Here is a 72089-nt window from a genome sequence, read left to right on the forward strand (position 1 = left end):
GGATGGAAGCCATCAGGTCCAGGGGATTTATCCGCCTTGAGTCCCATTATTTTACTGAGTACCATCTCCTGAGTGATTTTAATCGTATTTAGCTCCTCCCCCCCGAGAGTCCCCTGTTTGTCCAGTGTTGGGATATTCTTAGTGTCCTCTACTGTAAAGACTGAAACAAAATATTTGTTCAGCATTTTTGCCATCTCCATGTTTCCCACCATTAATTTCCCGGTCTCATCCTCTAAGGGACCTATGTTTGCCTTAGCCACCCTTTTTCTTTTTATATAACTATAGAAACTCTTGCTATCTGTTTTTATATTTTTTGCTAATTTCTTTTCATAATCTAACTTCCCTTTCTTAATCAATCCTTTAGTTACTTTTTGCTGTCTTTTGAAGAATTCCCAATCTTCTATCCTCCCACTAAGTTTGGCTACCTTATATGTCCTTGTTTTTAGTCGGATACTATCCTTGATTTCTTTACTTAGCCACGGGTGGCTGTCATTTCTTTTACACCCTTTTTTCCTCAGTGGAATATATTTATTTTGAAAGTTGTAAAATAACTCCCTAAATGAACACCACTGCTCATGTACCGTCTTACCCTTTAATCTATTTTCCCAGTCCACTTTAATCAATTCCGCTCTCATACCATCATAGTCTCCTTTATTCAAGCTCAGTACGCTTGTTTGAGAATCAACCTTCTCACCCTCTAATTGGATATGGAATTCAACCATGTTGTGGTCGCTCGTTCCAAGGGGATCCTTAACTAGGACATTATTAATTAATCCTGACTCATTACACAGGACCAGGTCCAAGGTTGCCTGCCCCCTTGTAGGATCAGTTACATACTGCTCAAGAAATCCATCCCTGATGCACTCAATGAACTCGTCCTCAAGGCTGCTCTGCCCAATTTGATTTGTCCAGTTAATATGATAATTAAAATCCCCCATAATTATGGCTGTTCCCTTATTACATGCCCCGACTATCTCCTGATTAATACTTCTTCCAGCAGAGTTGCAACTATTAGGAGGCCTATATACTACGCCCACTAATGTTTTTTTTCCCTTATTATTCCTTATCTCCACCCAAACTGTTTCATTATCTTGATGCTTTGTCCCAATATCATTTCTCTGTATTACAGTGATTCCTTCCTTTATTAACATAGCCACCCCACCTCCCCTTCCTTCCTGCCTGTCCTTCCTGATTGTTAAATACCCTGGCATATTTAATTCCCAGTCGTTGTCACCCTGCAGCCATGTTTCTGTAATGGCCACAAGATCATACCCATACGTAGTTATTTGTGCCGTTAACTCGTCCATTTTATTACGAATGCTACGTGCATTCAGATAAAGAACTTTCAAATCTGTTTTGTGACGCTTAGTTCCTGCTTTTTCCTTTTTTAACACTTTACCTATTACTCCATACCTTCTGTCCCTTCCTGTTACGCTTTCCTCTCTCTCCCTGCTCAGGTTCCCAACCCCCTGCCACTTTAGTTTAAACCCTCCCCAACAGCACTAGCAAACACTCCTCCTAGGACAGCGGTCCCGGCCCTGCCCAGGTGCAGACCGTCCGGTTTGTACTGGTCCCACCTCCCCCAGAACCGTTTCCAGTGTCCCAGGAATTTGAATCCCTCCCCCTTGCACCATTCCTCTAGCCACGTATTCATTTGAAATATCCTCCTATTTCTACTCTGACTAGCACGTGGCACTGGCAGCAATCCTGAGATTACTACCTTTGAGGTCCTATTTTTTAATTTACCTCCTAACTCCCTATATTCTGCTTTTAGGACCTCATCCCCTTTTTTACCTATATCGTTGGTGCCTATGTGCACCACGACAGCTGGCTGTTCGCCCTCCCCTGGGGGGAGAGAGAGAGAAACACTGTGGGGAGAGAGAGAGAAACACTGGGGGGAGAGAGAGAGAAACACTGGGGGGCGAGAGAGAGAAACACTGGGGGGAGAGAGTGAGACACACACTGGGGGGAGAGAGAGAGAGAGAAACACTGGGGGGAGAGAGAGAGAAACACTGGGGGGAGAGAGAGAGAGAGAAACACTGGGGGGAGAGGGAGAGAAAAACTGGGGAGAGAGAGGGAAAAACTGGGGGAGAGAGAGAGAGAGACAGAAACACAGCGGGGGGAGGGAGAGAGAGAAAAACTGGCGGGGGTGGGGGGAGAGAGAGAGAGAAACACTGGGGGGAGAGAGAGAGATTGAGAAACACTGGGGGGAGATAGAGAGAGAGAAAAACTGGTGGGAGAGAGAGAAAAACCGTGGAGAGAGAGAGAGAAACACTGGGGGGAGAGAGAGAGAGGGAGAGAAACACTCGGGGGTGGAGAGAGAGAGAAACCCTGGGGGAGAGCGAGAGAAACACTGGGGGGAAAGAGAGAGAAACACTGGGGGGAGTGAGAGAGAAACAGTGGGGGGAGAGAGAGAGAATCAAGGTGGGGGTGAGAGAGAGAAAAAACGGGGGGAGAGAGAGAGAGAGTGAAACACTGGGGAGAGAGAGAGAGAGAAACACTGGGGGGGGGGGGTAGAGAGAGAGAGAGTGAGAAACACTGGGGGGAGAGAGAGAGAGAAAAAAACTGGGGGGAGAGAGAGAGAAAAACTGGGGGGAGAGAGAGAGAAAAATTGGGGGGAGAGAGAGAGAAAAACTGAGGGGAGGGAGAGAGAAAAACTGGGCGGAGGGAGAGAAAAACTTGGGGGAGAGAGAGAGAGAAACACTGGTGAGAGTGAGAGTGAAACACTGGGAGAGTGAGAGAGAAACACTGGGGAGAGTGAGAGAAACACTGGGGAGAGTGAGAGTGAAACACTGGGGGAGAGAGAGAGAAACATTGTGGGGAGAGAGAATCACTGGGGGGAGAGAGAGAGAGAAACACTGGGGAGAGAGAGAGAGAGAATCACTGGGGGGAGAGAGAGAGAGAGAAACACTGGGGGAGAGAGAGAGAGAGAAACACTGGGGGAGAGAGAGAGAGAGAGAAATACTGGGGGGAGAGAGAGAGAGAAACACTGGGGGGAGAGAGAGAGAGAGAGAGAGAAACACTGGGGGGAGAGAGAGAGAGAGAGAGAAACACTGGGGGGTTTGAGAGAGAAAAACACTGGGGGGTTTGAGAGAGAGAGAGAGAGAGAAACACTGGGGGGAGAGAGAGAGAGAAACACTGGGGGGAGAGAGAGAGAGAAACACTGGGGGGAGAGAGAGAGAGAAACACTGGGGGGTTTGGGAGAGAGAGAGAGAGAGAAACACCGTTCGGGAGAGAGAGAGAGAGAAACACCGGGGGGAGAGAGAGAGAGCGAAACACCGGGGGGAGAGAGAGCGAAACATCGGGGGGAGAGAGAGCGAAACACCGGGGGGAGAGAGAGCGAAACACCGGGGGAGAGAGAGCGAAACACCGGGGGGAGAGAGAGCGAAACACCGGGGGGAGAGAGAGAGAGAGAAACACTGGGGGGAGAGAGAGAGAGAGAGAAACACTGGGGGGAGATAGAGAGAGAGAGAAACACTGGGGGGAGAGAGAGAGAAACACTGGGGGGAGAGAGAGAGAGAGAGAGAGAGAAACACTGGGGGGAGAGAGAGAGGGAGAGGGGGTGGACATATGAGGAGAGGTTGAGTAGATTGGGACTCTACTCATTGGAGTTCAGAAGAATGAGAGGCGATCTTATTGAAACATATAAGATTCTGAAGGGTCTTGATCGGGTGGATGCAGTAAGGATGTTCCCAAAGATGGGTGAAACTAGAACTGGGGGGCATAATCTTAGAATAAGGGGCTGCTCTTTCAAAACTGAGATGAGGAGAAACTTCTTCACTCAGAGGGTGGTAGGTCTGTGGAATTTGCTGCCCCAGGAAGCTGTGGAAGCTACATCATTAGATAAATTTAAAACAGAAATAGACAGTTTCCTAGAAGTAAGGGGAATTAGGGGTTATGGGGAGCGGGCAGGAAATTGGACATGAAGCTGAGTTCGGATCGGTCAATGCCCTGTGGGTGGCGGAGAGGGCCCAGGGGCTATGTGGCCGGGTCCTGCTCCGACTTCTTGTGTTCTTTAGATTTGTGGTTGGGATCAGATCAGCCATGATCTTATTGAATGGCGGAGCAGGCTCGAGGGGCCGATTGGCCTACTCCTGCTCCAATTTCTTATGTTCTTATGTTCTTATGAGAGAGAAACACTGGGGGGGGAGAGAGAGAGAGAGACACTGGGGGGTTTGAGAGAGAGAAACACTGGGGGGTTTGAGAGAGAGAGAGAGAGAGAAACACTGGGGGGAGAGAGAGAGAGCGAAACACCGGGGGGAGAGAGAGAGAGCGAAACATCGGGGGGAGAGAGAGCGAAACACCGGGGGGAGAGAGAGCGAAACACCGGGGGAGAGAGAGCGAAACACCGGGGGAGAGAGAGCGAAACACCGGGGGGAGAGAGAGCGAAACACCGGGGGGAGAGAGAGCGAAACACCGGGGGGAGAGAGAGCGAGAGAAATACTGGGGGGAGAGAGAGAGAGCGAAACACCGGGGGGAGAGAGAGAGAGCGAAACATCGGGGGGAGAGAGAGCGAAACACCGGGGGGAGAGAGAGCGAAACACCGGGGGAGAGAGAGCGAAATACCGGGGGAGAGAGAGCGAAACACCGGGGGGAGAGAGAGCGAAACACCGGGGGGAGAGAGAGCGAAACACCGGGGGGAGAGAGAGCGAGAGAAATACTGGGGGGAGAGAGAGAGAGAGAAACACTGGGGGGAGAGAGAGAGAGCGAAACACCGGGGGGAGAGAGAGAGAGCGAAACATCGGGGGGAGAGAGAGCGAAACACCGGGGGGAGAGAGAGCGAAACACCGGGGGAGAGAGAGCGAAACACCGGGTTGAGAGAGAGCGAAACACCGGGGGGAGAGAGAGCGAGAGAAATACTGGGGGGAGAGAGAGAGAGAGAAACACTGAGGGGAGAGAGAGAGAGAAACACTGGGGGGAGAGAGAGAGAGAATCACTGGGGGGAGAGAGAGAGAAACACTGGGGGGAGAGAGAGAGAAAAACTGGGGGGAGAGAGAGAGAAAAACTGGGGGGAGAGAGAGAGAGAAAAACTGGGGGGAGAGAGAGAGAAACACTGGGGGAGAGAGAGAAATACTGGGGGGAGAGAGAGAGAGAGAAAAACACTGGGGGGAGAGAGAGAGAGAAACACTGGGGGGAGAGAGGGAGAGAGAAACACTGGGGGGAGAGAGAGAGAGAGAAACACTGAGGGGTGAGAGAGAGAAACACTGTGGGGAGAGAGAGAAAAACTGGGGGGAGAGAGAGAGAGAAAAACTGGGGGGAGAGAGAGAGAAACACTGGGGGAGAGAGAGAGAAACACTGGGGGAGAGAGAGAGAGAGAAAAACACTGGGGGGGGGGAGAGAGAGAAACACTGGGGGGAGAGAGGGAGAGAGAAACACTGGGGGGAGAGAGAGAGAGAGAAACACTGAGGGGTGAGAGAGAGAAACACTGTGGGGAGAGAGAGAGAGAGAGAGAAACACTGGGGGGAGTGAGAGAGAGAAACACTGAGGGGAGAGAAAGAGAGACAGAGAAACACTGGGGGGAGAGAGAGAAACACTGGGGGGAGAGAGAGAGAAACACTGGGGGGAGAGAGAGAGAGAAATACTGGGGGGAGAGAGAGAGAGAGAGAGAAACACTGGGGGGAGTGAGAGAGAGAAACACTGAGGGGAGAGAAAGAGAGACAGAGAAACACTGGGGGGAGAGAGAGAAACACTGGGGGGAGAGAGAGAGAAACACTGGGGGGAGAGAGAGAGAGAAATACTGGGGGGAGAGAGAGTGAAACACTGTGGGGAGAGAGAGAGACAGAAACACTGGGGTGACAGAGAGATAGAAAAACACTGGGGAGAGAGAGAGAGAGAGAAACACTGGGGGGAGAGAGAGAGAGAAACACTGGGGGGAGAGAGAGAGAATGACTGGGGGGGAGAGAGAGAAACACTGGGGGGAGAGAAAGAGAAACACTGTGGGGAGATAGAGAGAAACACTGGGGGGAGAGAGTGAGAGAAACACTGGGGGGAGAGAGTGAGAGAAACACTGGGGAGAGGGAGTGAGAGAATCACTGTGGAGAGAGAGAGAGAGAGAGAAACTGGGGGGTGACAGAGAGAGAAGAACTGGGTGGAGAGAGAGAGAGAAACACTGGGGGGAGAGAGAGAGAGAGAAACACTGGGGGGAGAGGGAGAGAAAAACTGGGGAGAGAGAGGGAAAAACTGGGGGAGAGAGAGAGAGAGACAGAAACACAGCGGGGGGAGGGAGAGAGAGAAAAACTGGTGGGGGTGGGGGGAGAGAGAGAGAGAAACACTGGGGGGGGAGAGAGAGATTGAGAAACACTGGGGGGAGATAGAGAGAGAGAAAAACTGGTGGGAGAGAGAGAAAAACCATGGAGAGAGAGAGAGAAACACTGGGGGGAGAGAGAGAGAGGGAGAGAAACACTCGGGGGTGGAGAGAGAGAGAAACCCTGGGGGAGAGCGAGAGAAACACTGGGGGGAAAGAGAGAGAAACACTGGGGGGAGTGAGAGAGAAACAGTGGGGGGAGAGAGAGAGAATCAAGGTGGGGGTGAGAGAGAGAAAAAACGGGGGGAGAGAGAGAGAGAGTGAAACACTGGGGAGAGAGAGAGAGAGAAACACTGGGGGGGGGGGTAGAGAGAGAGAGAGTGAGAAACACTGGGGGGAGAGAGAGAGAGAAAAAAACTGGGGGGAGAGAGAGAGAAAAACTGGGGGGAGAGAGAGAGAAAAATTGGGGGGAGAGAGAGAGAAAAACTGAGGGGAGGGAGAGAGAAAAACTGATGGGAGGGAGAGAGAAAAACTGGGCGGAGGGAGAGAAAAACTTGGGGGAGAGAGAGAGAGAAACACTGGGGGGAGAGAGAGAGAGAAACACTGGGGGGAGAGAGAGAGAGAAACACTGGGGAGAGTGAGAGAGAGAAACACTGGGGAGAGTGAGAGAGAGAAACACTGGTGAGAGTGAGAGTGAAACACTGGTGAGAGTGAGAGAGAAACACTGGGGGGAGAGTGAGAGAGAAACACTGGGGGGAGAGTGAGAGAGAAACACTGGGGGGAGAGTGAGAGAGAAACACTGGGGAGAGTGAGAGAAACACTGGGGGAGAGAGAGAGAAACATTGTGGGGAGAGAGAATCACTGGGGGGAGAGAGAGAGAGAGAAACACTGGGGAGAGAGAGAGAGAGAAACACAGGGGGTGAGAGAGAGAAACATTGTGGGGAGAGAGAATCACTGGGGGGAGAGAGAGAGAGAAACACTGGGGAGAGAGAGAGAGAGAAACACTGGGGAGAGAGAGAGAGAAAAACACTGGGGAGAGAGAGAGAGAAAAACACTGGGGAGAGAGAGAGAGAAAAACACTGGGGAGAGAGAGAGAGCGAAACACTGGGGGAGAGAGAGAGAGAGAAACACTGGGGGGAGAGAGAGAGAGAGACACTGGTGGGAGAGAGAGAGAGAGAGAGAAATACTGGGGGGAGAGAGAGAGAGAGAGAAACACTGGGGGGAGAGAGAGAGAGAAAGAGAAACACTGGGGGGAGAGAGAGAGAGAGAGAGAAACACTGGGGGGTTTGAGAGAGAAAAACACTGGGGGGTATGAGAGAGAGAGAGAGAGAGAAACACTGGGGGGAGAGAGAGAGAGAAACACTGTGGGGAGAGAGAGAGAGAAACACTGTGGGGAGAGAGAGAGAAACACCGTGGGGAGAGAGAGAGAGAGAGAGAAACACCGTTCGGGAGAGAGAGAGAGAGAAACACCGGGGGGAGAGAGAGAGAGCGAAACACCGGGGGGAGAGAGAGAGAGCGAAACACCGGGGGAGAGAGAGCGAAACACCGGGGGGAGAGAGAGCGAAACACCGGGGGGAGAGAGAGCGAAACACCGGGGGGAGAGAGAGCGAAACACCGGGGGGAGAGAGAGCGAAACACCGGGGGGAGAGAGAGCGAAACACCGGGGGGAGAGAGAGCGAAACACCGGGGGGAGAGAGAGAGAGAGAGAGAGAAACACTGGGGGGAGATAGAGAGAGAGAGAAACACTGGGGGGAGAGAGAGAGAGAGAGAGAAACACTGGGGGGAGAGAGAGAGAGAGAGAAATACTGGGGGGAGAGAGAGAGAGATACACTGGGGGGAGAGAGAGAGAGAGAGAGAAACACTGGGGGGAGAGAGAGAGAGAGAGAGAGAGAAACACTGGGGGGAGAGAGAGAGAGAGAGAGAAACACTGGGGGGAGAGAGAGAGGGAGAGAGAAACACTGGGGGTAGAGAGAGAGAGAGAGAGAGAAACACTGGGGGGAGAGAGAGAGAGAGAAACACTGGGGGGAGAGAGAGAGAGAGAAACACTGGGGGGAGAGAGAGAGAGAAACACTGGGGGGAGAGAGAGAGAGAGAGAAACATTGGGGGGAGAGAGAGAGAGAGAAACACTGGGGGGAGAGAGAGAGAGAAACACTGTGGGGAGAGAGAGAGAGAGCGAAACACCGGGGGGAGAGAGAGCGAAACACCGGGGGGAGAGAGAGAGAGAGCGAAACACCGGGGGGAGAGCGAGCGAAACACCGGGGGGGGGGGCGGAGAGAGAGCGAAACACCGGGGGGAGAGAGAGCGAAACACCGGGGGGAGAGAGAGCCAAACACCGGGGGGAGAGAGAGCCAAACACCGGGGGGAGAGAGAGCCAAACACCGGGGGGAGAGAGAGAGAGAGAAACACTGGGGGGGGGGAGAGAGAGCGAGAGAAACACTGGGGGGGAGAGAGAGAGAGAGAGAGAAATACTGGGGAGAGAGAGAGAGAGAAACACTGGGGGGAGAGAGAGAGAAACACTGGGGGGGGGAGAGAGAGAGAGAGAGAAATTCTGGGGGGAGAGAGAGAGAGAAACACTGGGGGGAGAGAGAGAGAGAGAGAGAAATACTGGGGGGAGAGAGAGAGAGAGAAACACTGGGGGGAGAGAGAGAGAGAGAGAGAGAGAAACACTGGGGGGAGAGAGAGAGAGAGAGAGAGAAATTCTGGGGGGAGAGAGAGAGAGAAACACTGGGGGGAGAGAGAGAGAGAGAGAGAGAAATTCTGGGGGGAGAGAGAGAGAGAAACACTGGGGGGAGAGAGAGAGAGAGAGAGAGAAAAACACTGGGGGGAGAGAGAGAGAGAGAAACACTGGGGGGTTTGAGAGAGAGAGTGAGAGAGAGAAACACTGGGGGGAGAGAGAGAGAGAGAAACACTGGGGGGAGAGAGAGAGAGAGAAACACTGCGGGGAGAGAGAGAGTTAGAAACACTGGGGGGAGGGTAAGAGAGAGAAACATTGGGGGGGGAGAGAGAGAGAGAAACACTGGGGGGAGAGAGAGAGAGAGAAACACTGGGGGGACAGAGAGAGAGAAACACTCGGGGGAGAGAGAGAGAGATACACTGGGGGGAGAGAGAGAGAGAGAAACAATAGGTGGAGAGAGATAAACACTGGCGGGGTGGGGGTGGAAGAGAGAGAAGCAGTGTCCCCTTTCGAATCATTGAATCATAGATGATTGCAACATGGAAACAGGCCCTTCGGCCCAACATGTCCATGTCACCCAGTTTATACCACTTAGTTCGTCCCAATTTCCTGCACTTGGCCCATATCCCTCGATACCCATCTTACCCATGTAACTGTCCAAATGCTTTTTAAAAGACAAAATTGTTCCCGCCTCTGCTGCTGCCTCTGGCAGCTCGTTCCAGACACTCACCACCCTTTGAGTGAAAAAATTGCCCCTCTGGACCCTTTTATATCTCCCGTCTCACCTTAAATCTATGCCCCCTCGTTATAGACTCCCCTACCTTTGGGAAAAGATTTTGACTGTCTCCCTTATCTGTGCCCCTCATTATTTTATAGACTTCTATAAGATCACCCCTCAACCTCCTACTCTCCAGGGAAAAAAGTCTCAGTCTTTCCAACCTCTCCCTATAAGTCAAACCATCAAGTCCCGGTAACATCCTAGTAAATCTTTTCTGCACTCTTTCTAGTTTAATAATATCCTTTCTATAATAGGGTGACCAGAACTGTACACAGTATTCCAAGTGTGGCCTCACCAATGCCCTGTACAACTTCAACAAGACATCCCAACTCCTGCATTCAATGTTCTGACCAATGAAACCAAGCATGCTGAATGCCTTCTTCACCACCCTATCCACCTGTGACTCCACTTTCTAGGAGCTATGAACCTGTACTCCTCGATCTCTTTGTTCTATAACTCTCCCCAACGCCCTACCATTAACGGAGTAGGTCCTGGCCCGATTCGATCGACCAAAATGCATCACCTCACATTTATCTAAATTAAACTCCATCTGCCATTCATCGGCCCACTGGCCCAATTTATCAAGATCCCGTTGCAATCCTAGATAACCTTCTTCACTGTCCACAGTGCCACCTATCTTGGTGTCATCTGCAAACTTACTAACCATGCCTCCTAAATTCTCATCCAAATCATTAATATAAATAACAAATAACAGCGGACCCAGCACCGATCCCTGAGGCACACTGCTGGTCACAGGCCTCCAGTTTGAAAAACAACCCTCGACAACCACCCTCTGTCTTCTGTCGTCAAGCCAATTTTGTATCCCATTGGATACCCATTGGATCCCATGAGATTTAACCTTGTGTAACAACCTACCATGCGGTACCTTGTCAAAGGCTTTGCTGAAGTCCATGTAGACCACGTCTACTGCACAGTCCTCATCTGTCTTCTTGGTTACCCCTTCAAAAAACGCAATCACGGGATAATCTGATCCTGATCGGTTCCTGTGGCCGCTGCTGTCTGTGTGTTTGAAAGGGCGAGACCTCCTTCGGGTTCACGGCTCTCCGGGCCGGGACCCTCCGAGTCTCCGCCTCCGCCCCGGGAGCAGGGAGAGGGGAGGAGGGGAAAGGGCGCGTCTACTGCACAGCGCCGTCTGCACAGTTCACACCGTCGCTGATGTTGAGAGTCCAGACCGCGGGTCAATCCCGTTCACTAGGTGTCTCCCACTCCCCTTTAATACATTGTATCCCAATTATTATTCCACTTGTTTCATCTTTGAAGAGAAGTCTCAACAGGAACTTCCACTGAACATTAATTGACCGCAAGTTAAGGCAACAGGTGAAGATCCACGAGAAGGCACGGAAAAGATCATCAAAAGGTTTTTTTTTCTTTTTTTTTTCTTTTTTCTTTTTTTTGTTCTTTTTCTAATTAGGCCCCCCTTTTATAAGAAGGGGGGTGTGGGGTGTGCTTAACAACTAAAAACCAAACAAACCAAAACCAAGTGTTCAAATCAAAATTTTATTATCCTCGTTCAGGATGCACTCCAGCCCCTGCGGTGCCCACCGGTCGCGGAAAGCCTCGAGCGCACCGGCAGACACCGCGTGCTCCATCTCCAGGGCCACCCGGGCGCGGAGCAACCCGTGAAAGAGAGGCAGACAGGCCGAGCGCCCACCCCCACGGACCGCGAGCATCCTGGACCTGTGGATAGCCACCTTGGACAGGCCCAGGAGCAGGCCCACGAGGACGTCCACCGACCTGCCCGCCCCCCCCCTCACCGGACGGCCAAAGATCAGGAGCGTGGGACTGAAGTGCAGCCCCTCCAAATAATGGAACAGGGGCTGCAGTCTCGCACACCCAGTGTACAAATGAAAAACGGACTCCTCCAGGCCGCAGAAAATGCAAGCGGCCTGGGTGTCCGTAAAATGGCGTAGCCGCCTATTGCACGGGACTGCTCCGTGCAACACCCTCCACCCCAGATCCCCAAAGTAACACGGGAGGACCCCCGTATAGAGAGCCTCCCACTGGGGACCCCCGTCTCCGCCGGACGGCAGGATGGCACGCCAGGGCGTGTCCGGGCGAGAGACGAGGGCGAGGAAGTGGATGGTGTGCAGGAGCAGCCCTTACAGGAAATCCCTCCACGCGGTGTGAAACGGCACGGAGGGAATTTCCGAGAGACGGCTCAAGTTGTGAGGCGCGGCCCTCCGAGGGAGGTTCCGGGTTTTGGCGCCGAGGAGGAATTCCGTCCGAACGGGGGTCAGGTCGGACGGGATGGCTCCGCACGCTTGAGCCGCCTCCACACCCCGAGTGGAGTCAGGGCCGAGCGCCGATTTCAACGCCTGGATGGCGATGGCCGCGTCCCCGGCACGCCACGAGGACATGCGAGCGGCGAGCGCCCACGGCTCGAGCCAACCCGACCCTCCGCCATCCAGGACGTCCCTGACTCTGGTTACCCGACCGGCCACAGCCCTCCGCACCGTCAGCCACGAGCGGCCGAAGCCGATATCGCGGAGGAACGGATTCCCGAGCAGCGGCTCCTGCAGGACGGCCGCTACCCCCGACGGGCGAGAGCTCCGACCGGAGGCGACCATGGTCCAGACCCTGAGCAGATCCTGGTAAAAGACAGGCAGCTCCTGCAAAGACGTGCGGCCGCCCACCAGCGAGACGAACAGGAGCTGCGTGTCATAGTTCAGGCCGTGCAGCTGGCGGAAAAAATACGTCGCTAGCGCACGCCATCTAAGAGGACGCTCCGCGTACAGGTATCGCTGCAGCATCCGAAGGCTGAAAGTTGCCACCTGGGTGCGGACGCACACCAGCCCCTGACCGCCCTCCCTAAGCGGGAGACTCAGGACCGCGGCAGCGACCCAGTACATCCCTTTGGCCCAGAAGAAGTCGACGAACTTCCTCTGAATCTTGGCGACAAACTCAGAGGGGGGGGTCAAAGGGACCAACCGGTACCACAACATGGCGGCCACCAGCTGGTTTATGACCAACACTCGACCCCTGTAGGATAACACTCGGAGCAGTCCTGTCCAGCGCGCCAGGCGAGCGGTGACTTTGGCCTCCAGCTCTACCCAGTTCGCCGGCCAGGCTTCCTCGGCAGGGCCGAGGTAGACTCCCAGGTACCGGAGGTGCGTGGTACTCCAGGCGAAAGGCCTGAGCTCCTCCGGCATGGAGTCCACCCGCCACTGACCCACCAGGAGTCCGGAACATTTCTCCCAGTTGATTCTTGCGGAGGACGCGGCAGAGTAGAGCTCTTGGCACTCGCGCATTCTCCGCAAGTCAAGGGGATCGGTGACCATGAGGAGCACGTCGTCGGCGTAAGCCGAAAGGACGACCTCCACGCCCGGCTCGAGCAGAGCCAGTCCCGACAGCCTCTTTCGCAAGAGGCGCAGGAAAGGCTCTACGCAGACGGTGTATAATTGGCCGGACATGGGGCACCCCGACGCACTCCTCTCCCGAAGCGAAGGGGCGCCGTCAAGGATCCGTTAACCTTAATCAGACACTCCGCGGCGGCGTACAGAAGTCGGATCCGGGCGACGAAAAGCGACCCGAACCCGAAAGCGCGCAGAGTCCCGAATAGGTACTCGTGATCCACCCTGTCGAACGCCTTCTCCTGATCCAAGGAAAGGAAGGCGACCGACAGACCAGCCCTCTGGGAGTGGTGGATCAGGTCCCGGACCAGGTGGATGTTATCGTGGATCGTCCGGCCCGGGACCGTGTAGGACTGGTCGGGGTGGATCATGTGGGCCAGCACGGTGCCGAGGCGAGCAGACATCGCCCTGGCGAAGACCTTATAATCCGTGCTGAGGAGGGAGACCGGGCGCCAGTTTTTAAGGTTGCGGAGATCCCCCTTCTTAGGCAGCAGGACCACGACCGCCCTGCGCCACGAAAGGGGCATCTCCCCGGTCGCCAGACATTCCCCCAGGACCCGCGCGTAGTCGCCCCCCAGGACGTCCCAGAAGGCCCTGAGGAACTCCACGGTCAGCCCGTCCAGCCCCGGGGATTTGCCCCTAGAGAGCTGGTGGAGGGCGCCGGTCAGCTCCGCCAAACTGAGCGGAGCGTCCAGACGCTCAGCGTCCTCCGGGCCGACCTTCGGCAGGTCCTCCCACAAAACTCTGCGTGCCTCCTCGCTGGACGGATCCGGAGAGAAGAGAGCCTCGTAGTAAGATCGAGCCCGGGCCCTGACTCCCTCCGGGTCCGAGACGAGGGACCCGTCGTCGGCCAGCAGCGTAAGGAGCTGCTTACGAGCCCCCCGCCGCTTTTCCAGCGAGTAGAAGAAGGGAGAGCCGCGGTCCAGGTCCCGCAGGAGCTGGAGCCGCGACCTCACGTATGCTCCTCGGGACGCGACAAGGTGCAGGTCCCTCAGAGCGTCCTTCTTCTCTTCGTACACCTGCCGCAGGGCCGGATCCTCGGCGGCCTGACCGAGACGGGACTCCAGGCCAAGCACCTCCTGCTCCAACCGCCTGACCTCGGACTCCCGCCTCTTGGTCGACCCCCTCGCGTACTCTTGACAGAAGAGGCGGACGTGAGCCTTGCCCACGTCCCACCATAGCCTCAAGGAGGAGAAGCCTCCCCACTTCCCTCTCCAGTCGCTCCAGAACAGACGGAACGAGTCCCGGAACCGCGCGTCCTCCAGCAGCCGGTTGTTAAAGTGCCAGTACGCGGACCCCGACCGGGCACGGAGCAGAGCGAGCTCCATCCATACCAGGTGGTGGTCCGAGCACGGCACCGGCCGGATGGAGGCCGACGGGACGCAGGAGGCGTACGCCCGCGAAACGTACAGGCGGTCGATTCTGGTGCACCCTCCTACAGCCCTCACAAAGGTGAACTGGCTGGAGTCGGGATGGAGATTCCGCCAGACGTCCACCAAGTCGAAGGACCCGACCAGGTCCCTCAACTTCTCCGTCGCCGTTCGGCAACGCACGGGACCGGAACGGTCCCTCGCCTCGAGGGTGCGGTTAAAATCCCCCCCGAGGATAATGCACTCGCCGGCGTCGACGGAGTTTTGGTAAGTGGACACTTCCTCAAAGAAGATCACTTGCTCGGCTCCGGACCAGGGGGCGTACACGTTCACCAGGTGAAGCGGCACGTCCCCGTGGCGAAGGGCCACGTGGAGCAAGCGGCCCGGCACCGGCTCCTTGACCCCCAAGATCTCCGGCTGAAAAGTCGGGGCCAACAAGATGGCCACCCCGCTCGAAACGCCGCTGAGGTGACTCAAGTCGACCCCCCCTCCCCATTCCAGGATCCACGTGGCCTCGTCTCCCGGAACGGTGTGGGTTTCCTGCAGAAAGCACACCGCATACTTCCCGTCCCGAAGGACCGAGAACTTGTCAAATCTACGGCGGGCGTCTCTGCCGCCGTTGATGTTGAGGCTGGCTATGGTTATCTCCATGGCAAGAGCACAGCGCAACCTACCTAAAAAACTAATGCGCGGAGGGAGCGGGGCCGCTAGTCGACCTCCTCTCCCCCCAAGAGCCCGGTGAGGAGGGATCTGAGCCGGCGCAGACCGACCCCGCCGCCGTCCTCCTCCGCGGCCACGGACGCGACGGCGGCCCGGACCGAGCGGATCAGATGCGCCGGCTCCGACCAACGGTCGAGGGCCCGCCGGGCGCCATTGCCATGATGGGTCCAACCGGACACAAAATCCCGGAGTTCCTCAACGGGGATGAGGGGAGACTCGGTGTCGGGCACGAGGGTGTCCGCCGCCTCACTGGCGGCGAACTCTAAATCCTCCCCAGTGCCCACCACCGAGTCCCCGACCTCCTCCGGGCCATCGTCGCCCGCGGCCGACCCACTCCCCGCACAGGGTGCGGAGAACGGGACGGCCGCGCCGGCCGGCCCCACCTCTGTCACGATCCCACCCCCAGGATCGTCGGCAGAGGATTCCTCCCCGGGCTCTACCGGGGGGTCCGGGTCGGAGGGCGGCTCCGGGCGAGGACCCTCCCCAGCCTCCGAGCGGTGGTAAACGGGCACCCGGATATAATGGGAAACCGGGGAAACCGGGGAGAACATATATTCCAGCTCTCCAACCTCCCCCGGCTCCGCGCCCAGAGACTGGGAGAAGGGGGTCTCCCCACCCACACCGCCACCGACCGACCCGGCCCGTGACATTTTCGTGTTAAAACCCGCCACCAGGTCGAGCAGGTCCTGGGAGAGGTCGAGCCGAGGGCAGACGAATCCGGCCTCTTCGGCCTCGCCCGCTCCGGCACCCAGGACCCCCGATCCGGTGAACGGGAAGCTCGCGTCGGCGCACAAATCCGCGGCCCCCCCTTTCGGCAGGGTCTCTCCATCCCCCCCGGGAGGCACGGGCACGATCTCCTCCCCCCGAGAGGTGGATGACCCCCGCTGGCGGTGGGAAATGGAGGGTGGAGTCGCAGGATCCGCCGCCGGCGCCGACGCCGATTCCCTTTTCGCGGGGGGCCGTCCCTTGGCAGGGTTCCCCTCCGCTTCCAGGGAGCGGCGCCTTTTCTGTTTTCCGGAGGGTGGCGGAGGGAGGGCGAGCCCCATGTCTGCTGGGGCCCCCCCCTCCGCTCCCTCCTGAATACCCGCCAGCCCTGGATCTGCCGCGACCGCGAGTTGTCGTTTGGCCGCGGTCACGACCACGGCCTCGGGCTGGCTGGAAGGATTTCCAACCTGGGGACCAGCCTCCCGATGTCTACTCTTCTTCCGCGCCTTCTTCGGGCGAGGGTTCCCTCCCTCTCCCCCGGCGGAGGCCTCGTCGGCACCCTCCGCCCACGCAGTGGACTCTCCTGACGCGGGGGCGGGTTTGGGGGGAGGAGCGGTGGCGGCGCCAGCCTCGGCCGCCGGAGTTGCTTTGGCGGCCTGGGAGGCGGGGCAGTTCTTCCTCAGGTGCCCCACCTCCTTGCAGGCATGGCACCGCCCACCCTCTGCCGTCCAGAAGACACGGTAGGCGGTCCCCTCGTGGAGGGCGTTAAAGCCCCCCTCCGTAAACTCCTCCCGCGCCAGCCTGATAAACGCCTGGCGACGGAAGGAGTAGACATGACGGAGGCTGGTCTCCCTGAGGCCGAGCGACAGCGGCGTTACCCCCGACCTCACCTCCCCCAGTTGACGCAGGTGAGGGAGGAGGAGCTCATCCGGCAGGAAGGGCGGGACGTTCGATAACACCACCCGCTGCGCGGTGGCCTCCAGCGGGTCCACCGGCAGGAAAGTCCCGCCCACCGTGAGCCCCTTGCTAAGGGCCAGGGACACCGCCCGCTCGGACCTCAGGAAGACTGCAGCCTTCCCGTACACTTTCGAGGCCGCGACGATGGCCGAGGGGCCGACAACCTCGGCCATGGCCTTCACGCAGGCCTCAATCGTCATGCCGGGGTGGGCATAGGCTTTGACCCCGTGCTTCCTCGTCACGAGGCGGAATGGCGCCGGGCCAGCAGGAGTAGCACGAGCAGCGGGAGCAGCAGCCGCAGTTACGCCCGCATACGTCCTGCTGGGTCCCGGCACTGGCGAAGATGGTGTTGCCATTCTCTTGTACGCCACGCCCACCCCAAATCTTAGGTCTTCCAGGTATTTTCCTTTTTTTTTTGTTGGACCAAAAGCCCAAGGAAACCTCCTCTCCCCAAAATGGTACTGATCTATTGGGAGAGGGGCTCTTTTTCTGGGGCGTTTTTTCTTTTTGTTTTTAAATGTGGAAACCACAAGAGAGAGAGGGAGGGATGTTCCTTAAAGAGGAAGGAGGGAGTCTGCAGGGAGGGGCCGCTGCAGAAATGTCTCTGGAGGGAAGGAACGTACACGTACACGGGTGGCCGATAACGTGGAGTCTTCCGGTGGGCAGGGGGAGGAGATGTCTTCCCCTAGACAGCCGGAGCTGCCTAGGCTCAGTCCTCCACAGATGGCAAAAGTAAGGAACTTCACCCAGGCAGCTCCAGCTGTCCCGGGCCAGACACTTGGGGGCGGAATCCCCTGGTCGAAAAAGATCTTCTTACCTCCCCCTACCTTCAGTCGGCCACCCCGATCGCCGCCGACCTCCTCTTCCTGCTGTTTAAGGCTGACAGCAGCAGCAGCAACACACCCCTCGCAGCTGCCTGATGGTTTTCGCCTCCTTCTTTCTTTCTCCCTCCTCTCCTCTCGATGGCTCTCCTCTCCTCTCCTCTCCTCTCGATGGCTCTCCTCTCCTCTCGATGGCTCTCCTCTCCTCTCGATGGCTCTCCTCTCCTCTCCTCTCCTCTCGATGGCTCTCCTCTCCTCTGTGCTCTGCACCTTCCGCAGGGCCACACTCGATTGGCCGGCAAGTGGCTCGCCAATACCGACCGGCCCCAGCACTCTCCTCACAGGCCTCTCTCCGTGGGAGACGTGTGGATGTTGTCAGAGTCCGTGGGCTGATTGGGACAGACAATTCCTGCCAGTTAACAGCCCGCAGTTCGCACCGTCACTGATGTTGAGAGTCCAGACCGCGGGTCAATCCCGTTCACCAGGTGTCTCCCACTCCCCTTTAATACGTTGTATCCCAATTATTATTCCACTTGTTTCATCTTTGAAGAGAAGTCTCAACAGGAACTTCCACTGAACATTAATTGACCGCAAGTTAAGGCAACAGGTGAAGATCCACGAGAAAGCACGGAAAAGATCATCAAAAGGTCTCGCTGATCCATTGATTTGAAACCGATTAAATTGCAGACCAGCTGCAGCAGAACACACAGCTGGAGACTTGTGTCCTCAGATCGAATATTTAAATCTATCGCTGACCATTTAAATCTTAATCTAGAACCAACCTGAATAATACCTCCACATAAACGCTTTGAAAATCTCAATGCTCCCCTGTCAGAGAACTAACAGCTGCCCTCTCAGTTTATATTTGGACACAAACTTTTGGACGATATTTTGTAACATTAAAATTGCTTGAGTGAAAGGGGTTAATTCAATCTGCTTGTTCAGTGACTGTGATTAATGAGGCTTGTTATGTTTGCTCATCATCTGACTGGAGAATTTCCCTCTGATAAATAAGCGCTCCTAACAAGCTGTTACCTCCCACTGTCAGAACATTGTCTCCAGCACTTCCAGGGACTGTCGACTCTCACAGAAAGTGAACTGATACACGGGAATGTCCCACTCACCTATCGGAGATTGGAGGCACTTTATCCAAAAGATTCCCTCCTCTCTCTTGGCTCCTGTTGGTGTTCCTGGTAAGTGACAAGAACCACCTGTTAATGCTGAAATCTATGGTTAGTTACCTTACTGTTGTTGGTATTTAAGTCTCTGTTTCCAGTTATTAATTCGATTCTATGTCTGACTGCTCTTTCTCTGATGTGCGTTTTCCAATGGCCGTTCATTCATTGGTCTCGGTTCAATGACTCAAACCTTCCCAATTTTCACTGTGTTTCGTGTGGTTTCATAGAATCAAGATTCAATGGTGTGGCAACAGAAACGACTTTATTACAGAACACAGACTGGGACCCACACGGGTTACACTACTTCTACACAAGAACATAAGAAATAGGAGCAGGAGTAGCCCATACGGCCCTTCGAGCCTGCTCCACCATTCAATCCGATCATGGCCGATCTTCAACCTCAATTCCTCTTTCTAGCCCAATCCCCATATCCTTTGATTCTGCTAAAATGCAAATTTCTATCGATCTCAGCCTTGAATATACTGAACGACTGACCATCCACCGCCCCCTGCGGTGGAGAATTCCGTGGATTCACAACTCAGTGAAGAAATTCTTCCTTAACTCAGTCGTAAATGGCTAACCCCTTATCCTGAGACTATGCCCCCTAGTTTTAGACTCTCCAACGAGGGGGAACAGAATCTGAGCACCTACCCCGTCAAGCCCTCTCAGGATCTTGTGTTTCAATGTGATCACCTCTCATTCTTCTTAACTCCAGAGAGATCTATTTGGTTAGAGTTTAAAAAAAACACTCAAGGTGCCATTACACCAGATTCATAGAATCATAGAAAGGTTACAGCATTGAAGGAGGCCATTCGGCCCATCGAGCCTGTGCCAGCTCTATGCAAGAGCAATCCAGCTAGTCCCACTCCCACACTCTATTCCCGTAGCCCTGCAATTTTTTTCTTTCAAGTACCTATCCAGTTCCCTTTTGAAGGCCATGATTGAATCTGCCTCCACCACCCCCTCAGGCAGTGCATTCCAAATCCTAACCACTTGCTGTGTTTTTTAAAAACGTTTTTCCTCATGTCACATTTGGTTCTTTTGCCAAAAACAAATCTATGTCCTCTGGTTCTTGATCCTTCCACTAATGGAAACAGTTTGTCTCCATCTACTCTGTCTCGACCCTTCATGATTTTTTTACACCTATCAAATCTCCTCTCAACATTCTCCGTTCCAACGAGAAAAACCCCAGCTTCTCCAGTCCATCCATGTAACTAAAGTCCCTCACCCCTGGAATCATTCTAGTAAATCTCCTCTGCACCCTCTCCAAGGCATTCACATCTTTCCTAAAGTGCGGTGCCCAGAACTGGACACAATACTCCAGTTGTGGTCGAATCAATCTTTTATAAAGGTTCATCATGACTTCCTTGCACTGCTGGGTATATTCTATAGGCCATCAACTAGTGGGGAAGATATAAAGGAGCAAATTTGCAGGGAAATTAGAGGGGTGCAAGAACTATAGAGTAGTGATAATGGGGGACTTCAACTATCCTAATATAGAATGGGATAGTAATAGTGTCAAGGGCAGAGAGGGGGAGGAATTTCTGAAGTGTGTTCAAGAGAACTTTCTTGATCAGTCTGTTTCCAGCACAAGGAGGAGGGAGGCATTGCTGGATCTGGTTCTTGGGAATGAGGTGGAGTAAGTGTCAGTGGGGGAACATTCAGTGAACAGTGGTCATAGTATCATAAGGTTTAGATTAATTATGGAAAAGGACGAGGAGCAATCTAGAGTAAAAATACTTAATTGGAGGAGGGCTAATTTCAGTGGGTTGAGAACAGATCTGGCCCGGGTAAATTGGAATCAAAGATTGGCAGGTGGAACTGTAATCGAACAATGGACGGCCTTTAAAGAGGAGATGGTTCGGGTACAGTCTAGGTACATTCCCACGAGGGCGAAAGGTAGGGCAAATAAAGCCAGAGCTCCCTGGATAACGAAATAGAGAGAGAGTAAGGTGAAGCAGAAAAAAGAGGGCGTATGACAGATGTCAGGTTCCTAATACAGGTGAGAACCAGGCTGAACATAGAAAGTTCACTGGGGATGTGAAAAAGAAAATAAGAGGGGCAAAGAGAGAGTATGAGAATAGACTAGCGGCCAACATAAAAGGGAATCCAAAAGTCTTCTCTCGGCATATAAACAGAGGAGGGGTGGGGCTGATTAGGTACTAAAAAGGAGATCTCCTCATGGAGGCAGTGGGCATAGCTGAGGTACCAAATGAGTACTTTGCATCTGTCTTTACCAAGGAAGAAGATGCTGCCAAAGTCACAGTAGAAGTGGAGGTTTCGAATCATCGAAATTTATGGCACAGGTGGAGGCCATTTGGCCCATTGTGTCCGTGCCGATCGTTAAAGAGCTACCCAGCCTCATCCCACTTTCCAGCCCTTGGTCCATCGTCCTGTAGGTTACAGCACTTCAGGTGCGCATCCAAGTATTTTTTAAATGAATTGAGGGCTTCTGCCTCTCAGGCAGTGAATTCCAGACCCCCACCACCCTCTGGGTGAAAAATTTCTCCCAAGCTCCCCTCTAATCCTTCCACCAATTACTTTAAATCAGTGGCCCCTGGTCACCGCCACCGCCCCCCCCCCCCCCACCATGCTGAGGGAAATATGTGCTTCCGATCCACTCTATCTCGGCCTCTCGTCATTTTATACACCTCAATTAAATATCCCCTTAGCCTCTTTTTTTCCAATGAAAACAACCCCAGCCTATCGAATCTTCCTCATCGCTAAAATTCTCCAGCCCTGGCAACATCCTCATAAATCTCCTCTGTCCCCTCTCTCGTGCAATCACATCTTTCCTGTAATGTGGTGACCAGAACTGTACACAGTACAGAAGCTGTGGCCTAACCAGTGTTTTATGAAGTTCTAGCATAACCTCTCTGCTCTTATATTCTATGCCTTGGCTAATAAAGGAAAGTATCCCGTATGCCTTTTTTAACCACCTTATCAACCTGTCCTGCTACCTTCAGGGATCTGTGGACATGAACTCCAAGCTCCCGTTGTTCCTCTACACCTCAGTATCCTCCCATTTATTGTGTATTCTCTTGCTTTGTTTGCCCTCCCCAAATGCATTACCTCACTTCTCCGGATTGAATTCCATTTGCCACTTTTCTGCCCATCTGACCAGTCCACTGATATCTTCCTGCAGTCTGCAGCTTTCCTCCTCACTATCAACCACACGGCCAATTTTTGTATCATCTACAACTTTCTTGATCAAGCCCCCACATTCAAGTCCAAATCATTGACGTATACCACAAAAAGCAAGGGACCTGGTACTGAGCCCTGTGGAACCCCATTGAAACAGCCTTCTGGTCACAAAAACACCCGTCAACCATTACCCTTTGCTTCCTGCCAATTTTGGATCCAACTAGCCACCTTCCCTTGGATCCCATGGGCTTTTACTTTTTTGGCCAATGTGCCATGTGGGTCCTTGTCAAAAGCCTTGCTAAAATCCACGTAGACTACATCAAATGCATTACCCTCATCGATCCTCCTTGTTACTTCCTCAAAAAAGGAAGCAGTTGAGATGCAGAATGGGTGAAAATTCATCAAGAAGAGGTACTAGAAAAGCTGGCTGTACTGAAAGTAGATAAGTCACCCAGTCCAGATGGGATGCACCCTCGGTTGCTGAGGGAAGCAAGGGTGAAAATTGCGGAGGTCCTGGCCATTATCTTTCAAACATCCTTAGATCCGGAGGTTGTGCCAGAGGATTGGAGAATTGCAAATGTTACGCCCTTCAAAAAAGCGTGTAAGGATAAACCCAACAACTACAGGCCGATCAGTTTCACCTCAGTGTGGGGTGAGAACTTTCAGATACAATAATCCAGGACAGAATTAATCGTCAGTTCGACAAGTGTGGATTCATTGAAGAAAGCCAGCACTGATTTGTTGAAGACAAATAGTGTTCAACAAACCTGATAATTTTTTAATGAGGTAACAGGGTTGATGACGGCAATGCAGCTGATGTTCTGTATATGGAGTTTCAAAATTAGTTTGATAAAGTGCCACATGATGATAAATTAAACTATGGAATTATTTGTACAATAAATTAGCAGTTGATTTATTTATATAATAAATTAAACACGTGAATTATTTATGTAATCCGTTAAACTATTAAATTTTTAATGTAATGTTTGAAACAATTGAATTATTTATATAATAAATTAAACTATTCAACTATAAATTAAATTATTGAATTATTTGTATAATAAATTACAGTTGAATTATTTATATAATAAATGTAACCTTTGAATTATTTATATGATAAATTAAACACTTGATTATTTACATAATAAATTAATCAATTGAATGATATAAATTAAACACCTTTATTTAATAAATTAATTCTTTGAATTATTCATATAATTCAGTAAATTTGAATTATTTTTGTAATAAATTAAACAATTCATTTAAAAATAATCACTTGAATTATTTATATAATAAATTAAATAATTCATTATAAATTAAATTATTGAATTATTTATATAATAAATTAAACAATTCTTTATAAATTAGACTATAGCATTATTTATATGATAAATTAAACTATTGAATTATTTATACAATAAATTAAACCTTGAATGAATTTTTATAATAAATCAAACAATTCATTTAAAAATAATCACTTGAATTATTTATGTAATAAATTAAATAATTTATTGTAAATAAAAATATTGAATTATTTATATAGTAAATTAAACTTTGAATTATTTTTATAATAAATTATACTTTGAATTATTTTTATATTAACTTAAACAATTCATTGTAAAATAAGCTATTGAATTATTTATGTAATAAATTAAACAATTGACAATTAAATTATTGAATTATTTATGTAATAAATTAAACCATTGAATTATTTATATGATTAAACAATTCATTATAAATTAAACTGTTGAATTATACATATAATTAATTAAATTAGAATTATTTTATAATAAATTAAACAATTCACTATAAATTAAATTATTGAATTATTTATGTAATAAATTAAACCATTGAATTATTTATATAATAAATTAAACAATTCATTATAAATTAAACCATTGAATTATTAATACAATAAATTAAACTATTGAATTATTTATGATAAATTAAACTTTGAATTATTTTTATAATAAATTAAACAAATCATTTTAAAATAATCACTTGAATTATTTATAAAATACATTATACAATTCATTATAAATTAAACTATTGAATTATTGATATAATAAATTAAACAATTCATAATAAATTAAACAATTCATAATAAATTAAACAATTCATTATAAATTAAAATAATCATTATAAACTAAACTGTTGAATTATTCATATAATTAATTATATTTGTATTATTATAATAAATGAAACAATTCATTATAAATTAAACTATTGAATTATTTATATAATAAATTAAAGGTTGAATTATTTTTATATTAAATTAAACAATTCATTTTGAAATAATCACTTGAATTATTTTTATAATAAATTAAACAATTTATTATAAATTAAAATATTGAATTATTTATATAATAAATTAAACTATTGAATTAATTATATAATACATTAAACTATGAATTATTATTACAATAAATTAAACAATTATTTACAAATGAAACTGTTGAATTATTTATGTAATAAATTAAATTATTGAATTATTTATATAATAAAATAAACAATTCATTATAAATTAAACCATTGAATTATTTACATAATAAAATAAATTATTGAATTAATTATATAATAAATTAAACTTTGAATTATTTTTACAATAAATTAAACAATTCATTTTAGAATAATCGCTTGAATTATTTTTATAATAAATTAATCAATTCATTATAAATTAAACTATTGAATTATTTATATAATAAATTAAACAATTCATTTTGCAATCATCACTTGAATTATGTTTATGATAATGAATTGTTCAATTTATTAATTAAACGATTGAATTATTTATAAAATAAATTATACAATTCATTATAAATTAAACGATTGAATTATTTATATAATAAATTAAACAATTCGTTATATATTAAAGTACTGAATAATTTAGATAATAAATTGAACTACTGAATTATTTATATAATAAATTAAACTATTGAATTTATTATATGATAAATTAAACTTTGAATTATTTTAAATTAAATTAAACAATTGATTTTAAAATAATCACTTGAATTATTTATATCATAAATTAAACAATTCATTACAAATTAAACTATTCAATTATTTATACAATAAATTGAGCTATTTAATTATTTATCTCATAAATTAAACAATTCATTATAAATTAAACTATGGAATTATTTGTATAATAAATTAAACAATTCATTCTAAATTAAATATTGAATTATTTATATAATAAATTGAACTTTGAATTATTTTTAGAATAAATTAATCAATTCATTTTAAAATAATCACTTGAATTATTTATAAAATAAACTAAACAATTCATTATAAATTAAACTATAGAATTATTTGTATAATAAATTAAACAATTCATTCTAAATTAAATATTGAATTATTTATATAATAAATTAAACTTTGAATTATTTATATAATAAATTGAACAATTCATTATCAATTAAACTATTGAATTATTTATAAAACAAATTAAACTTTCAATTACTTTTATAATAAATTAAACAATTCATTTTAAAATAATCACTTGAATTATTTATATAATAAATCAAACAATTCATTACAAATTAAACTATTGAATTATTTATATAATAAATTAAACTTTGAATTAATTGTATAATTAATTAAATTTGTATTATTTTTCTTTGATTAAACAATTCATTGTAAATTAAAATATTAAATTATTTATATAATTAAACTTTGAATTATTTATATAATAAATTAAACAATTCATTATAAATTAAACTACTGAATTATTTATATAATAAATTGAACTATTAAATTATTTATATGATAAATTAAACTTCGAATTATTTTTGTAATAAATTAATCAATTTATTTTAAAATAATCGCTTGAATTATTTATAAAATAAATTAAACAATTCATTATAAATTAAATTATTGAATTATTTATATAATAAATTGAACTATTGAATAAATTATATAATAAATTAAACTTTGAATTATTTTTATAATAAATTATACAGTCCATTTTAAAATAAATACATCAATTATTTAGATAATAAATTAAACTTTGAATTATTTAGATAATAAATTAAACTTTGAATTATTTATATAATAAATTAAACAATTCATTATAAATTAAACTAATGAATTATTTGTGATAAATTAAACAATTCATTATAAATTGAACTGTTGAATTATTCATACAATAAATTAAACTTTGAATTATTTATATAATAAATTAAACAATTCATTTTGCAATCATCACTTGAATTATTTTTATGATAATGAATTGTTCAATTTATTAATTAAACGATTGAATTATTTATAAAATAAATTATACAATTCATTATAAATTAAACTATTGAATTATTTATATAATATATTAAACAATTCGTTATATATTAAAGTACTGAATAATTTAGATAATAAATTGAACTACTGAATTATTTATATAATAAATTAAACTATTGAATTTATTGTATGATAAATTAAACTTTGAATTATTTTAAATTAAATTAAACAATTCATTTTAAAATAATCACTTGAATTATTTATATACTAATTTAAATAATTCATTATAAATTTAAGTATTGAATTATTTATATCATAAATTAAACAATTCATTACAAATTAAACTATTGAATTATTGATATAATAAATTAAACTATTGAATCATTTATATCATAAATTAAACAATTCATTACAAATTAAACTATTGAATTATTTATACAATAAATTGAGCTATTTAATTATTTATATCATAAATTAAACAATTCATTACAAATTAAACTATTGAATTTTGTATATAATGAATTAAACTTTGAATTATTTTTACAATAAATTAAACAATTCATTTGAAAATAATCACTTGAATTATTTATAAAATAAATTAAACAATTCATTATAAAATAAACTATTGAATTATTTATGTAATAAATTAAGCAACTAATTAGTTAAGCTATTGAATTATTTATATAATCAATTAAACTTTGAATTATTTTATAATAAATTAAACAATTCATTATCAATTAAAATATTGAATTATTTATATAATAAATTGAACTATTGCACCATTTATATAATAAATTAAAGTTTGAATTATTTTATAATAAATTAAACAATTCATTATAAATTGTATTATTGAATTATTTATATCACAAATTAAACTATTGAATTATTTATATAACAAATTACACTATTGAATTATTTGTATAATAAATTGAACTATTGCACCATTTATATAATAAATTAAAGTTTGAATTATTTTATAATAAATTAAACAATTCATTATCAATTAAAATATTGAATTATTTATATAATAAATTGAACAATTCATTATCAATTAAACTATTGAATTATTTGTATAATACATTAAACAATTGAATTATTTATATAATAAATTAAGCTTTGAAATATTTTTACAATAAATTAAACAATTCATTTTAAAATAATCACTTGAATTATTTTTTATAATAATTTAAATGTTTCATTATAAATTGAACTATTGAATTATTTATATAATAAATTAGGCAACTCATTATAAGTTAAGCTATTGAATTATTTATATAATCAATTAAACTATTGAATTAATTATATAATAAATTAAACTTTGAATTATTTTTATAATAAATTAAACAATTCATTTAAAAATAATTACTTGAATTATTTATATAATGAATTAAACACTTCTTTATAAATTAAACTATTGAATTATTTATAAAATAAATTAAACAATTCATTATGAATTAAACTACTGAATTATTTATATAATTGAACTAATAAATTATTAATATAATAAATTAAACTATTGCACCATTTATATAATAAATTAAACTTTGAATTATGTTTATAATAAATGAAACAATTCATTTTGAAATAATGACTTGAATTATTTTTATAATAAATTAAACAATTCATTATAAATTGTATTATTGAATTATTTATATCACAAATTAAACTATTGAATTATTTATATAACAAATTAAACTATTGAATTATTTGTATAATAAATTGAACTATTGCACCATTTATATAATAAATTAAAGTTTGAATTATTTTTATAATAAATTGAACAATTCATTTCAAAATAATCACTTGAATTCTTTATAAAATAGATTACACAATTCATTATAAATTAAAATATTGAATTATTTATATAATAAATTGAACAATTCATTATCAATTAAACTATTGAATTATTTATAAAACAAATTAAACTTTCAATTATTTATATAATTAATTAAATTTGTATTATTTTTCTTTATGATTAAACAATTCATTGTAAATTAAAATATTAAATTATTTATACAATAAATTAAACTTTGAATTATTTATATAATAAATTAAACAATTCATTATAAATTAAACTACTGAATTATTTATATAATAAATTGAACTATTGAATAAATTATATAATAAATTAAACAATTCATTTAAAAATAATGACTTGAATTATTTATATAACAAATTAAACAATTCATTACAAATTAAACTATTGAATTATTTATATAATTAATTAAACAATTCATTATAAATTAAACTATTGAATTATATATACAATAAATTAAACTATTGATTTAATTATATAATAAATTAAACTTTGAATTCTTTTTACAATAAATTAAACAATTCATTATGAATTAAACCATTGAATTATTTATATGATAAATTGAACAATTCATTATAAATTAAACCATGAATTATTTATATAACACATTAAACTATTGAATTATTTATGAAATAAATTAAACTTTGAATTATTTATACAATAAATTAAACTATTGCGCCATTTATATAATAAATTAAACATTGAATTATTTAGATAATAAATTGAACAATTCATTATCAATTAAACTATTGAATTATTTATAAAACAAATTAAACTTTCAATTATTTTTATAATAAATTAAACAATTCATTTTAAAATAATCACTTGAATTATTTATATAATAAATTAAACAATTCATTACAAATTAAAATATTGAATTATTTATATAATAAATTAAACTTTGAATTATTTATATAATTAATTAAATTTGTATTATTTTTCTTCATGATTAAACAATTCATTGTAAATTAAAATATTAAATTATTTATATAATAAATTAAACTTTGAATTATTTATATAATAAATTGAACTATTGAATTATTTATATGATAAATTAAACTTCGAATTATTTTTGTAATAAATTAATCAATTTATTTTAATATAATCACTTGAATTATTTATAAAATAAATTAAACAATTCATTATAAATTAAACTATAGAATTATTTGTATAATAAATTAAACAATTCATTATAAATTAAATATTGAATTATTTGTATAATAAATTAAACAATTCATTATAAATTAAATATTGAATTATTTATATAATAAATTGAACTTTGAATTATTTTTAGAATAAATTAATCAATTCATTTTAAAATAATCACTTGAATTATTTATAAAATAAACTAAACAATTCATTATAAATTAAACTTCTGAATTATTTATATAATAAATTAAACTTTGAATTATTTATCTAATTAATTAAATTTGTATTATTTTTCTTTATGATTAAACAATTCATTGTGAATTAAAATATTAAATTATTTATATAATAAATTAAACTTTGAATTATTTATATAATAAATTGAACTTTCAATTATTTATATAATCAATTAAACTTCGAATTATTTTTGTAATAATTTAATCAATTTATTTTAAAATAATCACTTGAATTATTTATAAAATAAATTAAACAATTCATTATAAATTAAACTATAGAATTATTTGTATAATAAATTGAATAATTCAGTATAAATTAAATTATTGAATTATTTATATAATAAATTGAACTATTGAATAAATTATATAATAAATTAAACTTTGAATTATTTTTATAATAAATTATACAGTCCATTTTAAAATAAATACATGAATTATTTAGATAATAAATTAAACTTTGAATTATTTAGATAATAAATTAAACTTTGAATTATTTAGATAATAAATTAAACAATTCATTATAAATTAAACTAATGAATTATTTATGTGATAAATTAAACATTTCATTATAAATTGAACTGTTGAATTATTTATATAATAAATTAAACTTTGTTTTTTTTATATAATAAATTAAACAATTCATTATAATTTAAACTATTGAATTATTCATACAATAAATTAAACTTTGAATTATTTTTATAATAAATTAAACAATTCATTTTAAAAGAAACACTTCAGTTATTTATATGATAAATTAAGCAATTCATTGCAAAATTGAACGATTGAATTATTTATATAATCAATTAAACTATTGAATTACTATAATTAATTACAATTGACTTATTTTTATAATAAATTAAACAATTCATTATTAATTAAACTATTGAATTATTTATATAATAACTTAAACTTTGAATTATTTATATAATAAATTAAACAATTCATTATAAATTAAACTACTGAATTATTTATATAATAAATTGAACTATTGAATTATTTATATGATAAATTAAACTTTGAATCATTTTTGTAATAAATTAATCAATTAATTTTAAAATAATCACATGAATTATTTATGAAATAAATTTTAAAATTCATTATAAATTAAAATATTGAATTATTTGTCATATAAATTAAACAATACATTATAAATTAAACTGCTGAATTATTGATATAATCAATTGAACATTGAATTATTTGTAGAATAAATTAATCAATTCATTTTAAAATAATCACTTGAATTATTTATAAAATAAATTAAACAATTCATTATCAATTAAATTATTGAATTATTTATACAATAAATTGAACTATTGAATAAATTATATAAAATTAAACTTTGAATTATTTTTATAATAAATTATACAGTCCATTTTAAAATAAATACATGAATTATTTATGTGATAAATTAAACAATTCATTATAAATTGAACTGTTGAATTATTTATATAATAAATTAAACAATTCATTATAATTTAAACTATTGAATTATTCATACAATAAATTAAACTTTGAATTATTTTTTATAATAAATTAAACAATTCATTTTAAAAGAAACACTTGAATTATTTATATGACAAATTAAGCAATTCATTACAAAAGTGAACTATTGAATTATTTATATAATCAATTAAACTATTGAATTACTATAATTAATTATAATTGAATTATTTTTATGATAAATTAAACAATTCATTATAAATTAAACTATTGAATTATTTATATAATAAATAGAACTATTGAATTATTTACATAATAAATTAAACTTTGAAATATTTATATAATAAATTAAACAATTCATTTAAAAATAATCACATGAATTATTTATAAAATAAATTTTAAAATTCATTATAAATTAAAATATTCAATTATTTGTTATATAAATTAAACAATACATTATAAATTAAACTGCTGAATTATTGATATAATCAATTGAACATTGAATTATTTGTAGAATAAATTAATCAATTCATTTTAAAATAATCACTTGAATTATTTATAAAATAAATTAAACAATTCATTATAAGTTCAACTATTGAATTATTTACATAAATAGAACTATTGAATTATTTACATAATAAATTGAACTATGAATTATTTACATAATAAATTAAAATTTGAATTATTTTTATAATAAATTAAACAATTCATTTTACAATAAACACATGAATTATTTATAAAATTAATTAAACAATTCATTATAAATTAAGCTACTGAATTATTTATACAATAAATTGAACTATTGATTTATTTATATATTAAATTAAACTTTGAATTGTATTTGTAATAAATTAAACAAATCATTTAAAAATAATCATTTGAATTATTTATAAAATAAATTAAGCAATTCATTATAATTTAAACTATTGAATTATTTATATAATAAATTAAGCTGTTGCACCATTTATATAATAAATTAAACAATTCATTTTAAAATAAACACATGAATTAATTTTGAAAATAAATAAAACAATTCATTATAAATTAAACTATAGAATTATTTATATAATAAATTAAACAATTCATTATAAATTAAACTATAGAATTATTTGTATAATAAATTAATCAATTCATTTTAAAATAATCACTTGAATTATTTATAAATAAATTAAACAATTCATTGTAAATTAAAATATTGAATTATTTATATAATAAATTAAACTTTGAATTATTTATATAATAAATTAAACAATTCATTATAAATTAAACTACTGAATTATTTATACAATAAATTGAACTATTGATTTATTTATATATTAAATTAAACTTTGAATTATTTTTGTAATAAATTAAACAAATCATTTAAAAATAATCATTTGAATTATTTATAAAATAAATTAAGCAATTCATTATAATTTAAACTATTGAATTATTTATATAATAAATTAAGCTGTTGCACCATTTATATAATAAATTAAACAATTCATTATAAATTAAACTACTGAATTATTTAGATAATAAATTAAACTTTGAATTATTTATATAATAAATTAAACAATTCATTATCAATTAAACTAATGAATTATTTATGTGATAAATTAAACAATTCATTACAAATTAAGCTATTGAATTATTTATATAATAAATTAAACTTTGAATTATTGATATAATTAATTAAATTTGTATTATTTTTCTTTATGATTAAACAATTCATTGTAAATTAAAATATTAAATTATTTATATGATAAATTAAACTTTGAACTATTTATATAATAAATTAAACAATTCATTATAAATTAAACTATTGAATTATTTATATAATAAATAGAACTATTGAATTATTTACATAATAAATTAAACTTTGAAATATTTATATAATAAATTAAACAATTCATTTAAAAATAATCACATGAATTATTTATAAAATAAATTTTAAAATTCATTATAAATTAAAATATTCAATTATTTGTTATATAAATTAAACAATACATTATAAATTAAACTGCTGAATTATTGATATAATCAATTGAACATTGAATTATTTGTAGAATAAATTAATCAATTCATTTTAAAATAATCACTTGAATTATTTATAAAATAAATTAAACAATTCATTATAAATTAAACTACTGAATTATTTATATAATAAATTGAACTATTAAATTATTTATATGATAAATTAAACTTCGAATTATTTTTGTAATAAATTAATCAATTTATTTTAAAATAATCGCTTGAATTATTTATAAAATAAATTAAACAATTCATTATAAATTAAATTATTGAATTATTTATATAATAAATTGAACTATTGAATAAATTATATAATAAATTAAACTTTGAATTATTTTTATAATAAATTATACAGTCCATTTTAAAATAAATACATCAATTATTTAGATAATAAATTAAACTTTGAATTATTTAGATAATAAATTAAACTTTGAATTATTTATATAATAAATTAAACAATTCATTATAAATTAAACTAATGAATTATTTGTGATAAATTAAACAATTCATTATAAATTGAACTGTTGAATTATTCATACAATAAATTAAACTTTGAATTATTTATATAATAAATTAAACAATTCATTTTGCAATCATCACTTGAATTATTTTTATGATAATGAATTGTTCAATTTATTAATTAAACGATTGAATTATTTATAAAATAAATTATACAATTCATTATAAATTAAACTATTGAATTATTTATATAATATATTAAACAATTCGTTATATATTAAAGTACTGAATAATTTAGATAATAAATTGAACTACTGAATTATTTATATAATAAATTAAACTATTGAATTTATTGTATGATAAATTAAACTTTGAATTATTTTAAATTAAATTAAACAATTCATTTTAAAATAATCACTTGAATTATTTATATACTAATTTAAATAATTCATTATAAATTTAAGTATTGAATTATTTATATCATAAATTAAACAATTCATTACAAATTAAACTATTGAATTATTGATATAATAAATTAAACTATTGAATCATTTATATCATAAATTAAACAATTCATTACAAATTAAACTATTGAATTATTTATACAATAAATTGAGCTATTTAATTATTTATATCATAAATTAAACAATTCATTACAAATTAAACTATTGAATTTTGTATATAATGAATTAAACTTTGAATTATTTTTACAATAAATTAAACAATTCATTTGAAAATAATCACTTGAATTATTTATAAAATAAATTAAACAATTCATTATAAAATAAACTATTGAATTATTTATGTAATAAATTAAGCAACTAATTAGTTAAGCTATTGAATTATTTATATAATCAATTAAACTTTGAATTATTTTATAATAAATTAAACAATTCATTATCAATTAAAATATTGAATTATTTATATAATAAATTGAACTATTGCACCATTTATATAATAAATTAAAGTTTGAATTATTTTATAATAAATTAAACAATTCATTATAAATTGTATTATTGAATTATTTATATCACAAATTAAACTATTGAATTATTTATATAACAAATTACACTATTGAATTATTTGTATAATAAATTGAACTATTGCACCATTTATATAATAAATTAAAGTTTGAATTATTTTATAATAAATTAAACAATTCATTATCAATTAAAATATTGAATTATTTATATAATAAATTGAACAATTCATTATCAATTAAACTATTGAATTATTTGTATAATACATTAAACAATTGAATTATTTATATAATAAATTAAGCTTTGAAATATTTTTACAATAAATTAAACAATTCATTTTAAAATAATCACTTGAATTATTTTTTATAATAATTTAAATGTTTCATTATAAATTGAACTATTGAATTATTTATATAATAAATTAGGCAACTCATTATAAGTTAAGCTATTGAATTATTTATATAATCAATTAAACTATTGAATTAATTATATAATAAATTAAACTTTGAATTATTTTTATAATAAATTAAACAATTCATTTAAAAATAATTACTTGAATTATTTATATAATGAATTAAACACTTCTTTATAAATTAAACTATTGAATTATTTATAAAATAAATTAAACAATTCATTATGAATTAAACTACTGAATTATTTATATAATTGAACTAATAAATTATTAATATAATAAATTAAACTATTGCACCATTTATATAATAAATTAAACTTTGAATTATGTTTATAATAAATGAAACAATTCATTTTGAAATAATGACTTGAATTATTTTTATAATAAATTAAACAATTCATTATAAATTGTATTATTGAATTATTTATATCACAAATTAAACTATTGAATTATTTATATAACAAATTAAACTATTGAATTATTTGTATAATAAATTGAACTATTGCACCATTTATATAATAAATTAAAGTTTGAATTATTTTTATAATAAATTGAACAATTCATTTCAAAATAATCACTTGAATTCTTTATAAAATAGATTACACAATTCATTATAAATTAAAATATTGAATTATTTATATAATAAATTGAACAATTCATTATCAATTAAACTATTGAATTATTTATAAAACAAATTAAACTTTCAATTATTTATATAATTAATTAAATTTGTATTATTTTTCTTTATGATTAAACAATTCATTGTAAATTAAAATATTAAATTATTTATACAATAAATTAAACTTTGAATTATTTATATAATAAATTAAACAATTCATTATAAATTAAACTACTGAATTATTTATATAATAAATTGAACTATTGAATAAATTATATAATAAATTAAACAATTCATTTAAAAATAATGACTTGAATTATTTATATAACAAATTAAACAATTCATTACAAATTAAACTATTGAATTATTTATATAATTAATTAAACAATTCATTATAAATTAAACTATTGAATTATATATACAATAAATTAAACTATTGATTTAATTATATAATAAATTAAACTTTGAATTCTTTTTACAATAAATTAAACAATTCATTATGAATTAAACCATTGAATTATTTATATGATAAATTGAACAATTCATTATAAATTAAACCATGAATTATTTATATAACACATTAAACTATTGAATTATTTATGAAATAAATTAAACTTTGAATTATTTATACAATAAATTAAACTATTGCGCCATTTATATAATAAATTAAACATTGAATTATTTAGATAATAAATTGAACAATTCATTATCAATTAAACTATTGAATTATTTATAAAACAAATTAAACTTTCAATTATTTTTATAATAAATTAAACAATTCATTTTAAAATAATCACTTGAATTATTTATATAATAAATTAAACAATTCATTACAAATTAAAATATTGAATTATTTATATAATAAATTAAACTTTGAATTATTTATATAATTAATTAAATTTGTATTATTTTTCTTCATGATTAAACAATTCATTGTAAATTAAAATATTAAATTATTTATATAATAAATTAAACTTTGAATTATTTATATAATAAATTGAACTATTGAATTATTTATATGATAAATTAAACTTCGAATTATTTTTGTAATAAATTAATCAATTTATTTTAATATAATCACTTGAATTATTTATAAAATAAATTAAACAATTCATTATAAATTAAACTATAGAATTATTTGTATAATAAATTAAACAATTCATTATAAATTAAATATTGAATTATTTGTATAATAAATTAAACAATTCATTATAAATTAAATATTGAATTATTTATATAATAAATTGAACTTTGAATTATTTTTAGAATAAATTAATCAATTCATTTTAAAATAATCACTTGAATTATTTATAAAATAAACTAAACAATTCATTATAAATTAAACTTCTGAATTATTTATATAATAAATTAAACTTTGAATTATTTATCTAATTAATTAAATTTGTATTATTTTTCTTTATGATTAAACAATTCATTGTGAATTAAAATATTAAATTATTTATATAATAAATTAAACTTTGAATTATTTATATAATAAATTGAACTTTCAATTATTTATATAATCAATTAAACTTCGAATTATTTTTGTAATAATTTAATCAATTTATTTTAAAATAATCACTTGAATTATTTATAAAATAAATTAAACAATTCATTATAAATTAAACTATAGAATTATTTGTATAATAAATTGAATAATTCAGTATAAATTAAATTATTGAATTATTTATATAATAAATTGAACTATTGAATAAATTATATAATAAATTAAACTTTGAATTATTTTTATAATAAATTATACAGTCCATTTTAAAATAAATACATGAATTATTTAGATAATAAATTAAACTTTGAATTATTTAGATAATAAATTAAACTTTGAATTATTTAGATAATAAATTAAACAATTCATTATAAATTAAACTAATGAATTATTTATGTGATAAATTAAACATTTCATTATAAATTGAACTGTTGAATTATTTATATAATAAATTAAACTTTGTTTTTTTTATATAATAAATTAAACAATTCATTATAATTTAAACTATTGAATTATTCATACAATAAATTAAACTTTGAATTATTTTTATAATAAATTAAACAATTCATTTTAAAAGAAACACTTCAGTTATTTATATGATAAATTAAGCAATTCATTGCAAAATTGAACGATTGAATTATTTATATAATCAATTAAACTATTGAATTACTATAATTAATTACAATTGACTTATTTTTATAATAAATTAAACAATTCATTATTAATTAAACTATTGAATTATTTATATAATAACTTAAACTTTGAATTATTTATATAATAAATTAAACAATTCATTATAAATTAAACTACTGAATTATTTATATAATAAATTGAACTATTGAATTATTTATATGATAAATTAAACTTTGAATCATTTTTGTAATAAATTAATCAATTAATTTTAAAATAATCACATGAATTATTTATGAAATAAATTTTAAAATTCATTATAAATTAAAATATTGAATTATTTGTCATATAAATTAAACAATACATTATAAATTAAACTGCTGAATTATTGATATAATCAATTGAACATTGAATTATTTGTAGAATAAATTAATCAATTCATTTTAAAATAATCACTTGAATTATTTATAAAATAAATTAAACAATTCATTATCAATTAAATTATTGAATTATTTATACAATAAATTGAACTATTGAATAAATTATATAAAATTAAACTTTGAATTATTTTTATAATAAATTATACAGTCCATTTTAAAATAAATACATGAATTATTTATGTGATAAATTAAACAATTCATTATAAATTGAACTGTTGAATTATTTATATAATAAATTAAACAATTCATTATAATTTAAACTATTGAATTATTCATACAATAAATTAAACTTTGAATTATTTTTTATAATAAATTAAACAATTCATTTTAAAAGAAACACTTGAATTATTTATATGACAAATTAAGCAATTCATTACAAAAGTGAACTATTGAATTATTTATATAATCAATTAAACTATTGAATTACTATAATTAATTATAATTGAATTATTTTTATGATAAATTAAACAATTCATTATAAATTAAACTATTGAATTATTTATATAATAAATAGAACTATTGAATTATTTACATAATAAATTAAACTTTGAAATATTTATATAATAAATTAAACAATTCATTTAAAAATAATCACATGAATTATTTATAAAATAAATTTTAAAATTCATTATAAATTAAAATATTCAATTATTTGTTATATAAATTAAACAATACATTATAAATTAAACTGCTGAATTATTGATATAATCAATTGAACATTGAATTATTTGTAGAATAAATTAATCAATTCATTTTAAAATAATCACTTGAATTATTTATAAAATAAATTAAACAATTCATTATAAGTTCAACTATTGAATTATTTACATAAATAGAACTATTGAATTATTTACATAATAAATTGAACTATGAATTATTTACATAATAAATTAAAATTTGAATTATTTTTATAATAAATTAAACAATTCATTTTACAATAAACACATGAATTATTTATAAAATTAATTAAACAATTCATTATAAATTAAGCTACTGAATTATTTATACAATAAATTGAACTATTGATTTATTTATATATTAAATTAAACTTTGAATTGTATTTGTAATAAATTAAACAAATCATTTAAAAATAATCATTTGAATTATTTATAAAATAAATTAAGCAATTCATTATAATTTAAACTATTGAATTATTTATATAATAAATTAAGCTGTTGCACCATTTATATAATAAATTAAACAATTCATTTTAAAATAAACACATGAATTAATTTTGAAAATAAATAAAACAATTCATTATAAATTAAACTATAGAATTATTTATATAATAAATTAAACAATTCATTATAAATTAAACTATAGAATTATTTGTATAATAAATTAATCAATTCATTTTAAAATAATCACTTGAATTATTTATAAATAAATTAAACAATTCATTGTAAATTAAAATATTGAATTATTTATATAATAAATTAAACTTTGAATTATTTATATAATAAATTAAACAATTCATTATAAATTAAACTACTGAATTATTTATACAATAAATTGAACTATTGATTTATTTATATATTAAATTAAACTTTGAATTATTTTTGTAATAAATTAAACAAATCATTTAAAAATAATCATTTGAATTATTTATAAAATAAATTAAGCAATTCATTATAATTTAAACTATTGAATTATTTATATAATAAATTAAGCTGTTGCACCATTTATATAATAAATTAAACAATTCATTATAAATTAAACTACTGAATTATTTAGATAATAAATTAAACTTTGAATTATTTATATAATAAATTAAACAATTCATTATCAATTAAACTAATGAATTATTTATGTGATAAATTAAACAATTCATTACAAATTAAGCTATTGAATTATTTATATAATAAATTAAACTTTGAATTATTGATATAATTAATTAAATTTGTATTATTTTTCTTTATGATTAAACAATTCATTGTAAATTAAAATATTAAATTATTTATATGATAAATTAAACTTTGAACTATTTATATAATAAATTAAACAATTCATTATAAATTAAACTATTGAATTATTTATATAATAAATAGAACTATTGAATTATTTACATAATAAATTAAACTTTGAAATATTTATATAATAAATTAAACAATTCATTTAAAAATAATCACATGAATTATTTATAAAATAAATTTTAAAATTCATTATAAATTAAAATATTCAATTATTTGTTATATAAATTAAACAATACATTATAAATTAAACTGCTGAATTATTGATATAATCAATTGAACATTGAATTATTTGTAGAATAAATTAATCAATTCATTTTAAAATAATCACTTGAATTATTTATAAAATAAATTAAACAATTCATTATAAGTTCAACTATTGAATTATTTACATAAATAGAACTATTGAATTATTTACATAATAAATTGAACTATGAATTATTTACATAATAAATTAAAATTTGAATTATTTTTATAATAAATTAAACAATTCATTTTACAATAAACACATGAATTATTTATAAAATTAATTAAACAATTCATTATAAATTAAGCTACTGAATTATTTATACAATAAATTGAACTATTGATTTATTTATATATTAAATTAAACTTTGAATTGTATTTGTAATAAATTAAACAAATCATTTAAAAATAATCATTTGAATTATTTATAAAATAAATTAAGCAATTCATTATAATTTAAACTATTGAATTATTTATATAATAAATTAAGCTGTTGCACCATTTATATAATAAATTAAACAATTCATTTTAAAATAAACACATGAATTAATTTTGAAAATAAATAAAACAATTCATTATAAATTAAACTATAGAATTATTTATATAATAAATTAAACAATTCATTATAAATTAAACTATAGAATTATTTGTATAATAAATTAATCAATTCATTTTAAAATAATCACTTGAATTATTTATAAATAAATTAAACAATTCATTGTAAATTAAAATATTGAATTATTTATATAATAAATTAAACTTTGAATTATTTATATAATAAATTAAACAATTCATTATAAATTAAACTACTGAATTATTTATACAATAAATTGAACTATTGATTTATTTATATATTAAATTAAACTTTGAATTATTTTTGTAATAAATTAAACAATTCATTATAAATTAAATTATTGAATTATTTATATAATAAATTAATCAATTCATTTTAAAATAATCACTTGAATTATTTATAAATAAATTAAACAATTCATTACAAATTAAACTATTGAATTATTTATATAATAAATTAAACTTTGAATTATTGATATAATTAATTAAATTTGTAATATTTTTCTTTATGATTAAACAATTCATTGCAAATTAAAAATTAAATTATTTTTATAATAAATTAAACTTTGAATTATTTATATAATAAATTAAACAATTCATTACAAATTAAACTATTGAATTATTCATATAATAAATTAAACTTTGAATTATTGATATAATTAATTAAATTTGTATTATTTTTCTTTATGATTAAACAATTCATTGTAAATTAAAATATTAAATTATTTATATAATAAATTAAACTTTGAATTATTTATATAATAAATTAAACAATTCATTACAAATTAAACTATTGAATTATTCATATGATAAATTAAACTTTGAATTATTGATATAATTAATTAAATTTGTATTATTTTTCTTTATGATTAAACAATTCATTGTAAATTAAAATATTAAATTATTTATATAATAAATTAAACTTTGAATTATTTATATAATAAATTAAACAATTCATTATAAATTAAACTACTGAATTATTTATATAATAAATTGAACTATTGAATTATTTATATGATAAATTAAACTTCGAATTATTTTTGTAATAAATTAATCAATTAATTTTAAAATAATCACTTGAATTATTTATAAAATAAATTAAACAATTCATTATAAATTAAATTATTGAATTATTTATATAATAAATTAATCAATTCATTATAAATTAAACTTCTGAATTATTTATATAATAAATTGAACTATTGAATAAATTAAATAATAAATTAAACTTTGAATTATTTTTATAATAAATTATACAGTCCATTTTAAAATAAATACATGAATTATTTAGATAATCAATTAAACTTTGAATTATTTAGATAATAAATTAAATAATTCATTATCAATTAAACTAATGAATTATTTATGTGATAAATTAAACAATTCATTATAAATTGAACTGTTGAATTATGTATATAATAAATTAAACTTTGATTTTTTAATATAATAAATTAAACAATTCATTACAAATTAAACTATTGAATTAATTATATAATAAATTAAACTTTGAATTATTGATATAATTAATTAAATTTGTATTATTTTTCTTTATGATTAAACAATTCATTGTAAATTAAAATATTAAATTATTTATATAATAAATTAAACTTTGAATTATTTATATAATAAATTAAACAATTCATTTTAAAATAAACACATGAATTAATTTTGAAAATAAATAAAACAATTCATTATAAATTAAACTATAGAATTATTTGTATAATAAATTAAACAATTCATTTTAAAATAATCACTTGAATTATTTATAAAATAAATTAAACAATTCATTATAAATTAAACTATAGAATTATTTGTATAATAAATTAAACAATTCATTATAAATTAAACTATAGAATTATTTGTATAATAAATTAAACAATTCATTACAAATTAAACTATAGAATTTTTTATATCATTAATTAAATTTGTATTATTTTTCTTTATGATTAAACAATTCATTGTAAATTAAATTATTAAATTATTTATATAATAAATTAAACTTTGAATTATTTATATAATAAATTAAACAATTCATTACAAATTAAACTATTGAATTATTTATATAATAAATTAAGCTTTGAATTATTGATATAATTAATTAAATTTGTATTATTTTTCTTTGTGATTAAACAATTCATTGTAAATTAAAATATAGAATTATTTGTATAATAAATTAAACAATTCATTATAAATTAAACTATTGAATTATTTACATAATAAATAGAAGTATTGAATTATTTACATAATAAATTGAACTATGAATTATTTACATAATAAATTAAACTTTGAAATATTTTTATAATTTAAACAATTCATTTTACAATAAACACATGAATTATTTATAAAATAAATTAAACAATTCATTTCAAAACAATAATTGAATTATTTATATCACAAATGAAACTGTTGAATTATTTATATAATAAATAAAACAATTCATTATAAATTAAACTATTGAATTATTTATATAATCAAATAAACAATTGAATTATTTATAGAATTAATTAAATTTGTATTATTTTTATATATAATTAAACATTTCATTGTAAATTAAACTACGGAATTATTTATATAATAAATTGAACTATTGAATTATTTATTTAATTAATTAAACTTTGAATTATTGATATAATCAATTGAACAATTCATTATAAATTAAACGATTGAATTATTTATATTATAAATTAAACTTTGAATTATTTATATAATAAATTAAACAATTCATTAACAATTAAAATATTAAATTATTTATATAACAAATTAAACTTTGAATTATTTATATAATAAATTAAACAATTCATTACAAATTAAACTATTGAATTATTTATATAATAAATTAAGCTTTGAATTATTTATACAATAAATTAAACAATTCATTATAAATTAAACTACTGAACTATTTGTATAATAAATTGAACTATTGAATTATTTATATGATAAATTAAACTTCGAATTATTTTTGTAATAAATTAATCAATTAATTTTAAAATAATCACTTGAATTATTTATAAAATAAATTAAACAATTCATTATAAATTAAGCTACTGAATTATTTATACAATAAATTGAACTATTGATTTATTTATATATTAAATTAAACTTTGAATTATATTTGTAATAAATTAAACAAATCATTTAAAAATAATCATTTGAATTATTTATAAAATAAATTAAACTTTGAATTATTGATATAATTAATTAAATTTGTAATATTTTTCTTTATGATTAAACAATTCATTGCAAATTAAAAATTAAATTATTTTTATAATAAATTAAACTTTGAATTATTTATATAATAAATTAAACAATTCATTACAAATTAAACTATTGATTTATTCATATAATAAATTAAACTTTGAATTATTGATATAATTAATTAAATTTGTATTATTTTTCTTTATGATTAAACAATTCATTGTAAATTAAAATATTAAATTATTTATATAATAAATTAAACTTTGAATTATTTATATAATAAATTAAACAATTCATTACAAATTAAACTATTGAATTATTCATATGATAAATTAAACTTTGAATTATTGATATAATTAATTAAATTTGTATTATTTTTCTTTATGATTAAACAATTCATTGTAAATTAAAATATTAAATTATTTATATAATAAATTAAACTTTGAATTATTTATATAATAAATTAAACAATTCATTATAAATTAAACTACTGAATTATTTATATAATAAATTGAACTATTGAATTATTTATATGATAAATTAAACTTCGAATTATTTTTGTAATAAATTAATCAATTAATTTTAAAATAATCACTTGAATTATTTATAAAATAAATTAAACAATTCATTATAAATTAAATTATTGAATTATTTATATAATAAATTAATCAATTCATTATAAATTAAACTTCTGAATTATTTATATAATAAATTGAACTATTGAATAAATTAAATAATAAATTAAACTTTGAATTATTTTTATAATAAATTATACAGTCCATTTTAAAATAAATACATGAATTATTTAGATAATCAATTAAACTTTGAATTATTTAGATAATAAATTAAATAATTCATTATCAATTAAACTAATGAATTATTTATGTGATAAATTAAACAATTCATTATAAATTGAACTGTTGAATTATGTATATAATAAATTAAACTTTGATTTTTTAATATAATAAATTAAACACTTCATTACAAATTAAACTATTGAATTAATTATATAATAAATTAAACTTTGAATTATTGATATAATTAATTAAATTTGTATTATTTTTCTTTATGATTAAACAATTCATTGTAAATTAAAATATTAAATTATTTATATAATAAATTAAACTTTGAATTATTTATAAAATAAATTAAACAATTCATTATAAATTAAGCTACTGAATTATTTATACAATAAATTGAACTATTGATTTATTTATATATTAAATTAAACTTTGAATTGTATTTGTAATAAATTAAACAAATCATTTAAAAATAATCATTTGAATTATTTATAAAATAAATTAAGCAATTCATTATAATTTAAACTATTGAATTATTTATATAATAAATTAAGCTGTTGCACCATTTATATAATAAATTAAACAATTCATTTTAAAATAAACACATGAATTATTTATAAAATAAATTAAACAATTCATTATAAATTAAACTATAGAATTATTTATAAAATAAATTAAACAATTCATTATAAATTAAACTATAGAATTATTTGTATAATAAATTAAACAATTCATTATGAATTAAACTATAGAATTATTTGTATAATAAATTAAACAATTCATTTTAAAATAAACATGAATTATTTATAAAATAAATTAAACAATTCATTATAAATTAAACTATAGAATTATTTATAAAATAAATTAAACAATTCATTATAAATTAAACTATAGAATTATTTGTATAATAAATTAAACAATTCATTATAAATTAAACTATTGAATTATTTATATAATTAATTAAATTTGTATTATTTTTCTTTGTGATCAAACAATTCATTGTAAATTAAAATATTTAATTATTTATATAATAAATTAAACTTTGAATTATTTATATAATAAATTAAACAATTCATTACAAATTAAACTATTGAATTATTTATATAATAAATTAAACTTTGAATTATTGATATAATTAATTAAATTTGTATTATTTTTCTTTATGATTAAACAATTCATTGTAAATTAAAATATTTAATTATATAATAAATTAAACTTTGAATTATTTATATAATAAATTAAACAATTCATTATAAATTAAACTACTGAATTATTTATATAATAAATTGAACTATTGAATTATTTATGTGATAAATTAAACTTTGAATCATTTTTGTAATAAATTAATCAATTAATTTTAAAATAATCACTTGAATTATTTATAAAATAAATTAAACAATTCATTATGAATTAAATTATTGAATTATTTATATAATAAATTAAACAATTCATTATAAATTAAACTTCTGAATTATTTATATAATAAAATGAACTATTGAATAAATTAAATAATAAATTAAACTTTGAATTATTTTTATAATAAATTATACAGTCCATTTTAAAATAAATACATGAATTATTTAGATAATCAATTAAACTTTGAATTATTTAGATAATAAATTAAATAATTCATTATCAATTAAACTAATGAATTATTTATGTGATAAATTAAACAATTCATTATAAATTGAACTGTTGAATTATGTATATAATAAATTAAACTTTGATTTTTTAATATAATAAATTAAACACTTCATTACAAATTAAACTATTGAATTAATTATATAATAAATTAAACTTTGAATTATTGATATAATTAATTAAATTTGTATTATTTTTCTTTATGATTAAACAATTCATTGTAAATTAAAATATTAAATTATTTATATAATAAATTAAACTTTGAATTATTTATAAAATAAATTAAACAATTCATTATAAATTAAGCTACTGAATTATTTATACAATAAATTGAACTATTGATTTATTTATATATTAAATTAAACTTTGAATTGTATTTGTAATAAATTAAACAAATCATTTAAAAATAATCATTTGAATTATTTATAAAATAAATTAAGCAATTCATTATAATTTAAACTATTGAATTATTTATATAATAAATTAAGCTGTTGCACCATTTATATAATAAATTAAACAATTCATTTTAAAATAAACACATGAATTATTTATAAAATAAATTAAACAATTCATTATAAATTAAACTATAGAATTATTTATAAAATAAATTAAACAATTCATTATAAATTAAACTATAGAATTATTTGTATAATAAATTAAACAATTCATTATGAATTAAACTATAGAATTATTTGTATAATAAATTAAACAATTCATTTTAAAATAAACATGAATTATTTATAAAATAAATTAAACAATTCATTATAAATTAAACTATAGAATTATTTATAAAATAAATTAAACAATTCATTATAAATTAAACTATAGAATTATTTGTATAATAAATTAAACAATTCATTATAAATTAAACTATTGAATTATTTATATAATTAATTAAATTTGTATTATTTTTCTTTGTGATCAAACAATTCATTGTAAATTAAAATATTTAATTATTTATATAATAAATTAAACTTTGAATTATTTATATAATAAATTAAACAATTCATTACAAATTAAACTATTGAATTATTTATATAATAAATTAAACTTTGAATTATTGATATAATTAATTAAATTTGTATTATTTTTCTTTATGATTAAACAATTCATTGTAAATTAAAATATTTAATTATATAATAAATTAAACTTTGAATTATTTATATAATAAATTAAACAATTCATTATAAATTAAACTACTGAATTATTTATATAATAAATTGAACTATTGAATTATTTATGTGATAAATTAAACTTTGAATCATTTTTGTAATAAATTAATCAATTAATTTTAAAATAATCACTTGAATTATTTATAAAATAAATTAAACAATTCATTATGAATTAAATTATTGAATTATTTATATAATAAATTAAACAATTCATTATAAATTAAACTTCTGAATTATTTATATAATAAAATGAACTATTGAATAAATTAAATAATAAATTAAACTTTGAATTATTTTTATAATAAATTATACAGTCCATTTTAAAATAAATACATGAATTATTTAGATAATCAATTAAACTTTGAATTATTTAGATAATAAATTAAATAATTCATTATCAATTAAACTAATGAATTATTTATGTGATAAATTAAACAATTCATTATAAATTGAACTGTTGAATTATGTATATAATAAATTAAACTTTGATTTTTTAATATAATAAATTAAACACTTCATTACAAATTAAACTATTGAATTAATTATATAATAAATTAAACTTTGAATTATTGATATAATTAATTAAATTTGTATTATTTTTCTTTATGATTAAACAATTCATTGTAAATTAAAATATTAAATTATTTATATAATAAATTAAACTTTGAATTATTTATAAAATAAATTAAACAATTCATTATAAATTAAGCTACTGAATTATTTATACAATAAATTGAACTATTGATTTATTTATATATTAAATTAAACTTTGAATTGTATTTGTAATAAATTAAACAAATCATTTAAAAATAATCATTTGAATTATTTATAAAATAAATTAAGCAATTCATTATAATTTAAACTATTGAATTATTTATATAATAAATTAAGCTGTTGCACCATTTATATAATAAATTAAACAATTCATTTTAAAATAAACACATGAATTAATTTTGAAAATAAATAAAACAATTCATTATAAATTAAACTATAGAATTATTTATAAAATAAATTAAACAATTCATTATAAATTAAACTATAGAATTATTTGTATAATAAATTAAACAATTCATTATAAATTAAACTATAGAATTATTTGTATAATAAATTAAACAATTCATTACAAATTAAACTATAGAATTTTTTATATCATTAATTAAATTTGTATTATTTTTCTTTATGATTAAACAATTCATTGTAAATTAAATTATTAAATTATTTATATAATAAATTAAACTTTGAATTATTTATATAATAAATTAAACAATTCATTACAAATTAAACTATTGAATTATTTATATAATAAATTAAGCTTTGAATTATTGATATAATTAATTAAATTTGTATTATTTTTCTTTATGATTAAACAATTCATTGTAAATTAAAATATTAAATTATTTATATAATAAATTAAACAATTCATTATAAATTAAACTATAGAATTATTTGTATAATAAATTAAACAATTCATTATAAATTAAACTATAGAATTATTTGTATAATAAATTAAACAATTCATTTTAAAATAAACATGAATTATTTATAAAATAAATTAAACAATTCATTATAAATTAAACTATAGAATTATTTATAAAATAAATTAAACAATTCATTATAAATTAAACTATAGAATTATTTGTATAATAAATTAAACAATTCATTATAAATTAAACTATTGAATTATTTATATAATTAATTAAATTTGTATTATTTTTCTTTGTGATCAAACAATTCATTGTAAATTAAAATATTTAATTATTTATATAATAAATTAAACTTTGAATTATTTATATAATAAATTAAACAATTCATTACAAATTAAACTATTGAATTATTTATATAATAAATTAAACTTTGAATTATTGATATAATTAATTAAATTTGTATTATTTTTCTTTATGATTAAACAATTCATTGTAAATTAAAATATTTAATTATATAATAAATTAAACTTTGAATTATTTATATAATAAATTAAACAATTCATTATAAATTAAACTACTGAATTATTTATATAATAAATTGAACTATTGAATTATTTATGTGATAAATTAAACTTTGAATCATTTTTGTAATAAATTAATCAATTAATTTTAAAATAATCACTTGAATTATTTATAAAATAAATTAAACAATTCATTATGAATTAAATTATTGAATTATTTATATAATAAATTAAACAATTCATTATAAATTAAACTTCTGAATTATTTATATAATAAAATGAACTATTGAATAAATTAAATAATAAATTAAACTTTGAATTATTTTTATAATAAATTATACAGTCCATTTTAAAATAAATACATGAATTATTTAGATAATCAATTAAACTTTGAATTATTTAGATAATAAATTAAATAATTCATTATCAATTAAACTAATGAATTATTTATGTGATAAATTAAACAATTCATTATAAATTGAACTGTTGAATTATGTATATAATAAATTAAACTTTGATTTTTTAATATAATAAATTAAACAATTCATTACAAATTAAACTATTGAATTAATTATATAATAAATTAAACTTTGAATTATTGATATAATTAATTAAATTTGTATTATTTTTCTTTATGATTAAACAATTCATTGTAAATTAAAATATTAAATTATTTATATAATAAATTAAACTTTGAATTATTTATAAAATAAATTAAACAATTCATTATAAATTAAGCTACTGAATTATTTATACAATAAATTGAACTATTGATTTATTTATATATTAAATTAAACTTTGAATTGTATTTGTAATAAATTAAACAAATCATTTAAAAATAATCATTTGAATTATTTATAAAATAAATTAAGCAATTCATTATAATTTAAACTATTGAATTATTTATATAATAAATTAAGCTGTTGCACCATTTATATAATAAATTAAACAATTCATTTTAAAATAAACACATGAATTAATTTTGAAAATAAATAAAACAATTCATTATAAATTAAACTATAGAATTATTTGTATAATAAATTAAACAATTCATTATAAATTAAACTATAGAATTATTTGTATAATAAATTAAACAATTCATTTTAAAATAATCACTTGAATTATTTATAAAATAAATTAAACAATTCATTATAAATTAAACTATAGAATTATTTGTATAATAAATTAAACAATTCATTATAAATTAAACTATAGAATTATTTGTATAATAAATTAAACAATTCATTACAAATTAAACTATAGAATTTTTTATATCATTAATTAAATTTGTATTATTTTTCTTTATGATTAAACAATTCATTGTAAATTAAATTATTAAATTATTTATATAATAAATTAAACTTTGAATTATTTATATAATAAATTAAACAATTCATTACAAATTAAACTATTGAATTATTTATATAATAAATTAAGCTTTGAATTATTGATATAATTAATTAAATTTGTATTATTTTTCTTTATGATTAAACAATTCATTGTAAATTAAAATATTAAATTATTTATATAATAAATTAAACTTTGAATTATTTACATAATAAATTAAACAATTCATTATAAATTAAGCTACTGAATTATTTATACAATAAATTGAGCTATTGATTTATTTATATATTAAATTAAACTTTGAATTATATTTGTAATAAATTAAACAAATCATTTAAAAATAATCATTTGAATTATTTATAAAATAAATTAAGCAATTCATTATAATTTAAATTATTGAATTATTTATATAATAAATTAAGCTGTTGCACCATTTATATAATAAATTAAACAATTCATTTTAAAATAAACACATGAATTATTTATAAAATAAATTAAACAATTCATTATAAATTAAACTATAGAATTATTTATAAAATAAATTAAACAATTCATTATAAATTAAACTATAGAATTATTTGTATAATAAATTAAACAATTCATTATGAATTAAACTATAGAATTATTTGTATAATAAATTAAACAATTCATTTTAAAATAAACATGAATTATTTATAAAATAAATTAAACAATTCATTATAAATTAAACTATAGAATTATTTATAAAATAAATTAAACAATTCATTATAAATTAAACTATAGAATTATTTGTATAATAAATTAAACAATTCATTATAAATTAAACTATTGAATTATTTATATAATTAATTAAATTTGTATTATTTTTCTTTGTGATCAAACAATTCATTGTAAATTAAAATATTTAATTATTTATATAATAAATTAAACTTTTAATTATTTATATAATAAATTAAACAATTCATTACAAATTAAACTATTGAATTATTTATATAATAAATTAAACTTTGAATTATTGATATAATTAATTAAATTTGTATTATTTTTCTTTATGATTAAACAATTCATTGTAAATTAAAATATTAAATTATTTATATAATAAATTAAACTTTGAATTATTTATATAATAAATTAAACAATTCATTATAAATTAAACTACTGAATTATTTATATAATAAATTGAACCATTGAATTATTTATGTGATAAATTAAACTTCGAATTATTTTTGTAATAAATTAATCAATTAATTTTAAAATAATCACTTGAATTATTTATAAAATAAATTAAACAATTCATTATAAATTAAACTATAGAATAATTTGTATAATAAATTAAACAATTCATTATAAATTAAACTATAGAATTATTTGTATAATAAATTAAACAATTCATTATAAATTAAACTATTGAATTATTTACATAATAAATAGAAGTATTGAATTATTTACATAATAAATTGAACTATGAATTATTTACATAATAAATTAAACTTTGAAATATTTTTATAATTTAAACAATTCATTTTACAATAAACACATGAATTATTTATAAAATAAATTAAACAATTCATTTCAAAACAATAATTGAATTATTTATATCACAAATGAAACTGTTGAATTATTTATATAATAAATAAAACAATTCATTATAAATTAAACTATTGAATTATTTATATAATCAAATAAACAATTGAATTATTTATAGAATTAATTAAATTTGTATTATTTTTATATATAATTAAACATTTCATTGTAAATTAAACTACGGAATTATTTATATAATAAATTGAACTATTGAATTATTTATTTAATTAATTAAACTTTGAATTATTGATATAATCAATTGAACAATTCATTATAAATTAAACGATTGAATTATTTATATTATAAATTAAACTTTGAATTATTTATATAATAAATTAAACAATTCTTTAACAATTAAAATATTAAATTATTTATATAATAAATTAAGCTTTGAATTATTTATACAATAAATTAAACAATTCATTATAAATTAAACTACTGAACTATTTGTATAATAAATTGAACTATTGAATTATTTATATGATAAATTAAACTTCGAATTATTTTTGTAATAAATTAATCAATTAATTTTAAAATAATCACTTGAATTATTTATAAAATAAATTAAACAATTCATTATAAATTAAGCTACTGAATTATTTATACAATAAATTGAACTATTGATTTATTTATATATTAAATTAAATTTTGAATTATATTTGTAATAAATTAAACAAATCATTTAAAAATAATCATTTGAATTATTTATAAAATAAATTAAGCAATTCATTATAATTTAAATTATTGAATTATTTATATAATAAATTAAGCTGTTGCACCATTTATATAATAAATTAAACAATTCATTTTAAAATAAACACATGAATTATTTATAAAATACATTAAACAATTCATTATAAATTAAACTATAGAATTATTTATAAAATAAATTAAACAATTCATTATAAATTAAACTATAGAATTATTTGTATAATAAATTAAACAATTCATTTCAAAATAAACACATGAATTATTTATAAAATAAATTAAACAATTCATTATAAATTAAACTATAGAATTATTTGTATAATAAATTAAACAATTCATTATAAATTAAACTATTGAATTATTTATATAATTAATTAAATTTGTATTATTTTTCTTTGTGATCAAACAATTCATTGTAAATTAAAATATTTAATTATTTATATAATAAATTAAACTTTGAATTATTTATATAATAAATTAAACAATTCATTACAAATTAAACTATTGAATTATTTATATAATAAATTAAACTTTGAATTATTGATATAATTAATTAAATTTGTATTATTTTTCTTTATGATTAAACAATTCATTGTAAATTAAAATATTTAATTATTTATATAATAAATTAAACTTTGAATTATTTATATAATAAATTAAACAATTCATTATAAATTAAACTACTGAATTATTTATATAATAAATTGAACTATTGAATTATTTATGTGATAAATTAAACTTTGAATCATTTTTGTAATAAATTAATCAATTAATTTTAAAATAATCACTTGAATTATTTATAAAATAAATTAAACAATTCATTATAAATTAAATTATTGAATTATTTATATAATAAATTAAACAATTCATTATGAATTAAATTATTGAATTATTTATATAATAAATTAAACAATTCATTATAAATTAAACTTCTGAATTATTTATATAATAAAATGAACTATTGAATAAATTAAATAATAAATTAAACTTTGAATTATTTTTATAATAAATTATACAGTCCATTTTAAAATAAATACATGAATTATTTAGACAATCAATTAAACTTTGAATTATTTAGATAATAAATTAAATAATTCATTATCAATTAAACTAATGAATTATTTATGTGATAAATTAAACAATTCATTATAAATTGAACTGTTGAATTATTTATATAATAAATTAAACTTTGATTTTTTAATATAATAAATTAAACAATTCATTGTAAATTAAAATATTAAATTATTTATATAATAAATTAAACTTTGAATTATTTATATAATAAATTAAACAATTCATTACAAATTAAACTATTGAATTAATTATATAATAAATTAAACTTTGAATTATTGATATAAGTAATTAAATTTGTACTATTTTTCTTTATGATTAAACAATTCATTGTAAATTAAAATATTAAATTATTTATATAATAAATTAAACTGTGAATTATTTATAAAATAAATTAAACAATTCATTATAAATTAAGCTACTGAATTATTTATACAATAAATTGAACTATTGATTTATTTATATATTAAAATAAACTTTGAATTATATTTGTAATAAATTAAACAAATCATTTAAAAATAATCATTTGAATTATTTATAAAATAAATTAAACAATTCATTATAAATTAAGCTACTGAATTATTTATACAATAAATTGAACTATTGATTTATTTATATATTAAATTAAACTTTGAATTATATTTGTAATAAATTAAACAAATCATTTAAAAATAATCATTTGAATTATTTATAAAATAAATTAAGCAATTCATTATAATTTAAACGATTGAATTATTTATATAATAAACTAAGCTGTTGCACCATTTATATAATAAATTAAACAATTCATTTTAAAATAAACACATGAATTAATTTTGAAAATAAATAAAACAATTCATTATAAATTAAACTATAGAATTATTTATATAATAAATTAAACAATTCATTATAAATTAAATTATTGAATTATTTATATAATGAATTAATCAATTCACTTTAAAATAATCTTGAATTATTTATAAAATAAATTAAACAATTCATTATTAATTAAACTATAGAATTATTTGTATAATAAATTAAACAATTCATTATAAATTAAACTATAGAATTATTTGTATAATAAATTAAACTATAGAATTATTTATATAATAAATTAAACTGAGTTATTTATATAATTAATTGAATTTGTATTATTTTTCTTTATGATTAAACAATTCATTGTAAATTAAAATATTAAATAATTTATATAATAAATTAAACTTTGAATTATTTATATAATAAATTAAACAATTCATTACAAATTAAACTATTGAATTATTTATATAATAAATTAAACTTTGAATTATTGATATAATTCATTAAATTTGTATTATTTTTCTTTATGATTAAACAATTCATTGTAAATTAAAATATTAAATTATTTATATAATAAATTAAACTTTGAATTATTTATATAATAAATTAAACAATTCATTATAAATTAAACTACTGAATTATTTATATAATAAATTGAACTATTGAATTATTTATATGATAAATTAAACTTCGAATTATTTTTGTAATAAATTAATCAATTAATTTTAAAATAATCACTTGAATTATTTATAAAATAAATTTAAAAATTCATTATAAATTAAATATTGAATTTTTTATATAATAAATTGAACTTTGAATTATTTTTAGAATAAATTAATCAATTCATTTTAAAATAATCACTTGAATTATTTATAAAATAAATTAAACAATTCATTATAAATTAAACTATAGAATTATTTGTATAATAAATTAAACAATTCATTATAAATTAAACTATAGAATTATTTGTATAATAAATTAAACAATTCATTTTAAAATAATCACTTGAATTATTTATAAAATAAATTAAACAATTCATTATAAATTAAACTATAGAATTATTTGTATAATAAATTAAACAATTCATTATAAATTAAACTATAGAATTATTTGTATAATAAATTAAACAATTCATTACAAATTAAACTATTGAATTATTTATATCATTAATTAAATTTGTATTATTTTTCTTTATGATTAAACAATTCATTGTAAATTAAATTATTAAATTATTTATATAATAAATTAAACTTTGAATTATTTATATAATAAATTAAACAATTCATTACAAATTAAACTATTGAATTATTTATATAATAAATTAAGCTTTGAATTATTGATATAATTAATTAAATTTGTATTATTTTTCTTTATGATTAAACAATTCATTGTAAATTAAAATATTTAATTATTTATACAATAAATTAAACTTTGAATTATTTATATAATAAATTAAACAATTCATTATAAATTAAACTACTGAACTATTTATATAATAAATTGAACTATTGAATTATTTATATGATAAATTAAACTTCGAATTATTTTTGTAATAAATTAATCAATTAATTTTAAAATAATCACTTGAATTATTTATAAAATAAATTAAACAATTCATTATAAATTAAATATTGAATTTTTTATATAATAAATTGAACTTTGAATTATTTTTAGAATAAATTAATCAATTCATTTTAAAATAATCACTTGAATTATTTATAAAATTAATTAAACAATTCATTATAAATTAAACTAATGAATTATTTGTATAATAAATTAAACATTGAATTATTTAGATAATAAATTAAACTTTGAATTATTTATATAATAAATTGAACAATTCATTATCAATTAAACTAATGAATTATTTATGTGATAAATTAAACAATTCATTATAAATTGAACTGTTGAATTATTTATATAATAAATTAAACAATTCATTACAAATTAAACTATTGAATTAATTATATAATAAATTAAACTTTGAATTATTGATATAATTAATTAAATTTGTACTATTTTTCTTTATGATTAAACAATTCATTGTAAATTAAAATATTAAATTATTTATATAATAAATTAAACTTTGAATTATTTATAAAATAAATTAAACAATTCATTATAAATTAAACTATTGAATTATTTATACAATAAATTCAACTATTGAATTATTTATATATTAAATTAAACTTTAAATTATATTTGTAATAAATTAAACAATTCATTTTAAAATAATCACATGAATTATTTATAAAATAAATTTTAAAATTCATTATAAATTAAAATATTCAATTATTTGTCATATAAATTAAACAATACATTATAAATTAAACTGCTGAATTGTTGATATAATTAATTGAACATTGAATTATTTGTAGAATAAATTAATCAATTCATTTTAAAATAATCACTTGAATTATTTATAAAATAAATTAAACAATTCATTATAAATTCAACTGTTGAATTATTTATATAATTAATTATAATTGAATTATTTTTATAATAAATTAAACAATTCATTATAAATTAAACTATTGAATTATTTACATAATAAATAGAAGTATTGAATTATTTACCTAATAAATTGAACTATGAATTATTTACATAATAAATTAAACTTTGAAATATTTTTATAATTTAAACAATTCATTTTACAATAAACATGAATTATTTATAAAATAAATTAAACAATTCTTTACAAATTAAGCTACTGAATTATTTATACAGTAAATTGAACTATTGATTTAGTTATATTAAATTAAACTTTGAATTATATTTGTAATAAATTAAACAAATCATTTAAAAATAAACATTTGAATTATTTATAAAATAAATTAAACAATTCATTATAAATTAAGCTACTGAATTATTTATACAATAAATTAAGCTGTTGCACCATTTATATAATAAATTGAACAATTCATTTTAAAATAAACACATGAATTAATTTTGAAAATAAATAAAACAATTCATTATAAATTTAAAAAATTGAATTATTTATATAATAAATTAAACAATTCATTTCAAAACAATAATTGAATTATTTATATCACAAATGAAACTGTTGAATTATTTATATAATAAATTAAACTTTGAATTATTTATATAATAAATTAAACAATTCATTAACAATTAAATTATTGAATTATTTATATAATAAATTATACAATTCATTATAAACTAAACTATTGAATTATTTATATAATAAATTATACTATTGAATTATTTATATTATAAATAAAACTTTGAATTATTTTTATAATAAATTAAACAATTCATTTTAAATTAATCACATGCATTTTTTATGTAATAAATTAAACAATTTATTATAAATTCAAATATTGAATTATTTATAGAATAAATTAAACAATTCATTTTAAAATAATGACTTGAATTATTTATATAATAAATTATACAATTCATTATAAATTAAACTATTGAATTATTTATATAATAAATTAAGCTTTGAAATATTTTTACAATAAATTGAACAATTCATTTTAAAATAATCACTTGAATTATTTATATACTAATTTAAACAATTCATTATAAATTTAAGTACTGAATTATTTATATAATAAATTAAACTATTGAATTATTTATATCATAAATTAAACAATTCATTACAAATTAAATCATTGAATTATTTATATAATAAATTGAACTATTGAATTATTTATATCATAAATTAAACAATTCATTACAAATTAAACTATTGAATTATTTTTACAATGAATTAAACAATTCATTTGAAAATAATCACTTGAATTATTTATAAAATAAATTAACAAATTCATTATAAAATAAACTATTGAATTATTTATGTAATAAATTAAGCAACTCATTATAAATTAAGCTATTGAATTATTTATATAATCAATTAAACTTTGAATTATTTTATAATAAATTAAACAATTCATTTAAAAGTAAACACTTGAATTGTTTATATAATAAATTGAACAATTCATTATAAATTAAACTATTGAATTATTTATATAATACATTAAACTATTGAATTATTTATATAATAAATTAAGCTTTGAAATATTTTTACAATAAATTAAACAATTCATTTTAAAATAATCACTTGAATTATTTTTTATAATAATTTAAATGTTTCATTATAAATTGAACTATTGAATTATTTATATAATAAATTAGGCAACTCATTATAAGTTAAGCTATTGAATTATTTATATAATCAATTAAACTATTGAATTAATTATATAATAAATTAAACTTTGAATTCTTTTTACAATAAATTAAACAATTCATTATGAATTAAACGACTGCATTATTTATATAATTGAACTATTGAATTATTAATATAATAAATTAAACTATTGCGCCATTTATATAATAAATTAAACTTTGAATTATTATTATAATCAATGAAACAATTCATTTTAAAATAATGACTTGAATTATTTTTATAATAAATTAAACAATTCATTATAAATTGTATTATTGAATTATTTATATCACAAATTAAACTATTGAATTATTTATATAACAAATTAAACTATTGAATTATTTGTATAATAAATTGAACCATTGCGCCATTTATATAATAAATTAAACTTTGAATTATTTATATAATAAATTGAACTATTGAATAAATTATATAATAAATTAAACAATTCATTTAAAAATAATGACTTGAATTATTTATATATCAAATTAAACAATTCATTACAAATTAAATAATTGAATTATTTATGTAATAAATTAAACTTTGAATTATTTTTATAATAAATTATACAGTCCATTTTAAAATAAATACATGAATTATTTATATAATAAATTAAACAGTTCTTTATAAATTAAACTATTGAATTATTTATATAATTAATTAAACAATTCATTATAAATTAAACGATTGATTTATTTATATAATTGAAGTATTGAATTATTAATATAATAAATTAAACTATTGCGCCATTTTTATAATAAATTAAGCTTTGAATTATTTTTATAATAAATGAAACAATTCATTTTGAAATAATGACTTGAATTCTTTATAAAATAGATTAAACAATTCATTATAAATTAAAATATTGAATAATTTATATAATATATTGAACAATTCATTATCAATTAAACTATTGAATTATTTATAAAATAAATTAAAATTTCAATTATTTATATAATTAATTAAATTTGTATTATTTTTCTTTGATTAAACAATTCATTGTAAATTAAAATATTAAATTATTTATACAATAAATTAAACTTTGAATTATTTATATAATAAATTGAACTATTGAATAAATTATATAATAAATTAAACAATTCATTTAAAAATAATGACTTGAATTATTTATATATCAAATTAAACAATTCATTATAAATTAAATAATTGAATTATTTATGTAATAAATTAAACTATGAATTATTTTTATAATAAATTATACAGTCCATTTTAAAATAAATACATTAATTATTTATATAATAAATTAAACAGTTCTTTATAAATTAAACTATTGAATTATTTATATAATTAATTAAACAATTCATTATAAATTAAACTATTGAATTATTTATATAATTGAAGTATTGAATTATTAATATAATAAATTAAACTATTGCGCCATTTATATAATAAATTAAGCTTTGAATTATTTTTATAATAAATGAAACAATTCATTTTGAAATAATGACTTGAATTCTTTATAAAATAGATTAAACAATTAAAATATTGAATAATTTATATAATATATTGAACAATTCATTATCAATTAAACTATTGAATTATTTATAAAATAAATTAAAATTTCAATTATTTATATAATTAATTAAATTTGTATTATTTTTCTTTGATTAAACAATTCATTGTAAATTAAAATATTAAATTATTTATACAATAAATTAAACTTTGAATTATTTATATAATAAATTGAACTATTGCGCCATTTATATAATAAATTAAACTTTGAATTATTTTTATAATAAATTGAACAATTCATTTCAAAATAATCACTTGAATTCTTTATAAAATAGATTAAACAATTCATTATAAATTAAAATATTGAATTATTTATATAATAAATTGAACAATTCTTTTTAAAATAATCACTTGAATTATTTGTATAATAAATTAAACAATTCATTATAGATTAAATTATTGAATTATTTATATAATAAATTAAACTTTGAATTATTTTTATGATAAATTAATCAATTTATTTTAAAATGATCACTTGAATTATTTATTAAATTAATTAAACAATTCATTTTTAATTAAACTATTGTATTATTTATATAATAATTTAAACTCTTGATTTCATTATATCATAAATTAAGCTTTGAATTATTTTTATAATAAATTAAACAATTCATTATAAATTAAACTACTGAATTATTTATATAATAAATTGATCAATTCATTATCAATTAAACTATTGAATTATTTATAAAACAAATTAAACTTTCAATTATTTTTATAATAAATTAAACAATTCATTTTAAAATAATCACTTGAATTATTTATATAATAAATCAAACAATTCATTACAAATTAAACTATAGAATTATTTGTATAATAAATTAAACAATTCATTTTAAAATAAACATGAATTATTTATAAAATAAATTAAACAATTCATTATAAATTAAACTATAGAATTATTTATAAAATAAATTAAACAATTCATTATAAATTAAACTATAGAATTATTTGTATAATAAATTAAACAATTCATTATAAATTAAACTATTGAATTATTTATATAATTAATTACATTTGTATTATTTTTCTTTGTGATCAAACAATTCATTGTAAATTAAAATATTTAATTATTTATATAATAAATTAAACTTTGAATTATTTATATAATAAATTAAACAATTCATTACAAATTAAACTATTGAATTAATTATATAATAAATTAAACTTTGAATTATTGATATAATTAATTAAATTTGTATTATTTTTCTTTATGATTATTATAAATTGAACTGTTGAATTATGTATATAATAAATTAAACTTTGATTTTTTAATATAATAAATTAAACAATTCATTATAAATTGAACTGTTGAATTATGTATATAATAAATTAAACTTTGATTTTTTAATATAATAAATTAAACAATTCATTGTAAATTAAAATATTAAATTATTTATATAATAAATTAAACTTTGAATTATTTATAAAATAAATTAAACAATTCATTATAAATTAAGCTACTGAATTATTTATACAATAAATTGAACTATTGATTTATTTATATATTAAATTAAACTTTGAATTGTATTTGTAATAAATTAAACAAATCATTTAAAAATAATCATTTGAATTATTTATAAAATAAATTAAGCAATTCATTATAATTTAAACTATTGAATTATTTATATAATAAATTAAGCTGTTGCACCATTTATATAATAAATTAAACAATTCATTTTAAAATAAACACATGAATTAATTTTGAAAATAAATAAAACAATTCATTATAAATTAAACTATAGAATTATTTGTATAATAAATTAAACAATTCATTATAAATTAAACTATAGAATTATTTGTATAATAAATTAAACAATTCATTTTAAAATAATCACTTGAATTATTTATAAAATAAATTAAACAATTCATTATAAATTAAACTATAGAATTATTTGTATAATAAATTAAACAATTCATTATAAATTAAACTATAGAATTATTTGTATAATAAATTAAACAATTCATTACAAATTAAACTATAGAATTTTTTATATCATTAATTAAATTTGTATTATTTTTCTTTATGATTAAACAATTCATTGTAAATTAAATTATTAAATTATTTATATAATAAATTAAACTTTGAATTATTTATATAATAAATTAAACAATTCATTACAAATTAAACTATTGAATTATTTATATAATAAATTAAGCTTTGAATTATTGATATAATTAATTAAATTTGTATTATTTTTCTTTATGATTAAACAATTCATTGTAAATTAAAATATTAAATTATTTATATAATAAATTAAACTTTGAATTATTTACATAATAAATTAAACAATTCATTATAAATTAAGCTACTGAATTATTTATACAATAAATTGAGCTATTGATTTATTTATATATTAAATTAAACTTTGAATTATATTTGTAATAAATTAAACAAATCATTTAAAAATAATCATTTGAATTATTTATAAAATAAATTAAGCAATTCATTATAATTTAAATTATTGAATTATTTATATAATAAATTAAGCTGTTGCACCATTTATATAATAAATTAAACAATTCATTTTAAAATAAACACATGAATTATTTATAAAATAAATTAAACAATTCATTATAAATTAAACTATAGAATTATTTATAAAATAAATTAAACAATTCATTATAAATTAAACTATAGAATTATTTGTATAATAAATTAAACAATTCATTATGAATTAAACTATAGAATTATTTGTATAATAAATTAAACAATTCATTTTAAAATAAACATGAATTATTTATAAAATAAATTAAACAATTCATTATAAATTAAACTATAGAATTATTTATAAAATAAATTAAACAATTCATTATAAATTAAACTATAGAATTATTTGTATAATAAATTAAACAATTCATTATAAATTAAACTATTGAATTATTTATATAATTAATTAAATTTGTATTATTTTTCTTTGTGATCAAACAATTCATTGTAAATTAAAATATTTAATTATTTATATAATAAATTAAACTTTGAATTATTTATATAATAAATTAAACAATTCATTACAAATTAAACTATTGAATTATTTATATAATAAATTAAACTTTGAATTATTGATATAATTAATTAAATTTGTATTATTTTTCTTTATGATTAAACAATTCATTGTAAATTAAAATATTAAATTATTTATATAATAAATTAAACTTTGAATTATTTATATAATAAATTAAACAATTCATTATAAATTAAACTACTGAATTATTTATATAATAAATTGAACCATTGAATTATTTATGTGATAAATTAAACTTCGAATTATTTTTGTAATAAATTAATCAATTAATTTTAAAATAATTACTTGAATTATTTATAAAATAAATTAAACAATTCATTATAAATTAAACTATAGAATTATTTGTATAATAAATTAAACAATTCATTATAAATTAAACTATAGAATTATTTGTATAATAAATTAAACAATTCATTACAAATTAAACTATAGAATTTTTTATATCATTAATTAAATTTGTATTATTTTTCTTTATGATTAAACAATTCATTGTAAATTAAATTATTAAATTATTTATATAATAAATTAAACTTTGAATTATTTATATAATAAATTAAACAATTCATTACAAATTAAACTATTGAATTATTTATATAATAAATTAAGCTTTGAATTATTGATATAATTAATTAAATTTGTATTATTTTTCTTTATGATTAAACAATTCATTGTAAATTAAAATATTAAATTATTTATATAATAAATTAAACAATTCATTATAAATTAAACTATAGAATTATTTGTATAATAAATTAAACAATTCATTATAAATTAAACTATAGAATTATTTGTATAATAAATTAAACAATTCATTTTAAAATAAACATGAATTATTTATAAAATAAATTAAACAATTCATTATAAATTAAACTATAGAATTATTTATAAAATAAATTAAACAATTCATTATAAATTAAACTATAGAATTATTTGTATAATAAATTAAACAATTCATTATAAATTAAACTATTGAATTATTTATATAATTAATTAAATTTGTATTATTTTTCTTTGTGATCAAACAATTCATTGTAAATTAAAATATTTAATTATTTATATAATAAATTAAACTTTGAATTATTTATATAATAAATTAAACAATTCATTACAAATTAAACTATTGAATTATTTATATAATAAATTAAACTTTGAATTATTGATATAATTAATTAAATTTGTATTATTTTTCTTTATGATTAAACAATTCATTGTAAATTAAAATATTTAATTATATAATAAATTAAACTTTGAATTATTTATATAATAAATTAAACAATTCATTATAAATTAAACTACTGAATTATTTATATAATAAATTGAACTATTGAATTATTTATGTGATAAATTAAACTTTGAATCATTTTTGTAATAAATTAATCAATTAATTTTAAAATAATCACTTGAATTATTTATAAAATAAATTAAACAATTCATTATGAATTAAATTATTGAATTATTTATATAATAAATTAAACAATTCATTATAAATTAAACTTCTGAATTATTTATATAATAAAATGAACTATTGAATAAATTAAATAATAAATTAAACTTTGAATTATTTTTATAATAAATTATACAGTCCATTTTAAAATAAATACATGAATTATTTAGATAATCAATTAAACTTTGAATTATTTAGATAATAAATTAAATAATTCATTATCAATTAAACTAATGAATTATTTATGTGATAAATTAAACAATTCATTATAAATTGAACTGTTGAATTATGTATATAATAAATTAAACTTTGATTTTTTAATATAATAAATTAAACAATTCATTACAAATTAAACTATTGAATTAATTATATAATAAATTAAACTTTGAATTATTGATATAATTAATTAAATTTGTATTATTTTTCTTTATGATTAAACAATTCATTGTAAATTAAAATATTAAATTATTTATATAATAAATTAAACTTTGAATTATTTATAAAATAAATTAAACAATTCATTATAAATTAAGCTACTGAATTATTTATACAATAAATTGAACTATTGATTTATTTATATATTAAATTAAACTTTGAATTGTATTTGTAATAAATTAAACAAATCATTTAAAAATAATCATTTGAATTATTTATAAAATAAATTAAGCAATTCATTATAATTTAAACTATTGAATTATTTATATAATAAATTAAGCTGTTGCACCATTTATATAATAAATTAAACAATTCATTTTAAAATAAACACATGAATTAATTTTGAAAATAAATAAAACAATTCATTATAAATTAAACTATAGAATTATTTGTATAATAAATTAAACAATTCATTATAAATTAAACTATAGAATTATTTGTATAATAAATTAAACAATTCATTTTAAAATAATCACTTGAATTATTTATAAAATAAATTAAACAATTCATTATAAATTAAACTATAGAATTATTTGTATAATAAATTAAACAATTCATTATAAATTAAACTATAGAATTATTTGTATAATAAATTAAACAATTCATTACAAATTAAACTATAGAATTTTTTATATCATTAATTAAATTTGTATTATTTTTCTTTATGATTAAACAATTCATTGTAAATTAAATTATTAAATTATTTATATAATAAATTAAACTTTGAATTATTTATATAATAAATTAAACAATTCATTACAAATTAAACTATTGAATTATTTATATAATAAATTAAGCTTTGAATTATTGATATAATTAATTAAATTTGTATTATTTTTCTTTATGATTAAACAATTCATTGTAAATTAAAATATTAAATTATTTATATAATAAATTAAACTTTGAATTATTTACATAATAAATTAAACAATTCATTATAAATTAAGCTACTGAATTATTTATACAATAAATTGAGCTATTGATTTATTTATATATTAAATTAAACTTTGAATTATATTTGTAATAAATTAAACAAATCATTTAAAAATAATCATTTGAATTATTTATAAAATAAATTAAGCAATTCATTATAATTTAAATTATTGAATTATTTATATAATAAATTAAGCTGTTGCACCATTTATATAATAAATTAAACAATTCATTTTAAAATAAACACATGAATTATTTATAAAATAAATTAAACAATTCATTATAAATTAAACTATAGAATTATTTATAAAATAAATTAAACAATTCATTATAAATTAAACTATAGAATTATTTGTATAATAAATTAAACAATTCATTATGAATTAAACTATAGAATTATTTGTATAATAAATTAAACAATTCATTTTAAAATAAACATGAATTATTTATAAAATAAATTAAACAATTCATTATAAATTAAACTATAGAATTATTTATAAAATAAATTAAACAATTCATTATAAATTAAACTATAGAATTATTTGTATAATAAATTAAACAATTCATTATAAATTAAACTATTGAATTATTTATATAATTAATTAAATTTGTATTATTTTTCTTTGTGATCAAACAATTCATTGTAAATTAAAATATTTAATTATTTATATAATAAATTAAACTTTTAATTATTTATATAATAAATTAAACAATTCATTACAAATTAAACTATTGAATTATTTATATAATAAATTAAACTTTGAATTATTGATATAATTAATTAAATTTGTATTATTTTTCTTTATGATTAAACAATTCATTGTAAATTAAAATATTAAATTATTTATATAATAAATTAAACTTTGAATTATTTATATAATAAATTAAACAATTCATTATAAATTAAACTACTGAATTATTTATATAATAAATTGAACCATTGAATTATTTATGTGATAAATTAAACTTCGAATTATTTTTGTAATAAATTAATCAATTAATTTTAAAATAATCACTTGAATTATTTATAAAATAAATTAAACAATTCATTATAAATTAAACTATAGAATAATTTGTATAATAAATTAAACAATTCATTATAAATTAAACTATAGAATTATTTGTATAATAAATTAAACAATTCATTATAAATTAAACTATTGAATTATTTACATAATAAATAGAAGTATTGAATTATTTACATAATAAATTGAACTATGAATTATTTACATAATAAATTAAACTTTGAAATATTTTTATAATTTAAACAATTCATTTTACAATAAACACATGAATTATTTATAAAATAAATTAAACAATTCATTTCAAAACAATAATTGAATTATTTATATCACAAATGAAACTGTTGAATTATTTATATAATAAATAAAACAATTCATTATAAATTAAACTATTGAATTATTTATATAATCAAATAAACAATTGAATTATTTATAGAATTAATTAAATTTGTATTATTTTTATATATAATTAAACATTTCATTGTAAATTAAACTACGGAATTATTTATATAATAAATTGAACTATTGAATTATTTATTTAATTAATTAAACTTTGAATTATTGATATAATCAATTGAACAATTCATTATAAATTAAACGATTGAATTATTTATATTATAAATTAAACTTTGAATTATTTATATAATAAATTAAACAATTCATTAACAATTAAAATATTAAATTATTTATATAACAAATTAAACTTTGAATTATTTATATAATAAATTAAACAATTCATTACAAATTAAACTATTGAATTATTTGTATAATAAATTAAACAATTCATTATAAATTAAACTATAGAATTATTTGTATAATAAATTAAACAATTCATTATAAATTAAACTATTGAATTATTTACATAATAAATAGAAGTATTGAATTATTTACATAATAAATTGAACTATGAATTATTTACATAATAAATTAAACTTTGAAATATTTTTATAATTTAAACAATTCATTTTACAATAAACACATGAATTATTTATAAAATAAATTAAACAATTCATTTCAAAACAATAATTGAATTATTTATATCACAAATGAAACTGTTGAATTATTTATATAATAAATAAAACAATTCATTACAAATTAAACTATTGAATTATTTATATAATCAAATAAACAATTGAATTATTTATAGAATTAATTAAATTTGTATTATTTTTATATATAATTAAACATTTCATTGTAAATTAAACTACGGAATTATTTATATAATAAATTGAACTATTGAATTATTTATTTAATTAATTAAACTTTGAATTATTGATATAATCAATTGAACAATTCATTATAAATTAAACGATTGAATTATTTATATTATAAATTAAACTTTGAATTATTTATATAATAAATTAAACAATTCTTTAACAATTAAAATATTAAATTATTTATATAACAAATTAAACTTTGAATTATTTATATAATAAATTAAACAATTCATTACAAATTAAACTATTGAATTATTTGTATAATAAATTAAACAATTCATTATAAATTAAACTATAGAATTATTTGTATAATAAATTAAACAATTCATTTTAAAATAATCACTTGAATTATTTATAAAATAAATTAAACAATTCATTATAAATTAAACTATAGAATTATTTGTATAATAAATTAAACAATTCATTATAAATTAAACTATAGAATTATTTGTATAATAAATTAAACAATTCATTATAAATTAAACTATTGAATTATTTACATAATAAATAGAAGTATTGAATTATTTACATAATAAATTGAACTATGAATTATTTACATAATAAATTAAACTTTGAAATATTTTTATAATTTAAACAATTCATTTTACAATAAACACATGAATTATTTATAAAATAAATTAAACAATTCATTTCAAAACAATAATTGAATTATTTATATCACAAATGAAACTGTTGAATTATTTATATAATAATTAAAACATTTCATTATAAATTAAACTATGAATTATTTATATAATCAAATAAACAATTGAATTATTTATAGAATTAATTAAATTTGTATTATTTTTATATATAATTAAACATTTCATTGTAAATTAAACTACGGAATTATTTATATAATAAATTGAACTATTGAATTATTTATTTAATTAATTAAACTTTGAATTATTGATATAATCAATTGAACAATTCATTATAAATTAAACGATTGAATTATTTATATTATAAATTAAACTTTGAATTATTTATATAATAAATTAAACAATTCATTAACAATTAAAATATTAAATTATTTATATAATAAATTAAGCTTTGAATTATTTATACAATAAATTAAACAATTCATTATAAATTAAACTACTGAACTATTTGTATAATAAATTGAACTATTGAATTATTTATATGATAAATTAAACTTCGAATTATTTTTGTAATAAATTAATCAATTAATTTTAAAATAATCACTTGAATTATTTATAAAATAAATTAAACAATTCATTATAAATTAAGCTACTGAATTATTTATACAATAAATTGAACTATTGATTTATTTATATATTAAATTAAACTTTGAATTATATTTGTAATAAATTAAACAAATCATTTAAAAATAATCATTTGAATTATTTATAAAATAAATTAAGCAATTCATTATAATTTAAATTATTGAATTATTTATATAATAAATTAAGCTGTTGCACCATTTATATAATAAATTAAACAATTCATTTTAAAATAAACACATGAATTATTTATAAAATAAATTAAACAATTCATTATAAATTAAACTATAGAATTATTTATAAAATAAATTAAACAATTCATTATAAATTAAACTATAGAATTATTTGTATAATAAATTAAACAATTCATTATGAATTAAACTATAGAATTATTTGTATAATAAATTAAACAATTCATTTTAAAATAAACACATGAATTATTTATAAAATAAATTAAACAATTCATTATAAATTAAACTATAGAATTATTTGTATAATAAATTAAACAATTCATTATAAATTAAACTTTTGAATTATTTATATAATTAATTAAATTTGTATTATTTTTCTTTGTGATCAAACAATTCATTGTAAATTAAAATATTTAATTATTTATATAATAAATTAAACTTTGAATTATTTATATAATAAATTAAACAATTCATTACAAATTAAACTATTGAATTATTTATATAATAAATTAAACTTTGAATTATTGATATAATTAATTAAATTTGTATTATTTTTCTTTATGATTAAACAATTCATTGTAAATTAAAATATTTAATTATTTATATAATAAATTAAACTTTGAATTATTTATATAATAAATTAAACAATTCATTATAAATTAAACTACTGAATTATTTATATAATAAATTGAACTATTGAATTATTTATGTGATAAATTAAACTTTGAATCATTTTTGTAATAAATTAATCAATTAATTTTAAAATAATCACTTGAATTATTTATAAAATAAATTAAACAATTCATTATAAATTAAATTATTGAATTATTTATATAATAAATTAAACAATTCATTATGAATTAAATTATTGAATTATTTATATAATAAATTAAACAATTCATTATAAATTAAACTTCTGAATTATTTATATAATAAAATGAACTATTGAATAAATTAAATAATAAATTAAACTTTGAATTATTTTTATAATAAATTATACAGTCCATTTTAAAATAAATACATGAATTATTTAGATAATCAATTAAACTTTGAATTATTTAGATAATAAATTAAATAATTCATTATCAATTAAACTAATGAATTATTTATGTGATAAATTAAACAATTCATTATAAATTGAACTGTTGAATTATTTATATAATAAATTAAACTTTGATTTTTTAATATAATAAATTAAACAATTCATTGTAAATTAAAATATTAAATTATTTATATAATAAATTAAACTTTGAATTATTTATATAATAAATTAAACAATTCATTACAAATTAAACTATTGAATTAATTATATAATAAATTAAACTTTGAATTATTGATATAAGTAATTAAATTTGTACTATTTTTCTTTATGATTAAACAATTCATTGTAAATTAAAATATTAAATTATTTATATAATAAATTAAACTGTGAATTATTTATAAAATAAATTAAACAATTCATTATAAATTAAGCTACTGAATTATTTATACAATAAATTGAACTATTGATTTATTTATATATTAAAATAAACTTTGAATTATATTTGTAATAAATTAAACAAATCATTTAAAAATAATCATTTGAATTATTTATAAAATAAATTAAACAATTCATTATAAATTAACCTACTGAATTATTTATACAATAAATTGAACTATTGATTTATTTATATATTAAATTAAACTTTGAATTATATTTGTAATAAATTAAACAAATCATTTAAAAATAATCATTTGAATTATTTATAAAATAAATTAAGCAATTCATTATAATTTAAACGATTGAATTATTTATATAATAAACTAAGCTGTTGCACCATTTATATAATAAATTAAACAATTCATTTAAAAATAAACATGAATTAATTTTGAAAATAAATAAAACAATTCATTATAAATTAAACTATAGAATTATTTATATAATAAATTAAAC

Source organism: Heptranchias perlo (genome assembly GCF_035084215.1).
Source record: "Heptranchias perlo isolate sHepPer1 chromosome 15 unlocalized genomic scaffold, sHepPer1.hap1 SUPER_15_unloc_1, whole genome shotgun sequence".
NCBI classification, from domain to species: domain Eukaryota; kingdom Metazoa; phylum Chordata; class Chondrichthyes; order Hexanchiformes; family Hexanchidae; genus Heptranchias; species Heptranchias perlo.